We start from the raw sequence: 72,089 nt of genomic DNA, 5'->3' as shown, positions 1-72,089 counted from the left end.
CAACCTCCTCCTCGAGGACCTCGTCCTCAGCAGCCGTCACCGCAGCGGTGAAAGCCTCCTCCAACGCCTCCTCAAGCATCTGAGAAGGGTCAACAGCAGTGTCCACGTCCATGGGATCCCTCCCGGATGTAGAAGCCTCGTCACCTACAAAATTAAAGTAAATTTAGGCCGCGTCAAGTGACGACAAGCATTGATTAGGGGATTTTCGAGTTTTCGGAGCTCCGAAATCGCTCTTTTCTCGCCATCTTTGACAATTTTCCCACAAACCCGTCCGCTCATGTGGTAATTTGGGTCAAGTCAAGACTAAGTTAAAGCCTAGTCATGGGTTCGAGTCGGAATTTCGACAGCATTTCGTTATAACGGCAATTATGCCCTAGAAAGTGTCATGAAAAAGTCGTCAAAAATCAAAATTTCGAGATGGTAGGAAGTTTACCCATCATGCAAGGATTCCAAATACCAAGTTTTGTCACAAATGGGCAATCCTAAGGCTATTTTCGAAGCGATTTACGGTTTAGCTGTGAAACCGTCTCAATTTCACTCAAATGCTCAAAACTCAATGAAAACTCGAAACGAATATATGGTTATGATCCTTATATTGCCAATTAGCCATTTACAAAGTAAATTTTTCAAGGCAAAATCATTTGGGGGAAAAGCCCCAAATTTTCGACTAATTAGGGTCGAAAACCCTAATTTTGTCGATCCCATTTGATCAAATACGGAAGATAAATGCAAGATTAATACACATACCTCAATTAGTCATGACAAATGCAAGCTTTTGGATCAAATTTTGACGAAAGTGGTTGGAATTTGAGAGAGAAATTGAGAATTTGTGTTTCGAATAAATGAAATAAACCCTCTGTTTCATCGGGTTTTTACGCAGGAAAAACACGCCCACGAATAGACGCAGTAAGTGCTGCGCCTCTTCCAAGGGACGCAGCTCTTGCTGCGCCTCTTCCTCAGCTTCCCTTCATACGAATTTTCAAAAATTCGTTATGAGTTCGTTATTTGTGGGCCCATCTTTGGTGCGCCTCTTCCTTGATGCCATATCACATATTTTTGGTCCGTTTGACATTCATTCTTCGCCCGGATCCGTATTTTCAGGCCAGCAGCAAACTGTTGCCTTATTTTTATCCAAGACCTAGCTTGTCACAACGAGCGGTTCTTCTTTGACAGGTGTTTCGACACGCCTTTATTATATTCCCCCAGCGAGAGTACATGGATAGACATTCCTTCTCGAGACATGGAGATCAGTTCCCGATTATGTTTCCCCAGCGAGAGTTCACGACCGACAGTCATTCCCTAGATCAACATCGACCCCAAGCTCTTCCGAAGTTTGTTTGAAGTCGACCACAAGCTGATTTCTCCCAACAGTTCCAGACTATGTCCTGCTGTCTTCACCCAATATCGCGTTTCGTTTCCCCTGGAGTTTCAAGGAATTTCAGGTATGGTCTCTTCTTATGGCTGGCGAGCCTCCTTACGTAGTCTAATGGACTTTAAACGACCCTCCCCGATAGTCGACAGACTCTAAAATGTTCCCGACGATAGGTCCTTGGCTCAAACCCCTGAAGCCGCCTCGCGTCGCCATAGTCGCCAGGTTGTAATCTTCGATTGACCTGATGGCTATACTTTGACTTTAGCCTTGTCCAAGTCTCTTTCAAAGTGGGGGCTCTGTAGATACCTCATTTATGCACCTCCCGCAAACCACCCGGTGATGATTGGGCCGCATGTTTGGTACGCGGAATGATTTGTGACAGTTCGTAAGTTTATCGTCAAGTGATCGCTCAAACACTTGTGTCTACCTCTTAATTGTCATCTACGTGCCGATACGGTCGTTTTGGCAGTAATTAGAGTACATTTGGAGTTCGGGTCAAAAAACCGTCTTCATTTTCTAAAACCGAGTCAGAATGTTCTGGAATGTTCTGGATATTTCTATTCTATATTTTCGCAATCTTTTAATCTCTGACAAAGAATTTCCCGTAATATTCACACAAAATATTAAGGAAAACAAGATTAATCCGTTATTCCATAACCAAAACACGGAAATCTTTCTTCCGCAGAAGGAAACCACTTGGGAAAGGAAGCAGCAAGTGTTGCGCCTCTTCCAAGAGACGCAGTGTCTGCTGCGCCTCTTCCCAAGTCCATTTCTGCGTATTTTTCGTATCTTTTCATATCTATTTCGAGATTCACTTCCAAAGTTTCTCCGAAAAACCCTACTTCCTCCGTGTGATTAGTATAAATAGAGACCTTCGGTCTCACATATTTCTCACGCGAGTGTCCGCCCTTCTCTTCTCCCTTTGCATTCTAGACCAAGTTCTTACTTTTTGGCGTCTACGTGCTTGAACTTTCGACCACGTAAGCTCGGATCTTTCTGAGTACCAGCCTCGTTTTGCATGACTGACCAATTTGACCAACTCCACCATAATCAACATTAATCAATCTTGTTCATTTTCCTCTTACGAGGGCACTTTCGTCGTACATTCGAGTCGAGCATCACTAAACATATACTTAGTTCATCTCGTTTCGTCAAACATGTAAGTCTGAGTGTGTATAATCCCTATTTCGTTATTGTTCTTTATTATTGTAATCATATTGTAAGGTTTATGTCGAAAGTATTCTTAAAACCGATTTCTAATACCTTGTTTAAAACCCTTTTTACGGATTATCAGAGGACAACCGTCGAGAAAGGACGCGCAAGAATCTGCGCCTCTTGAAGGGACGCAGACTCGCCGCGTCTCTTTCGTGAGGGCCGCCGCAGATTCTCGCTTCCTTTCTTCTTCCTTCGTCTTTTATTCGTCCTTTTGTTTTTCGCTTTGTTATCAATTGTTCATTGTTTCATTAACATAACAATTTGAATATGATGATCTTGACCTGTAATTCATTAATTCATCATTAATGAATTCATCTTTTAATTCCCGACTTAAATCCCAAGTAATTCATATTTGCGGGTTTTCGTCATTAAAATCAAATTCGGGTTTTAAAGGTTCGATTCATCCATATTGAGTCTCTGGAATTCATCATTGACATATTTGCATCTGTTATTTATCGTATCCATCATTAATTCATCATTAATAACTTGTTTAACCTAATTAATTTGTTTAATTTATTAATTTGTAATTAATTAGTCTTATTAATCTTGTATATATTCGTCCTAATTAGTTTTTCATCAATGTGTTATTGTTTTTATGACCTTTTAATAACATGTAAATAACCTATTAATCAGTTTCATCCGAGTCAATTATTCATAATCGAGCATTAAAATCACCAACGAACATTAACAACTTGCAATTCCGGCTTCACAGCCAGAACTGAGCCAAGGAACGGACGCAGCAACTGTTGCGCCTCTTCCAAGGGACGCAGCTCTGCTGCGCCTGTTCCTGGCTGATTTCTGTCTCTGAACTCCCGTTTTGCTTTGACCTAGTTTATTAATTGCGTATTTAATTAACTATTATTTGTAATATCGCTAATAATCTATTCGTTTATTTATTCTTTCTCAAATTATCCGTTTTAGATGTATTTTCGACATAAATCATTAAATCCATGTAATTATTGTAATTTTCATTATTGTATTTATTGTATTCCTTTCATTGTATTGCTTGTATGTTTTCACATGTAATCAATCTTAAATCCAACTTCGACCCAATTGTATGATTAAATTACGTATTTACCGACTTAGTATTAATTCTCACATGCTAGGATTAAAACGTTGGATGTTGCATTGCATGCATATAAACCGTCAATATATCGAGTATAGACAATTTCCCTAATCATTAGTAGAGGCCGCTATCGAGGCGGGCGGGATTAGGTGTTCGATCAAAAGAGCTTCCTAATACGTACCCTCACCCCTTACTCCAGATCTCTGTGAACATCCGTGTTCATTGGCATCCACGAGAGTCATTCTAGACATAAAATGCTAAGGGTAACGAGTTCTTGGTGTTCATGTCACTACTTTGTGTCTTGACATGGCACGAGGTATTCGAACGGTTTTCAATTTTCCACAATAAATTGGTGGCGACTCCACAAATGCAAACGCTTGTTCCCAAGTGCCCCCGTGGGCCCGCGTCCACAGATACTAATCATGCCAAATCAATGACAATCATCTTAAATCAATTAACAGAGAACTGAGTAGGGAAACCCTACCTTAGCACAAATACGATCACGAGTGTACAAGCGAAAGCTAGAAACGCTCTTCTACAAATCCTTCACCTAATCAACAAACACCACATTCTAATCACAGTCATGCAATCATCCCTTTTTCCCCAAATTCCCATACTAGGGTAAAACCCTAAAAGATAAATCTAACAAAGGTATAAGATTAGTGACTTACCAACGCAACTGATGAGAGAGAGAGAGAGAGAGAGAGAGGACTCACGAACGATCAAAGGTCTTGGGAGAGATTAGAGATGATTAGAGAATGTAGAAATGATTTAGGTTTTGGTACAAAGTGAAAATAAAACTGTTAAACGTAATTTATAACTCTAATCATCCTTAACCAAACCGCGGAAATAATTCTCGTCAGACCGGATACTCGGTCAAGTACTGAGAGTACTCGGCCGAGTACCCCTTACTCGGACGAGTGTTACTATACTTGGCCGAGTGTTCTAGGACAGTAGCCTGCCCAGAAAACGAACGACACATTACTCGGCCGAGTTAGCCCTATTCGGCCGAGTAATTAAACTTCATAAAACCGTGGTATTACAAAGAGTTTTTGAGTCCTAGTGATAGGATGTCGCAACCTAATCATAGATAAATTCCCTAGACACAAATTAATGTAGTAATAGGGGTCGAACACAAGGAGACAGGAGTTGCTAAACAAGTTGTCATGGAGTGAACTATATCAAAGTCGGTTACCGATTAATTATTTGGTTTGGTAATGAAACAAATCAATAATAAAGAAAGAGCTTAGGGAAGTCGGGTCACACATGCAAATTATGTAAATGCTCGAGTTAAACATAGGAGTTGATAAAATCGTTAATCGTTTAGGTCTTATGACAACCACCTGTCGGCGTTATTGTCAACCATAGAACGGGTACTAACGAGCTCTCGTTATGGCTAGGTCGGTCTACTAAAACAAGCTTAGTCTAATTCATTTTCGTGCCTCTCGACTTATAAAAGTGAATTAACAAATTTAATCTAAGATAGTGGCCAACAATCACAGACTAACACTATGATGCAAGCATGTTAAAGAGACAATGAGTTTGTATTAAAACATCCTATTTCAACAATTGCAATTATTACTAATGCATGGCTCCCTTATTCCCTAGACTAGTGAATTACTCATGCATAATGAAAACTAATCTAATGACAAATGATATAATAAAGATGAACATACTAACTAGTAATGTAAATAACAAATGAATAACAAAACAATACTAGAAATAATATTACCTTAACAATTGGAAATGAGCTTGGAAATTAAGAACAAGATAGAACAAATGGAAAGCTTGAAATGTAAATTATATATAACTTGAATGAAATTGTTTATAACATAAAGAAAATGAGAAAGGGAAAGCTAATCTAAACTATACTAAGAACTTGAAATAGTGTATGAAAGTGGTGTAGGAGGTGTGTAAGAAGTGTCGGATCAACACCCTTTATATAGGAGTGAGAGATGAAACGTAAACAATTAAGAAGGAGGTCACCCCGATCGGGGCCACCACACCCCGATCGGGGCCGTGTGTTTTTTGGTTATTTCTCTTAATTCCGTCTTTAGTTTGCCAAGGAATCCAATACTACGTCTTAATGCTCCTTAATTCACCCGGTTAATTGATTAGTAACACATCTTAAGAGCACCCAAAGAGCATCTCTAAACTTGTTACTTGGACTTGCTTCACTTGGACTTTTCTTTGGGCCAATTCCATTTCTTCACTTGTTCATTAACCCAAGCTCCATACTTCTAACTCGGGCTTGGAAGTTACCAAAATACCCTTCTGAGGTCATGCTTAGTCTTTTTAGCCTCGTGAACTCATGTGCTTGCTACTTTGACGGGACAAACCTACTAAAACCTTAATTTCCTACAAAACACAATGGAAACAAGCAAACACAACTAGAACACGGAATTAGCTCATTAAATCACTAACACTAGTGCAAATGATCAAATAAACCAAGCTAAAATAGGGGGTAAAGTATATATATAAAATGAACTTATCACCTAGCAACATCAAAGGACTCACACCTCGGCAACATTAAGGTGACTATCTTTTTTGCTCTCACCATAAAGAATCCAAAATGACAAGTTACTTATCATGCATTGCATTGCATGCCTTATGAATAAACTTCCCAATTTTTGCACTAGAAATAATGTTTAGTTTGGTTTGGGGAAGTTCATTCATAAGCAACCCGAGTTAATTCAAATTAGTTCTCCAACCTAATCGAAAGCATGCATCATATTACATAGTTTAGTTTGCACCATATGTATATATATATCATGTAGTATGCATTTAGTATTGAATTCATGCATTTCATATAGCTTCATGCATTTGCATTTGCATAATCTTCTATCGTTTTGTCCATTGAGGACAATGTCCATACTAGTGTGGGGATGGCAAATTCTAACATCTAACCTTCTAACATCTAACCCATATTTCAAAATGATAAAAATTGAAAAATTTGAAATATCCAAAAACATGTTCTTTCTTTGTAGCATCGAATTGTATATATTTGTTTGTTTGTCACTCTTATCACATGGGGACGACTACGCCACATTCGAAGCATAAGGGATATAGAAGACCGCATGGTATGATCTTTCCAAATCTCTTTCTCCCTTTCTTACATTTTAATGACAATGTGGCTACTTTTTTTTGATGCGGTATGAACTTATGTATTGTTAAGAGTTTGCATGTAGTTTATATGGCATATTAGTTGACAGAAGCATATGCATTAGAGTTGTATATATGTTAGTTGCATTATGGCATGTAGTTGTATGGTAGAAATGTTTTGTGAAAATGCCTATTTAGGAAGCTTGACAAGTGTATATAAGGCCCTTATAGATAATTTTTCTCCTTGAGACTTTGTTTGCTAGAATACCCTCAAGACACCCTAGGATATGTCATACTAGTATATTTTGACCCATGGACTAAGGCCTAGTCAAGAGTGCCTTGTGGTGTGATAACTCCTTGGCTACCGTTTATTCCAAGGTGACCTTTGATGCCATGCAACCGTTCTTTTACTTCTATCATCATTTTGTCAACAAAAAGGAAATGGGCACAAAAACATCAAATTGAGTTCAAGTTCCAAAATCAATGTCAAAAATGTTTGCAATTGCATCAATGAAATGAGGAGCAAAAATAGACTCCTATGTTTTTATAGAAGTACCCTTGCTATAAATGGGGTTACTTTCAAAATGTTCAAAAAAATGCAAAGTTGAAAATGCCAAATATCAAAAAATGGCACGAAATGTTCTTAATCGTCAAATGCTACAAAAATGGGAGGAAAAATAAACACAAAAGCAAACTAATATCATGAAACTCGTATACTTTGAATCCTTTTAACCATTGATGATCCTATCTTTGTTGCATGGTGGAGAGGTGATGACCCTTCTTCTTGTCTAGGCAAGAGAGGGAATTCCACGATCCTACAGTGTTTTCTAACACTATAGGGAATTGGCTCTTGACAAAAACATTTAGCAATTGTGGATGAAAGTAGCCTAGCTTAACACAACCTGGAGATGACTTGTTTGTATCCTCTTAGACTTAGCAACTTGGAGAACCAATACCTATTGTGGAATGCATACCCTTGAATATAATTGCTTCCTCTTAGATGATTTCCGCCACTTAGATGAGGAAAGTGGCTATTCTTTTGTAGATGCATCCTTTGAAGTGTTTTATGTGCTTAATGTTTGGATGCATCGCCATTTTGGCAAGCCCCACCTTGCCTTGCAAGAATGCATCTTACCTCATAGATGTCTTGTTGTGAGTTGAAGGGGCGGAGTGAGACCCGCTAATTGTCTCACATCGGCTATGTTATAAATAAAGGTCATATTTTTAGTCACCTCTTTACCCGGGATGAGCAAAGGTTCGGTTTGGGGATATTTGATGTGACTCGTATTTACGCACATTTAGTCCCTTAACTAGCCCCGTTCCTATGCTTTCTAGCATGCATTAAGGTCGTTTCTTATCTTTAGCTTCCTATTTTGCATATTCTATGAGGTTTTGTGTCCTTGGTAAAAGAGGAGTGCTAGCCTTGCTTATATGGAGCAAAACGGATCTAAATTGATCGCATCTAACGACAAATACTAAAGGCCTAAGTCAATAAAACAAGTAAATGGCCAATGATGAAGGGCCCCCACGACCTCCTTAAGGATCCCCACGAGTTAAGAGGCAGCCAAATGAAGAAGAAGCAAAACTGCCCTTCAGAACGGGGGTCCCAGAAGAAGAACGGGCGTCCCAAAGCTCAGCCTGAGCGTCCCCAAAGCAGGACGGGCGTCCTTCAGTGCAGGATGAGCGTCCTTCAGTGCAGGATGAGCGTCCGTCAGAGGAGGTCGTGCGTCCCATGCCAGGACTTGCAAGGCGTTGGAATTCATTTATGGGGCTTAATCATCATTTAAGCCCTTAGTTAACCTAATACTTGTACTTAGTAATAGGATATTAGAATCAAGTTATCTTATATTAAACCAAGTTACTTTATATTAAACCAAGTTATTTAGCTTAATTACAGCTTAATCTTTCCTTAATTATTGTTCAAGTATTCTTAGATCTAGTTGGGTAATTGAAGATTATTTGGGTTTATTGGAGAATTGACAACTCTTCATCATCATTCAAGTTTTCTTCTATTATTCTTTGCTTTCTATTTGATCATCCTAAGTTGGTACAATTTGTTTACTCTTTACTTAATCCTTGTTTATTGCTTTCATCATGTTTAGACTTGTTAAAATGATTGACACCATTGTTAACATGTTCACCATGATAATGAGTGAGTAGTTCCTTAACTAGGGTTAGTGGGGTTTAGGGGAGTTAATCATGCAGTAGATCTTTACTTAATAGGTTCATATGAATGCTTGCTTGTTGTAATTTCAACTTATGCACATGTTATGCTTGATGAAATGCTTGATTTACAACCTAGCATGATTCTCTTATCCTTTCATCAAGACTTGTAAGACATAACCTAACTCAAGTCTTGTTAGACCATGCATATAGTTGAATAGGGAGAATTAAGTTGTTGTAGGTGTTATAAAGTTGTGACCGACTCGGCTCCGAAACCCAAAACTCCCTAGGAATTGTAAGATATAAACTAACTCGATTCCATTACAACAATAAATTGCTTGAATCTATGTAACGTATTTATATGATCTTATCATGATTCCCGTTAAACCCATGACACCCTAGTGCCTTAATCATTTGTTTACAAACCCTATTTGCTTCCTTTGCTTTACTTTCATTTATTTACTCTTCCCTTGTTAAGTAGTTTAGATTGCAAATCCCAACCTCAGCGCAAATTGTGACACTAAAGACATAGCTATTTACAACCGATAAATCGACACAATACCCGTCCCTTGGGATCCGACCTTTACTTACCGCTTTATTAAGAGTAGTTTGTTGAGAGTATAAATTTTGTTTGATTGAGAGCATAGACGACACACAAAGTCTCCCATCAACTGTGACATAAAGAGTTTGTTCCATGATTCTTGTGTTTAATTCTTAATCGTTGATAGGCTATCGCACACCTAACGAAGATAAATACCCTAGTAACAAATGAATGTAGTAATAGGGGGGTCGAACACAAGGAGACGGAAGTTGCTAAACAAGTTGTCATAGAGTGAATTCTATCGAGGGTCGGTTATCGATTGATTGTTTGTTTCTTTAATGAAAGAAATAAATTATAAAGGAAGAGCCTAGGGAAGTCGGGTCACACATGCAAATTAGGGAAGCCAAGTCACACACGCAGCGGATTGACCGTTGGGTCAAGACGATATATCTTCCTTAAAATACACAATGTCTTATATGTATAGACTTATATTTTATTAACGAAAGATATGTATATATGCGGTATGTATGTCAGGTCATCACTTCAAACCATGTGTCACGTCATCACCTCGAAGTATACGTGTGTCATTGTCACTTTCACCGTAGTACGTTGAACCGTATTTAACGTCAGCGCTGCATGCCATGTCATCACCTCGGACCACATGCCACGTCATCATCTCAAAATTTGTGCCATGCCGTCACTTTTGCCCTAGTACATCGAACCGCATTCCACGTTAGCACTACCACTTCATCAGCTCAAACCACATACCACGTCATGACCACAAACTCACAAAGTGTGTACCATGTCATCACTTCAAAATGTGTGACATGCCGTGTAACACCTCTATACACCAAGGTGCCTTACCAAGACCACCTACTGCATGGAAATTCTACCATCTCGGTTACCCGAGGCAGTGCATATCAAATTAACCATAAAGAAACATACTTTGTTAAATAAGTTTGACTGATTACATGTTCAAAACCCAAAACTGTAAAGTGAAATACAACTGTTCCAAAATATCAAACCAACCTAAAAGAAACTAAGTTCAAGACATAGCGGAAGACTCTAGTGACACGTGATGACTCCATCCCAGCTATCTCTCCCGCAAGCCATCTCATACCTGCTCAATAAATGCTCACCATCCCCGAATGGATCACCACAGTTTTCAAAAAATTTAAACGGGGTCAGTTACTGATTACACAAAACAAGATATACAAGATACAACACACATATCACCCAACTCTGTCACATCTCCACACACCTGACTACACAATGTAGTCCTGCCAGAATACCCATCGCAACAGATATTCCATGTCGCCAGAAGGGGACCGCAACCGTACCCACCAAATTCCCGCTCATCTATTCCGAGCGAAAACCCATGTTCCTTAATGTGCACATCCCCTCCTGTGGCGGGTTCCACAGAGGGCGAATCAAGGCCGTGAAGCCACTCCCGCAAGTGACTCCACTCAACCGAGGACGCGCCTCGCAAACCACAGACAAACACAACAAACCAAATTATAATACAACAACTACTAATACGATAAAGATCAACAACAGTAAACAACCACAACAATCCACCATCAAAACCATGTAATCAATAACCGAGTAGGGAAACCCTACCTGGAAAGACAATTCACCAAGATCGTCACAAATCAGCTAATCAATACTGCTCCTCTACGAAACTACCTCCTATAATCACATAATCATAACATTACTATCTAACAATCACCAATCTCCCAAAATCCCCCAAAATACCTAATTAGGGTTTTAAACAAAATCAACGAAAAGACATAAAAACTGTACAAGGATCTTACCCACGATGCGACGGACTCAACGGCGTAAAGAACACAACGATCCGACGACTCTAGCTTTTGGGATTTGATAGCAATGCGAAGAAGAAAAGAAACGTAACTTGTTTTTCTCTTGTGAGGTTTTAGAAAAAGATAAAAAGTGACAAAGGAACTGAAGGAAGTGTTTATATACCTTTTTCGCATTGTTAACAAAACCCGGCAAAAATAACCCGTAGAACCGACTTACTCGATCGAGTGCCCCTTACTCGATCGAGTAACCTTACTCGATCGAGTACCCATCAGCAGAACACTGTTTCAAAATCAAAACTCACTTACTCGACAGAGTAAGCCTTACTCGATAGAGTACCCAACAGTACAGAAAATCGTAGTATTACAGTCTTCCCTCCTAAAAAATGAACTTCGTCCCCGAAATTCATACCCATACTCAAAAACAAACATACTAACTCAACCACAACACAACAACGTAACAAAAACTCAAAACAAAACCCCAACCACAACACAAACCGACCCCAAACAACTACTAACTGTACACACACTAACATAAATCCACACCAAAACCTTATGCGACCATCTCCTACCCCCTTAAAAGAAACATGGTTACGTCCCCGTAACCACACATACCTGATCAAAAAGAGACGGATACCGCTCCCTCATAGCCTCTTCCGCCTCCCAAGTAGCTTCCTCAACCTCATGATTAGACCATAGAACCCTAAGCAACACCGTTTCCCCGGACCTGGTTTTCCGAACCTTGCGATCAAGAATCTATTTTGGCACCTCAAGATAAGACAAGGATTCATCCAACTCTATGTTCTCTACCTCTAGCACATAGGAAGGGTCACTCACATACTTCCGTAACTGAGACACATGGAACACATTATGTATCTGATCCAAAGCTGGTGGTAAAGCTAACCGGTAAGCAACCTCTTCCACACGATCCAAAATCTCATATAGTCCTATGAACTTCTGGCTCAGCTTCCCTTTCTTACCAAGCCTCATAACCCCATGCATAGGAGATGCATTCAGAAGAACCTTATCCCCAACCCGAAACTCTATGTCACGGCGATGTAGGCCTGCATAACTCTTTTGTCGATCCTGGGCCGCTTTCATCTTTTGTCTAATCACCTTTACCTGTTCTATCATCTCCTGTACCATCTGTGGTCCTAAAACCACTGGCTCAGCTATATTATCCAAGCAAATTGAACTCCTACATCTCCTCCCATACAAAGCCTCAAACGGTGTCATCCCAATACTCGTATGGTAGCTGTTGTTATAAGAAAACTCGATCAAATCCAATCTATCTTCCCAGCTACCACCAAACTCCATCACACAAGCTCTCAACATATCCTCTTAGGTATTGATAGTTCTCTCTGTCTGTCCATCTATTGCAGGATGAAAAACAGTACTCATCTTCAAGGTAGTTCCCATCATCCCCAACTCCTCTTGCCAAAACCGAGAAATAAACCTCGCATCCCGATCTGACACAATGTCCTTAGGGACTCCATGCAACCTCACCACATGTTTCCTGTACTCATTAGCCAGCTGAACCTTACTCCATGTATCTTTCATTGGAATAAAGTGAGCTGACTTAGTCAAACGATCAACTATCACGCATATCATGTTATTACCCCGCTGGCTCCTCGTAAACCCACTATAAAGTCCATGGAAATAGATTCCCATTTCCACTCAGGTACCTCAAGAGACTGTATCTTACCTTGTGATCATCGCTGCTCTCCCTTAACCCTCTGACATGTCAAACACCGAGCCACAAACTCAGTTGTTTCCCTTTTCATCCCATGCCACCAGAAAGTCTTCTTCGGATCTATATACAACTTGTCACCACCTGGATGTACTGTATACGGTGTGCAATGAGCCTCTGTCATGATTATCTTTTTCAACTCCTCATCACTAGGAACACACCATCTCCCATTAAACCGAACACTCTCATCTGTATTAATAGAGAACCGAGACACCGTCCCGTTCTCTATCCCAGCTCTCTACTTCTGAATCTTAGGATCAAGAGCCTGCTTCTGGCGAATATCCTCATAAAGGTCTGGCTCCACTGTCAAGTCTCCTCTAGTATCCCCTTTTTGTATCACATGTATCCCCATCTTTCTCACCTCATCTCTCAACCTCGTTAAAGACATAGCTGTGCATAGAGAATGCACACTCTTCCTGCTCAACGAATCAGCAACCACGTTTGCCTTCCCTTCATGGTATATGATATCCATGTCATAGTCTTCTATCAGCTCCATCCACCTCCTCTGTCTCATGTTCAGCTCCTTTTGAGTAAAGATGTACTTGAGACTCTTGTGATCTGAAAACACCTTAAAGGTCACCCCATAAAGATAGTGTCTCCAAATCTTGAGAGCAAACGCAACTGCACCCAACTCTAGATCATGTGTCAGATAGTTCTCCTCATAAGGCTGCAATTGCCTAGAAGCATAGGCAATTACTTTACCATTCTGCATCAACACACATCCCAACCCATTCTTTAAAGTATCTGTATACACCTCAAAGTTCTCACACCCTTCAGGTAAAGCTAAGACCGGAGTTGTGGTCAAACGCTCCTTTAATGTTTAGAACGCCGTCTCGTAACTTTCATCCCAACGAAACCTGTTCTCTTTCCTCATCAACGCTGTCATAAGTCTGGCGATCTTTGAAAAGTCTTTCACGAACCAACGATAGTACCCTGCCAAACCCAAGAAACTCCTGATCTCTTCCACATTCTTCGGTTCATCAAATCTATAAACACTACCGGAGCATTAGACAACCCAAACAACATCACCACATACTCACAGTGTCCATACCTCGTTTGAAAAGCTGTCTTTGGTACGTCCTCATCCCGAATCCTCACCTGATGATAACCTGATCTCAAATCAATCTTGGAGAATACTCCTGCACCACTCAACTGGTCAAACAGATCATCTATCCTTGGCAAATGATACTTGTTCTTCACTGTAACCTTGTTCAGCTCCCTGTAGTCGATGCATAACCTTAAGCTCCCATCTTTCTTCTTCACAAACAGGACTGGTGCTCCCCACGGCGATGCATTATGTCTAATGTATCCCTTATCTATCAAATCATCCAACTTCTTCTTCAGCTCCTCCAACTCCTTAGGTCCCATGTGGTACGAGGCCTTAGCGATTAGTCACGTCCCTGGTTTCAGCTCCACACTGAAATCTATATCCCTCTTCGGTGGCAAACCCGGTATCTCCTCCGGAAATACATCTGGAAACTCTCCCACTACTGGTATCTGATCAGCTGTCGAACTCACCTTACTATGGTCTTTCACATGGCATAGAATCAAAAGACGCCCCTTCCTCAGATAAGCCTTCAATGTTACCGCTGCAATCACTTTAACTTTGGGTTTGACAACAAACCCACGATAAGACACATTAACTCCCTTAGGACCTCTCAAAGAGACTCTCTTTTGGTCACAATCTATTCTAGCCTTGTACTTACCCAGCCAATCCATACCAACTATCATCTCAAAACCATCCATAGGAAATTGTAACAAATTCACTGGAAGGTCAACCTGCCCAACTATCATAGATACACCCTTATACAACCTCCCACAAGATACTAACTCACCCGACAGTATAAAAACCTCATCTTTTACAGACTCAAACTCTCTCAAACCCAAAAGCTTAGCATGACTCGACGATACAAAAGAGTGTGACGCCCTCGAATCAAACAAGACAAAGGTAAAAAAACCATTAACAAGAAAGGTACCCGTGATCACGTGAGCATCATCCTCTGCAGCTTTCTTGTCCAAAATCGTCGCTCTGATACATCTTTGTAACACCCCCATACACCAAGGTGCCTTACCAAGACCACCTACTTCATGGAAATGCTACCATCTCGGTTACCCAAGGCAATGCATATCAAGTTGACCATAAAGAAACATACTTAGTTAAATAAGTTTGACTGATTACATGTTCAAAACCCAAAACTGTAAAGTGAAATACAACTGTTCCAAAATATCAAACCAACTGAAAAGAAACTAAGTTCAAGACACAGGGGAAGACTCTAGTGACTCGTGATGACTCCATCCCATCTATCCCTTGCGCAAACCATCTCATACCTGCCAATAACTGCTCACCATCCCCGAATGGATCACCACAATTTTCAAAACATTTAAACGGGATCAGTTACTGATTACACAAAACAAGATATACAAGATACAACACACATATCACCCAACTCCGTCGCATCTCCACACACCTGACTACAAAATGTAGTCCTGCCAGAATACCCATCGCAACAGATATTCCATGCCGCCAGTGGGGGACCGCTGTCGTACCCACCGAATTCCCGCTCATCTATTCCGAGCGAAAACCCGTGTTACTTAATGTGCACATCCCCTCCCGTGGCGGGTTCCACAGAGGGCGAATCAATGGCGTGAAGCCACTCCCGCAAGTGATTCCACTCAGCCGAGGACGCGCCTCGCAAACCACAGACAAACACAACCAACCAAATTATACAATAACAACTACCAATACGATAAAGATCAACAATAGTAAACAACCACAATAATCCACCGTCAAAACCATGTAATCAATAACCGAGTAGGGAAACCCTACCTGGAAAGGCAATTCACCAAGATCGTCACAAATCAGCTAATCAATACTGCTCCTCTACGAAACCACCTCCAATAATCACATAATCATAACATTAGTATCTAACAATCACCAATCTCCCAAAATCCCCCCAAATACCCAATTAAGATTTTAAACAAAATCAACGAAAAGACATAAAAACTGTACAAGGATCTTACCCACTATACGACGGACTCAACGGCGTAAAGAACACAACGATCCGACGACTCTAGCTTTTGGGATTTGATAGCAATGCGAAGAAGAAAAGAAACGTAACTTGTTTTTCTCTTGTGAGGTTTTAGAAAAAGATAAAAAGTGACAAAGGAACTGAAGGAAGTGTTTATATACCTTTTTCGCATTGTTAACAAAACCCGGCAAAAATAACCCGTAGAACCGACTTACTCGATCGAGTACGTTACTTAATCGATCGAGTGCCCCTTACTCGATCGACTAATCCACTTACTCGATCGAGTACCCATCAGCAGAACACTGTTTCGAAATCAAAACTCACTTACTCGACAGAGTAAGCCTTACTCGATAGAGTACCCAACAGTACAGAAAACCGTAGTATTACATGCCGTCACTTTCGTATAGTGTTATAATATTGAATATAATAAGCAAAAAAAAATGCATCATCTTACTAATATCACATATTAAGCTAGATAATTACAAATATTAAGAGTAATTATATGTGTATAATTTAAATTAAAGAAACTAAATATTTGTAAAAAGGCGTTAATCAAACCTATTTTAACCCGAAACCTGACCTGAAACCCGTATAAACCCGTATTTTACAAACCCTAAATGGACCCGGCCCGTATTTTACCCAAACCCGTAACCGCCCGATCGAGCCGTTTGGCAAGTTTAGTTCAAGGGTATTAAAAAATTTGAAAAACATAAACCATTGATTTATCTATTTTTTCGCATTTTGAGATGTGCGTTCACGCTTGGACAGTTTTAAAGGATGATTCATGTCCGCCGACCCGAAATCATTATGGTATTAAGGCTTTGAGGTTGTTGTATTAACCATTGATTTATGCGCTTTACACGTGTCACTCATCAAGATGGTATAGTATTTTTCTTATACGGGAGAGGCTCCGCACACCATTTAAACCGGATTAAGGCCATTTCCTCTCTTAAACCTTTTAAATAATATTTTTTTGGGTTTTTTTTGTCAGAAACTACATTTTATTTAGGGTCATTTGTGAACAACTATCTTTCATTTTATTTTTGGCTTTCAACTATCTTTCATTTCTTCATTTTGCGAAAGACTACCAAAAATCCACTTCCGGCGAAAAAAAAGTCAACTTTCCGGCGTTGACTTGCTCTTTTCTCCCTTTTTCACACATATAACCCATATTTCTCCCTTTGTTCACCCAACAAAATCCGAAAAAGCTCCTCTCTTTGCCCAACACCTTATCAAAAGTTTGTTCAAAGCAATATCAACGCATAACCATTATTCAACCAGCTCAATCACCATCTCCATCTCCGTCGTCACCTTTACTACCACTTTCACCTTCACCCTTATATTTTAACAACCTTGACTACTCATTATTCATCAACCTATTGTCCATCTAAGTCATATTAAAGTACCTTCTTTGTCTCTTCATGGTAAGATGATGGGTATATGAAAACTAATGAGATAGTAGCACACAAGTGATCCTAAGAGCGAATCCATAATTATTTTCGAATAGTTAACACTAGGAGTTTATTTTGTGAACAAGGCCATAATAAATCATTATTTATTGTTGAAGAATTACCTACCATGTTAAGATTAATATCAATCATGCTTTTGTTTCGGCGATTAGGACTTTGATTGGGGTAAGAGATAGACAAATTGGGGTGATTAATGTTGGGTACTTGGGTTTAATCAAATCTTTATCATCGATTATTAGGGTTATGAAGTAAAGAGTAAGATTCAACATGAAATAGTAAGTTAACGCCGGAAAGTTGACTTTTTTTCGCCGGAAGTGGATTTTTGGTAGTCTTTCGCAAAATGAAGAAATGAAAGGTAGTTGAAAGCCAAAAATACAATGAAAGGTAGTTGTTCACAAATGACCCTAAATAAAAGGTAGTTTCTGAGAAAAAACCCTATTTTTTTTTACTAAAATCCATTATTCCTTTATTTTTACCCATAAATTTAGAACTGTTCGATAATCCCAAGATACCATGAGAGCCATCGAAAGGAAGTGAAATGGAAAGGATCTCCACACATTTAAAGTTTAAACCCCATATTGTTGTATATCTCCCAGAGCTAGGGTTGAACTACATCCACGCCGCCGTTTCAAAGTCTCACACTTTCTGCATCAATCGAAAGTAACAAAAATGGGTAAATCATCTCGACTCACTCGTACTACTATGGTAATGGGTGTCACATTGTATGCCATTTTTATGTTTAATATTTTATTTATGAATATTTGCAGCAAGAATCAAGGTGCATGAGTTAAGGGAGAAATCCAAGGGTGACTTACAGACCCAACTCCAGGAACTCAAGGCTGAACTTGCCCTTCTTCGTGTTGCTAAGGTTACTGGTGGTGCCCCTAACAAACTCTCCAAGATGTAATCTTTTTCTTTTTTATCTTCTTAGTTTGCTAATAGATTACTTATTAAAGGCAAAACCTTAAGTGAAATAACTCACAGTAACCTAGTTTACATGTAGGAGATAAAATGATTAGAAAGCTGAGGGATAACGAGAATTAAGCGTTGGGTATATGCTTGGATTGATTATGTATGTGTTAATGAATGAGTAAATTTGATGTACTTGGGCTGTGTTAATTTGCTGAGTTGGTTGGATAATGCGATTTTAACTTTGATAATTGAGTTGATTTTTGTTTGGATATGTATTATATGCTGTGCATGATTATGTATGTGTTGATCATTGGGTAAATCTGAAATGTGTAACGTGTTTAGTTAGCTACTTAATGATGTTTTTTGTTGATGCTCAACAATTATTGCAGTAAGATAGTGAGGTTGGGAATTGCACAAGTGTTGACAGTCATATCACAGAAACAGAAGGCCGCATTGAGGGAAGCATACAAGAACAAGAAGTATCTACCACTTGATCTTCGTCCCAAGAAGACTCGTGCCATCCGTAGGCGTCTCACCAAGCACCAGGTCCGTGTTTCTCATCTCTCTGTGAACACTTTGAGTGTTTCATTCAATCAAAGGTCTTATGTTTGTAGTTTAGTAAAAACTACTGTACTTCTGTACTTTAATTGCTGTTTTTGCTTTCATGATATTAACAAAAGTGATGAAATCTTACATTTTTTTGGCGTGCTACTATGCTTATGAATCAAATAACTTTACAAGATAGGATTTCTGAATTTTTTTCCGTTTTTTTGGGAATATTCTTTAGCATCTAAAAATTGTAGTCATAGAACAATTGAGGTTAGTGATTCAATTACTCTCTACATTACGCAATCTAGTGCTTTTTAGGTTTCATGGAGTGATGATTTTGTTTAATTCATACCTCCTGGGCTGGATGAGTCACTGTGATGTAGGTTCATCTTTACTTTTGTAAACTATTCATTGGGACGGAGGGAATAATAAAGATTTTGTACTATACAGTGACTTCATTTGGAGGCGCTAGTTCCAATTGTGGCATAATGGCCGAGATAAGGATAATACGCCATAATTATAAGATTAAGTCTCAGACCGAGATTTACTATCGTGAGCAGAGGTTATGCTATGAATATCCATAATTGATTATTCTCTTTTTCTTCTAGTTGGGTATTTTATTTGATCAGTGATTGACGCTTTCGGTTAATTTATGTTATGTTAGCAGTACCCAAATCATTTGGGATTATGGCTCGCTTACTGTTCTTTTGTTATTTAATTTATGTTATGTTAGCAGGACCCAAATCATTTGGGATTATGGCTCGCTTACTGTTCTTTTGTTATTTGATTGGTCTAGACAATGTTATGCAAATTGGTTTCAGATGATGTTTATTTCTTGTGTTTCTTTCAACGCGTCTTGTATTTGTTGTCTGGCTGCCCTAAGAAGAGCATCGAGTCGAAATGTCAGTTGTTCAAAAGCTTTGGATGGAATGAATTTGATGTTTCTGAATTATGAGGAGAAATCCCGTAGCTCTTCTATTATCTGAAAAAATATCAGGAAAAAATTGGTGTTGTTGATGACTGAGCTTGGTTACAAGCCTGAGATCTTAGCTACAGATAACGCTGTCTTTACTTGTAGCATTGAGAACTCAGGACATATGTTTCTCTCTTGTGTTTTCGTTCAACTAAGATCATGTATGAGATGCTGTAGTACAGCTACAGCTATTTTTTGTCAAGATGACTCTCTGCTTGCTGCTCTACTGTTTCTGTAAAAATTGCGTGACAAGTTTGAGTTAACTGAGGTATCTAATTTGGTCCTTGGACCATAAGCTAGAAGTCTTTGTTGGGCAATGTCCCGAGTTCTCAGCTCTCTTATTTGAGAGTCGTGGGTTTGTTGGGGATAAGGTTGTTTCTGTATTAATTTACGATCTATTCAAAACTGAATGCTGGATAGGAACGGCATGAAACTGGAGTAGACTAGGTGCAGTGAATGTACCTTGGGGTAGAATGATAAAGGGACATTTTGGTCTTGTAAATTATGTTATCCTATAGTTAAACTATGTTATGGTTGGTGAAGTTGCCAATCTTCTGAATCCTTTTTGGTGTCCAAATTTGAAATACTCGTGGTTTATCAATGATAAGCCGAATGCTTGAAGACTTGAATAGTTGAATCCCTTTCCCTCTGTATTGTATTGGCAGTGTGCTTTTCATGGCATAGAAACCATCAATCGGGTGATGTGTTTTGTTCCTATATGACAGGCATCGTTGAAGACGGAGAGGGAAAAGAAGAAGGAAATGTACTACCCGTTGAGGAAGTACGCCATCAAGGTGTAGGATGGTCGTCATTTTTAGGACTTTCTGCATGGTTTTTATTTCTATTTTCAACGTTAAGTTTGTTCGAAGATTGATATGATGTTTCTTGGATAAGGACATTTGCCAGTTCATTTCTGTTATCCGTGATTGTTCAAATCATGTTTTGGTACATCTTCCTGATCTGCTCATTTGAAAGACTTGTGTTAAAAGTTTTAGAGGCTCCTCTCCTTGAAATGCTAGGACTGCGGAGTTGTCTTCTCTGTGAGCTCATAAGGTGGGACTTCGCCCCATTCCGTGTTTGAAAGCAATCGTAGAGCAGCAATATGGAGAGGGATAAATGTTCCAAGGAACAACAATGTTGTATCAATATGTCGAGGGTTTTTGTTTAGAGAGAATCAGTGAAAATCTTAATTTATCCAAATTTGGATCCAAAAACTGTAAAAAAAAATGGGAATAACAATCTAGAATACGGTGCAACTTTGTCACAAGAAAGTGAGTCATGAAGTCACAAGTGTTTCTTCTGAAAAATCAACAAAATTGCCCATCCTAATTCATTAATTCTCTACACTTGACTTTGTAGGCGACAAGTTTTATTTTCAGGTACTTAAAACTTAGAAGTAGGCGATAGATTTTATGTTGACAACGAGGCAAAACCGTAGTTACTGTGTTGCATTATAATTACTGATCTTGCTCCTCAAGGTAACTAAACTAGTCATGTTGGGCGATAATTTACATATTCCAATCTGTAAATGTGTCCCCATTAATTTTGAGGTAGCTCGAGTGTGTTAGCTAACTACGCTCGGTCGTAACTCGTTTTCACATGAATGATCTCTTCATGGTCCTAGATGATTTATTGATTTTGTATTTGTTTAGTTGTTTGTGGTGGATGAAGCTAAAAGGGGAAGGAAGGGGGGTATGGCCTATGGAATTAGTTGGCTTTTAATCTTGTCATTAATGTGGGTGACAACTTCACTAAACTAAGGTTTAGTACACCCCCCCTCCCCACTCACAAACTTTGCCCCAAATTACATGACGAATAAAATTTACCAATAAACGAGAATTGGTCGTTTTCAACAAGAAGCATACCTAAGTTGGGTCTTTAATTTGACGCTCTTTATAAGTGATGCACGTACGTCGGCTTCTTTTGCATCCTTTAATAATTGAATGAATTTTCACACCATAATTTATACACCAGACAATCATTTTTCTTCTTTACAACACCTATTTAAAACAAATCTGGATATTTACCTTCCAAACTTTACTTGCAACACAAAATTATTACATGCGACTATGTGAGCCTCGCCGGCTTGCCACGTAATAGACTAGCTTTTCTTTGGTGATGTTTTATGCCAACAATGTTTATACTCCGTAGTCCGTATATATGTGACTATGTCACTCACTTTACCTACATACGTTATACGTCTACTGTAACTTTACAAGTTATCTAGATTTGCTTTTCAAATTTTGTTCAATATCATAATGTTTTACGTAAATATACATATACGTGTACAAGGCTGTATTAAAAAAAAATGTTTTTTGATACCAAGTGTCTAAATTGTGAAGCAAATAACAACGTATTCCACATATGAAAGACGGTAATAAACACAAGAACTTCAACCATTGAACCTCGTGCGAAAGCAATAATTCGTCATCGTCATTTAATGCAAATATCAAGCGTTTAGTTTGGCTTACAAGTTTGTGAAAAATCTCATGTAAAGTTATAAATTCCTATCCAATGCTTTCAACTTTCCCTGGAAAAAATATGTGAGAAATGCAGTTAATTTCTGAATATTTGTAGTATTATGTACCTTTAAATTGTTACAATTAGAGATGACAACGGATCCTGGACCCTATTCAGATCTGCGGATCCGGACCCTGATGGATAGGATATGGATTCTAATTTTTCGAACCCCGTGGATATGGGTTGGATATGGATTGGATATGGATCCACTTATTTGAAAATGGATATGGATCTGGAAAATTTGGATCCACCGGATATGGGTCGGATATAGATCTAACGTTGGTGTGGTGGATATGGATCTGGATTCTATCGGACCCTACCCAGATCCGGTTCATTACCATCCCTAATTACAAGAGTTAAAGAGAAACTTGAAGAAAGTTTTTAGAGGTATAGTTAGAAAAAGTAGAGTAATTAATAAAGGAAATGGTCCTAAAGCTTTTTACTTCCCCTAAAGATACTCTCACATGTTCACGTGTTGTCACTCATACTTACCCCCTTAACAACATCTAGCTACGTCTCTTTTTTTACTGTAGATTTTAGTCTTGTAAACCGTAATCGTAAGGGTTTGAAGCTAGCTATCGGTCCCATAAATGATTAATGAGATTTGTAACAAGTCATTACTCACTCTACTCTAAGGGGCTACTCTACGTAATGATTTTGTCCTGATCCAAGATTATCATTTCTCAAAGGCTATCCTAATTTAATATTCTCTTCATTTTACTAGATATATCTTTAACTATTATTGTTAAAATCGCGATTTGAATTGTATGATCCTACAATTTAAAAAGTGGAAAACATCTAAATCGTCGTAGCATCGTTTTGCTGGTAAGGTCGGTGTCGGATCGGATAGGATCGTAGAGAATCGATGATAGGATCGTAAAAGGCTTATTTGTGTTTAAATTTTATAAGGTGGTTATTCTTCTATACTCCAAACTCAAAATTAAAGGTATATGTATAATAGATACAATTGTTAACACTTTCGTGTCAATCTGTCATTAAATAAATTTTTAACATCATATTTCACAAATTATACCGATTTTTTAACATAAACTTCTTTATCTAAGCTATTTGCAGGATTTTACGATCTTCAATTCGATCATGCGATCCGATCCTACCACCACTTCTTCGATTCAAAGTATTCTCTCTATCCTAACAACTTTGCCTTTAACTTTCAATTATATAAAATATACATCATAAAATATTAGGAAAATTATATTTAGATTCGTTATAAAATTTGCTTTCATATGTTATCTAATCAAATAGTTGGAGAGTTATTGAGAAGAGAAATGAGTAGAGCCTCGAAAAGTAAGAATGTCATATATCAGATAAGAAAAGAGATTTCCATGCATAGTGGTAAAGGTTAAGTTTAGCTCTCAATTTAGTGAGGGTACTAAATTTATTACATTAAGGGTTGTTGGTAAACCTGGCAAAACTAACCCGTCCCGAACCCGAATTGAAGACCCGAATCTGACCTGAAATCCGAATTGACCTAAACTTATCCAACTAGACCCTAATGTTTATTATCGGAAAGTGATTGTTATCCCCAAATAACTTAAAAATAACTAACCCGAAAATCACCCGAACCCGAAATGATCTGAACGGAATTCTTGCAAACCCGAATTGACCCAACCCAAACTCGACTCATTGACCCGTTTGTCAGGTCTATTAGTTGGGCCTATTATCTGGAGAATAGATATTAGGCCTAATCAAGTATTTTAAGGATATGAAATAAGCAGAGCACACAAGTCAAGCGTTGGCCCATAAGGAGTTAGAGGCGCTTAGAAAGAGGATAAGGAGTTATCAGCGGTTATTTAGCCGCTCTCCACTAAGAAAGTAGTTGCAAAAAACCGGTTGAAAATGCATATATAAGGAAGCATCTTTAAGAGACACACATACACAATTAAAACAACTACAACTTAGATTATCTTTAGATCTTAGATCATAGGTCTTAGTTTATTTTATATTAGATTATTAGCACGGTAAAGCCTCCTTTAGTAAAGGTAATTAGCCATCTATCCCTTAGTTTCTAATTTATCATCCACAAGTACTATTGCGAAGATTTTGTTAACATTGCGTAATTGGATTTTTCATGATATATAAGTATCTTTGAAGATTCCCGTTTTTAGATTGTATGAATCATATCATTCATCCTTGGAGCTAAATCACATAAGTAATTTAGCGCTTATTATTAGACCAAGCGTCTACAATCGTGGCTCTAGCCCTTTCTGTTTAGGGTGGATAGCAAAGTATAGGAGGGTAATTACGACCTCCAAGGTACCTTTAGGTGTTGTGCTTGTTTCTACACAAATAAGTTTTTGGCGACCACGGTGGGAGGATTAATATAATTAGTCCTTCTATCATTATAAATTTCATTGAGAAGTGAGAAATGTACTCAACTAGATCAAATGAGAGAAGCGGGCGATCAAGGTAGAAACCGAAGCTGAAAATATATCATTACAAAATATATTAGCAGTGATTTATTGGAGACTACCAATGAAAGGAACTTGGACAACCCTCGTTCTAGGTCTACTCTTAATAATGAATTTATTAATGCACATGGAGAATTTAAACTCATGGAAAGTATTGTAGATGACATAGATGATGTAAATAAACGATATCTACGTAAACTACATCAAAAATATTTAAGATCTTTGAATAAAGTGTTAATCGAGGTTAGAGCGAGAAGCTTGGAAATATGACTTCCATGTACATTATAGGCTCTTAACCCAAAAAAATGCTAGAGTTTTCACAAATATTGTGAGATCAATTGTTGATAACTTTGAGGATGATCAATCAAGGAAATTAGTAAGGGTATTACAAGAAATGAAGAATCTCTTAACCACTACTCAAAAGACTTTGTCAAATAATATAGCCCAAGAGGTCATAAACCATCATGAACGACTACATCCAAATTGTGAGTTCTAAAGTAATATAACGATTGAAATTATCAAGGATTTTTTACTAATTGAAGATATCAAAGTTTATCAACCACGATGGATTTTATTCAACGATTGAGAAGTTATGTCACAGCATGAATTATTTCAAGATATATCAAGTTATGTACTCAGAGGGGGAGAAGCAAACGATATACTGTTTTTCCTTATCTATAATTTTGTCGCGCTAGGTTTTCCACAGAAATATTTTAACGAGGCAACTTGTTATGCGTGTTTGGAGGCATTGTATTCTTTTCTTTTCTAGTGTTTTTCCCATAGAGTTTCTTAGTAAAGTTTTTAACGTGTAGACATATTTTTCAATTAATTAGTCTCACTTTAGACGGGTATATCCGTCTAAAGTGTAGACGGGTCAAATATGTTACCACTTATATAATAAGACAAAGTGGTGACATCCACTAAATGTTTGTCTTATTATGAAAGTGGTGTGATATTTGACCCGTCTACAATTTTAGATGGATAGTGTCCGTCTAAATTGAGAATTTGTGTTGTTTAATAATGTACATCTAATAAGGAGGGTTATGAAAATGAATATTTCGAGATAATGTTTATTTTAGCCGGTCTACTAGGTACTTTGTTGAGTGTAAATTTTTAGTTGACTCCCCCATGTACATACATAGTCTGGAACACAAGTTGTAGGGAAACTCAATACTACTAGTACAAAGACAAGAGGAAAACGATCCCAATTACTCTTGGGAATGCAAACAAATGCACATAAAACATCAACTCTGCTCTCTCTTGTTTTCAAACTACCTGTCTCATTGTCTGTTGACTGTTCTCCCATTCCTTACTCTCTTTAAAATTCAAGAACCATTTAATTGCTCCTTTGAAAATTTAAGATACTGATAGAATAAAAAACACAGAAAAGCTATCTACTCCTGAAGTTGTTTTTCAACTCTAAAATGATGTTAAGCACTTATGCTGTGTAGAATCCTTTTACCGTCAATAAATCAGTGTCGGAAGCAGCCAATCAGGATTTCGAATATTTGTTGGATTGGGCGAACCCCATCGTTCTGCCGCTAGATTAAAGTCATCACCCTTTGGGAGTTTTGGAACAATAAACACAAACATAAGGATCATAACTCATAAGCATCATTATGAATCAGCATGTAATCACTCGACAATGCCAAATAACACGGGACACTCCGTTCTCACATTATAATTATAAATCAAATGCTTGTTTAGAAAAATTACATTAATTTATCAAGGAAATATAATTTCCACAAATTAGTACTCCGTAATTTACTTGGAAGTTTGAATTCTATTTCTAATGTCAACCAAACAAGCACAAGTGGAGTAAGAGAACTTAAGCTCAAACCAAAGTAAGCAGATAAACAAGTCTCGTCGTGCAATAACAAAAAAGATATAGTAGTTCCTTAATCCCGAACCCTACAAACAAGGAAATAAAAAAAGCACAAAAAAACGCCTTTTATGGTACTTCAACCCCTGCAAAGTCCAATTTCACTTGCTTGATCATCAAATGCAATCAACCTTGAAGGAAATGAATGACAACCCACTTCACTCAAAGTCTTTCGTGATCGAATCGTTTGCTGTGATTGTTTACAATGAGCAATGGCTCCTTGGATTAATGATGTCTCAATTTCCGAATTCGCACTGCTGCTTCTCTTCAGGAGCAATTCATTCAAGGAACTAGAATTGCTTGAAGCTACTGACAAAGAAGAAGAAGAAGAAGAAGACGAGGATGACGCTGATGAAGATGAAGACGATGCTTTAGTCTTCAACGAACGACGTTTAAATGCGCCCGAAAATGATCTCCTATGACAAATATTTTCTTCCTTTACTTCATTTTCTTTACCAAATACTTCCTTAGTAACAACTGATGGAATTAACCCAAATTGGTTTTTCTTGGTTACCTTGTTTAAATCACCCCGTTCGATCTTGGTACCCGAAACATCAGCTGATTCATCCGAACAAGCTGATTTTCCGAACAAGGCCTTAATCTTAGTAATCTTAATCTTGAGCTTTTTACTCCAAGACAACTTTTGATAATTACCCAACAAAATGAAACCCTTTTGTTCACCAAAGTACTCCTCTGGCTTAAGTTCTCTACTAACTTGACAAGATTCTACAGGGGAAATATTGCAGGACTCAAAAGGCGTGCTTGTTGCCGGAGTAGTCACGGTATTAGTACCTAAAGGAGTGCCATAGACCTCACTAAACTTGTTAAAATGCGAAGAAGAGGGCGAGTCTTTAAGAAGCTTTTCGACCATTTGAAGACGAGGCGGGAGGTGAAGAGGTAAAAGCTTACCCTTGTAAAAAAGCTCATCGGCCGGAGATGGAGTCGAATCTTTGTCAACATTGGTGAATGACATATGAAACTCGAATTCTCGAGCGTGCTGTGGAGAAGGGAAGGTTATTTTCTCAGGGAAGAAGTGAGTAAATGAGCTCACTTCCATATCTATGTAGTCTTCCTCTTCTTCATCTTCATTTTCAATGTCAATGTGGTTATAGTAATTTTGAGACATTTACAGTGGTTAAAATGATGGGAGTATAAAATGTATTTGAAAAAGAAGAGGGATGATGCCAAAATGATGAAAAGAAAGAGGACTGTGTGTTTTATAAGTGTCAGAAAACACACAAGTAATTGTGAAATCTGTGATTTATAAATGCATTCAAATATAAAATTGAAAGCATTATGGTTTGCATGTTTTTCTATTGTGTAACAATGGCCCAGTTCCTGACCCAACTGTCTATCTTTTGTGTGACTTGAATAACAAAAACAATCATTTTCCTTCTTTCTGAATAAATCTTTTTACACCATGTACTTGAACACTAGATGTTCTACTTCACTTGGAAGGTATCATTACTGGTTTTCCAAGCTCGGTTTTCACTTTTCACTTAACTCCTCCTAACTTCATGGCTTCATCCCAAATTTACCGTCCCAATTAGGTCTAGTTCTTTTCGGCTTAATTTCAACTCTCATTCAATTCACTTCAGTTCAGCTAAAGCTTATTTCAGCTCCATTTATCTCGGCAGTTCAATTCAGTTTAACTTCATTCAGCCTCAGTTCAGTTCAACTCCATTTAGCAAAAAAAAAAAAAACATTACAGGGGCCTTACACTTTAGTGATCAATAATCATCAATTTTAACGCTAATTTCTCCTCTCCAACTTTATATAAAGATACAATACAAAATTTATCATCTTTGATTCGAACATTCGTTTTCATATTATAGTTTTAAAAAAGTCAAATAAGTGCAATATAATTGTAATGAGTCCGACTAGCTTGACTTAAGCCTAATTTCTATATGACTATCTTTTCAAAAAAAAAGGTAAGTGACTTGAACTATGTTATTTAGTGCTTACTTTTTCTTAGAATGGCTTCAAGTTTTAGGGGCTTTGATTAAGTTAATGTAAATAATACTGAATAATTAAATCAAGAATGATAAAGGGTTGAGCATCAAGTGGCAATTTCCTGATCTGTGTTCAACTGATTAGAAAACCTCATTGGTTTTTGCAATTCCATTTGTTCTTATGGTGGCTGACAAACCATTGTCAGCATTGGCTTAAAACATTAGAATGTTTTTCAAGTTAATCTGATGTCATTACTCGTCTAACTCCCCTGAAAATTTCCGCCCTTCTAATAACAAATCCTAGCTCCGTTACTATTTTTAGTATTTGTTTAAAAAATTGCAAAATGGCCTAGACAAAGTATAAAAAAAATTAGAGATTCTCCTAGAGATATGAAACCGAGATTTGTGATAAATTAATAATTCTAGGAGTAGCTTTTATGCTATACTCCACAAGTCCACATATAGCCCATTGACTAAAACTTTGAGCAGTGGGCATAACACAATTTCATCCTGATAATACCAAACTTAAATTATTATAAAATGCGATGAAACAAGAGTACGCCCATCAACTTACATCTTTAAACTTGTTTTACTGAATTCCTGGAGTGTTTTTTGTCTTCTTTAATGCTACTATACCAGTGTGTTATACAGCAACAGTTTATCAAACAATTTTTTATTTTGTTTTTTACTCCCTTTGTCCCGGTCATTTGTTGTCATTTTCCATATTGGGGTGTCTCAGTCATTTGTTGTCCTTTCTATTTTAAGAATGAACTTGATGAGCAATTTGATCATTCTCATTCAATTTGTTCCACTTGTCATTTAGTTATTGGTCCTCTCCTCTTTCCTTGGTCTTTGTGCCAAAACGAAAGGACAACAATTGACCGGGACGGAGGGAGTACATGCTAAGTGTCATATTAACAATATCTCAATTCGTACTTAGGCCTGTTTTTTCGGTTGATAGGAGCTAAACATAACTGAATGAAGTTGAGCCAAATGAAGAGTTAATTTGTGAAAAAATAGCTGAACTGAAATGAGTTGAAATTAAGTCAGAAAGAACAAGGCTTGGCTTGGTTTTCACTAGCCATCAAATTTTCAAAAAAGAGGCTAGCATTTTGGCAGTGTTGCTTTGTAACTCATCAATCTAAATTGTTTATTGGAATCCTTCTGGGATTAATTCCCTCCATTATGGAGTGATATGTTTCATGAGAAACATATGAGAATGAATTCTCTAACTCAAAGAAACTTACTTCATTAATCACTTGAACTAAATGTAAGATGTTATACATAGTTATTATGGCTTGAAGTTATAGCTTGTGATTAGCTATAAAAGAAGAGGATAGCTATGCAATTTGTATCCTCATATTCTCATTGTTATATTTATTTGAGTGATCAATAAAATTCCTAGTGCGACTATAGTGAGGACGTAGCCAAGTTGGTGAACCTCGTAAATATTGTGTCCTTGTTATTTTTCCGATTCTTATTATCTTTATTATTGTGTGAGTAGCTCATACCAAAATCCCTACAAATGGTATCGAGTCGGTTGGGCGGGTGAGGGAAGAGTGATCCACTAATTAAAATTCACAATAATGGAAGGAGGTAAAATTTTGTTCGATAAATTCGATGGGAAAGATTTTGCTTTCTGGAAAATGCAAATAACGGATGATTTGTATTCAAAGAATCTACATCTTCCTTTGGAAGGCACTAAGCCAGATTCCATGGAAAAGGAAGAGTGGGAAAAATTGGACAGGCAAGCGCTAGGTGTGGTGAGATTAACGCTGGCACGTAATGTTGCATTCAATGTGATGAGTGCAAAGACGACATTGGACCTAATGAATGTCCTTGAAAATATGTATGAGACACCTTCAGCGACAAATAAGGTTTTCCTTATGCGTAGGCTGTTTGGTTTACAAATGCAAGAAGGCACCACAATGGCGGATCATATTAATGATTTTAATGTGATCACAAGACAACTTAGCTCCGTAAAAATTGATTTTGATGATGAGATAAAAGCATTAATTTTATTATCCTCGTTACCTAGTAGTTGGGATACTACAAAGGATCGCAATTAGTAGTTCGCAAGGACAAGAGAAGCTCAAGTTTGAAATTGTACGTGATCTAATTCTAAGCGAGAGCATTCGCAAAATTGAATTAGGTGAGACGTCGGGAATTAATGGGAGCGGATTAATTGCTGATAGTAGAGGAAATAAAAATTATAGAGGTGGTTATCGCGGGAAATCAAAGTCAACAACTAGAGGAGGTGCTACATGTTGGAATTGTGGCGAGAGTGGACATGTAAAATGGAATTGTCCAAATCCTAAGAAAAATGGACAGCGTAATCATGAGGATGGTAATGCAGCTATCGCTGTGGAGGATGAAGGTGATGTTTTGGCAGTGAGTGTCGAAGATCTGATAGAGTCTTGGGTATTGGACTCTGGTGTATCATTTCACGCTTCTCCAGATAAAAATTCCTTTCATAAATTTATTAATGGAAGGTGTGGTACTGCTTACTTGGCAAATGGTAAAGCGGTGCCGATTATGGGAAAAGGTGATGTTGAGATACGTACCCCAACTGGGGGTAGGTGGGAGCTAACGGATGTCATGTTCATCCCGAACTTGAAAAAGAAATTGATATCTGTGGGAAAGCTCGATGAAGCAGGCTACAAGGTTGTCTTTGAGAAAAGTTCCTGGAAAATAGTTAAGGAAGCTATGATTTTAGCTCGTGGGACTAAGAGTGGAACTTTGTACACCACGGCAGGGTGTAGTGACATGAGTAGTGTAACTGCTGGAGGGATGAAGAATAAAATTGTTTCAAGGGATTTGTTGCGGGATCCGAAAACTATGCATAGTGAGCCTTACACTAAGTACCGTGGAAGTAAAGTCGGTGGCTTGAAGGCGGAAGGTGGTCCGAGAACGCACAAGGTGAAACTGACACGCTTAAATGTGTGTGAAAATTCAAGAAGTTCTAATAAGGCGAGAAAGGGTGCTTCGTTTAGGTGGGAGTGCACGCCCCGGAAAACGATGAGTGAAGCCCGACAAGTATGGTTGCCTTTGGGAACAAAGTTGAATGGTAAATGGTCAAGGATGGGTAGTACCTTGGTTGGGCTCTTGCATTTAGCATGAGCAAAGACATGGTCGCATTAGGTGAAGAAGTAAAGTTTGTGTTGCCTCCATAATTGTCGGGAGGTGGGAGATTGTTGGGATTAATTCCCTCCATTATGGAGTGATATGTTTCATGAGAAACATATGAGAATGAATTCTCTAACTCAAAGAAACTTACTTCATTAATCACTTGAACTAAATGTAAGATGTTATACATAGTTATTATGGCTTGAAGTTATAGCTTGTGATTAGCTATAAAAGAAGAGGATAGCTATGCAATTTGTATCCTCATATTCTCATTGTTATATTTATTTGAGTGATCAATAAAATTCCTAGTGCGACTATAGTGAGGACGTAGCCAAGTTGGTGAACCTCGTAAATATTGTGTCCTTGTTATTTTTCCGATTCTTATTATCTTTATTATTGTGTGAGTGGCTCATACCAAAATCCCTACAGACATATGTTAGATTCTTAGTTATTGAATCGACATATGTTACTCAGACTCGTCTAACATTTGAGAAATTCACATAGTTTCTTCTCGCTCCCCCTCACAACAAATTTTACAATTGAACATAAAATACTGCGAGTAAATTTTATTTCAAGCTAAAAGTTTCATGTAAAATATGTTCGTTAGAGTCTCGATCACTTGATTGTGTCAAGACATTTTCAGGAAAGACGGAAGTTGATATACAGTCTTCAATCTAACAAAACAGACAATTAATAGTGGAGAGTTGTAAGAAATTAAAGATGACTACTTCAAAGCTCGAGAGCTTTTTATTTTTCAGGTTCTCTCACATTTTCTGCATCTTTTTGATAACTTTCTATTTTCCTTTTATTAAAAGACTACTGTACTCTACCTTTTTTAGCCATTGACATTGTGAAGAGGCATTTTCTGCAAAAAAAAATTAGAAAGCTTTTGTGATGCAGTCACTTTGCGTACCAACATCAGTAAAACACTCCCAGATAACTCCCTTTTTGCTCTTTATCTTTTCAATTTTACATCCGTCGTTGAAATGTGGCGTTCATGTATTCACAACATTTGTATGAGGAGTTCCTTCTTCAAAACTATGATCTTGATTTTGAACACAATGCAATGTGCGCAAATACAGAGATCGTCAAGAGGTCTAAGGAGCGTCATCATAGTCATGTTCACAGTCGCAATAACGGCGTCTCAGAATTGTACTCGGTATTCTAGATCTAGTCATCACGAATTTGATCGGCTCATTTGTATCATGTTAATGATTAACTGCAATTACTTTGGCCAGTAATTATCAATTTACCAAAAGAATTAGCTCACAAAAGTGATTTAAGAAAAACTTGCTCGATTTTATTTTTTTGTTGGAAGACCTAAAGTTTGACATTACAAGCTCATATTTCTTCTAACTATATTATGAACCACTTTATTTAAAGAAGAGGAATAAAACTAAAAGAAATGCACTGGAACAAAGAGCAAAGAGAGCATATATCCGCGATGATTCTTGTAATAAGGTGATGCCCTTGTTCAGGACCAAAAATTTGATATAGCAGTTGAAGGCAGTCGGAAAAACCATGTTGGATTTAGTGCTTCAAAAAAGCAAATGGTAATTCTCAATTTAGTCATGAGATAGTTTTCCAAATTGATTGTGCATTCTCCCATACATGATTTATGAGATTTTCAACATTGATTGTGTAGTATCGTAAAATGGTACTTTGTGATTTACTATACCCATTTCACTACTATATAAACCCTAACTCTACCACACAAAAGACACACAACAAAATATCCATTCTCTCTAAATATTTTATGATATTCTAAGCTGATATTTGGCAACGTTCTACAAGTAGTCCTCATTCTGAGTCTTTGTCGTACACCTTAGACTCGGACGTCGTGTAACCCTGGGAGTTGGTTGCCAAGAGGCCGTGTGTATCGAGCGGGGGAAATTCAACTTTAAGGCAGTGATTCTATCACGCCACGACATCTTTCTCTTCAAGTTCTGTAAGTTTATCTGTTTATTGTTCGTCTAATAGTCATACCGCCTACAGTCTAAAGTTGAATTTTAAAATATTTTTTTTCTCTTGCTCGTTAAATTTTTATTTAAGGCGATATGACTGTCTATTTCTGCTAATTTTCATCCAAAGTCAAATTTTATCGTATAGTTCGCAATAGCAATAAGCATGTTGTGTTATACAAAGTATTTCGATAATGAAAGTTCCGTTTTCTTGGTTTTTCCACTTTGCGCAGCACAACAATTACCCATAACTACAAACGGTAATGTATGATTACAATATCTAGTAGGCACATATTAACTTGTACTGTTCATCTTATCTTATTGTTATTAATTGTTAATACCGAAAAAAGACATGCCTTTGACCCATTATGAGATGTTTTGTATGACCATGATTATATAAGATCTTACGCATACATGTCGTTTTGAGTATGATGAATCATATACCGTGAATTTTTTTTTATTTTATCATTTTTTTTTTATTGACAATGTTCAACGACATGATTACTTGGTTTATTTGTGGTATAAAAGATGAGTTTAATTTTTGATTTGTAAAATTTGTTCAAAAAGCTATATTTTTAACGTGATGGGTGTTCCGTATTTTTATAGTATATTGGTTCAAAAATGAAGTTATTTTAATGTTGTCTTAAGTTGAGAGAGTAATGGTTGGTGTACATAATAATAATTGGGTGTTTCGTGAAGAAATTGTTTTGTACTAGTTAGTAATGAGTTATTTTTTTTTTATCACAACCTTTAATAGGCTGTTAGTGTTTGGGTTAAGAACATGCTTATTATACGAGGAGTACTTAATAGCTTCTTTATTGTCTAATACTCCCTCCTATTCACTATATTCTTCCCTATTTCCCTTTTCGGATTATTCGGGTTTTCTTCCCTATTTCCTTTTTTGGGTTGATTTGTGTGGTCCAAATTTAATTGCATGTGGGGTAGTGTATTTTGTGTGGTCCAAATTAACTTTCTTATTTCTTGTGCAAAAAGGAAAGGGGAAGAATATAGTGAATATGAGGGAGTATATAGGATTGATTAGATCAATGTATTATTATTGTGTTGTATTGAGTTGTGTTGTCTTTCTTGTATTATGTGACAACATGTGGGGGAAGTAGTATGTTTTGAATAGATTTTGTAAAAGTTTGATATATTGTATCTAAATTGTGAAGAATGTATCCCTTATGTGATATACTTGGAAATATATGGAGCGTGCTAACGGAAAAATTATTGTATGATTAAATGCAATGCAAAATTGGATCTATTATAATTGGTTATGACAAAGTATAATTTGGCATCTTGGTTTATGATGTTCAATAATTTGTTATATGACAATGTTGATCTCTGGTGACATGTTTCAGAAAGGATAATTTTCTGTTCATCGTCTTATTTCATCTTGAATGTTAGCTTTGAAGCCTAGAATATTGTCAATGGTGCCCACTTAGTCAATACTTTGAGTAAGTTGTGGATTGTGGGGGCGTCTAATGAAGGTAAGACTACCCTTAACTTTGTTGTAAAACAATTGAGTTTCAGTGATGGAAGTGGTTATAATGACAATTACATGGGATTAGTTGATATTTTGATATTGAGATTGTATAAGATTCTTTTTCCGTTTAGAAATTTTTTCGAATGGCTGGCTGGTAATATATGTGTTCAAGTAATTATTTGTATTTGTTTTAAATGCTTATATTAAACCAAGAAAAAGGTAAAAGACACACTAACCAAATATATTGGTTAGGTTTTTGTGATGTTTCTTTACCGGAAGTTGGTGATAAATGGAACACTAATATATGAGACATTAATTAAGATGCATAATTGGGTTTATACATGACAAAATGAATTTGGTGAAAGGTTGTTACATTCATATATATGATGTTTGTATGCTTTATGAGAGATATGATATAGCTTTTATCGTTGTTATAGTTGATGGACACCATGGTTTTTTGTAAGCTAATCCATGAAAACGATGGTATCATTAGGAATGAGTTTGCAATTTAATTGAATGTCGAATAATTATGATATTTATTTGACTTTGGAAAACGGTGTCTTTCATAATGCTATATCATGCAAGTTATAGATGCATTATTGCATTGTTGAATATGTAATGGAGTATGAATATATTGTGAAGAATTTGCAGGATAAAAGGCTTAATGGCTAAGTGGTTGTATTCCTTTGTGGGAATATTTTGACTCCATTAATTGTCATGAATCATAATCTGACGCATGAGGTTTTTTGGCAGATTATCAAGAGTGATGGATAATCTGATCGGATAATGGGTTCACAAAGGTTGTGAATTGTAAGTGGATATTGAGATCCCTTACAAAATGTGTTATCATGATAGTACGTACGTAAATTGCGAAGAGGATATTGAGATCCTCCTATCAATGGCCATGGTAGAAGTTGGTGTTGGTGGCACCACAAGGAATGGGTTTAAAGCCTATTGGGAGTGAATCATGACGGGGCTCCCCCACGTGGGTTTACCAAGTTCAATGGGTCAAACGAAGTCACGAGGATCTCATGTTGTAATACTACTACCATTCCTGTATTAATAAAAGTGATGTAGTATTCCTTATATATATGAGGCTATTTCTGTCATGTGAGAAAGGTTGAGCTAAGCTCTTAATAAGTCCATAGTCCTTGTTTAAGGATGGTTTGTGACAGTCAAACCTGATGGACTTACCTCTGTGAATGTGGGGAAAATGCCCTACCCCTATGAGGTCTTTAGGCTTTAAGACCTCTAGAGCGTTCACGAGATCCCAGGCATGTGAGGGGCATATTTTATGACATTTCGCGCGGACGAACACAGATTGGAATGCAGGTTTGTGCGCAGTTATCCGTTACAAACCACCGTGGAGAGTCCAATGCCGAGAGCAACTCGATACGGCTGTAGCAGGTAATTGTATGCACTGGGTGACAATTCAATTCCTCGGGAACATTGTCATCTTAAGACTTACGTTCCGTTGCCTTATATCAGCTATTCTTTTTCTCTTCTTTTGAATCATGTGGGGGATTGTTGGATTTAGTGCTTCAAAAGAAGAAAATGGCAATTCCCAATTTAGTCACGGGATAGTTTTCCAAATTGATTGTGCATTCTCCCATACATGGTTTATGAGATTTTCAACATTGATTGTGTAGTATCCTAAAATTACCATTTTACGATACTAACTTTGTGATTTACCATACCTATTTCACTACTATATAAACCCTAACTCTACCACACAAAAGACACACGACAAAATATCCATTCTCTCTTATATTCTCTATAAATATTTTATGATATTCTAAGCTGATATTTGGCAACGTTCTGCAAGTAGTCCTCATTCTGAGTCTTTGTCGTACACCTTAGACTCGGACGTCGTGTAACCCTGGGGGTTGGTTTCCAAGAGGCCGTGTGTATCGAGCGGGGCAAATTCAACTTTAGGGCAGTGATTCTATCACGCCACGACATCTTTCTCTTCAAGTTCTGTAAGTTTATCTGTTTATTGTTTGTCTAATAGTCATACCGCCTACAAACCATCCAGATGATAAAGACCTATAGACAACGCCCACTTGAGAACCTTTTTAATGGCCAATGTCGCTGCCTGGATAGCAGAATATAGTCCCCCCATTAGCAATCCAACCAAAGGAAGCTTGAAGATTGTGTTTCCAACTTGCATCCAATTTGACTCTCACCCTACAACATTCATTATCATTATTTCCGATGAGAAAGAACGGGAAGGATTATTTGATCTTGGTCTTTGAATCATCCTCGCACCCACCCATCACACGGTCCAACCCTTCAGACGAAGCACCATTTTCTAAAAGAGCAATCATGGCCTCTCTTACTACATTGTTCTGTTGGTTTAGACAGGAACACGAACGGAACTAGAGCCTCTGAAGATAACATTATTTCTCGAACACCAACAACTCCGTAAAGTAGTGAGAAAGTGAATAACCACCAGTTTCGACTCATCCCTCCTGGAAAGATAGCAAATCCAGTCTCCAATAGGAACAAACGAATCATTCTCAGTTCTAATACCCAACATAGTTCTTTTCCAATTACGTGATACCAATGGGCAGTCCTTGAAAGATGTTCCAAAGATCCATCCATGTTAGTGATTAGTGGAATACTAGGTCGCTAAATACTAGAATTAAACTACCAAATTAACAATTTATAAGCCAAACTATACTCTAGATTACTCTAATGAATAAAGCAATATAGTGCAAGTAAGGGTCGATCCCAAGAGAAGGACTATTAAACTAAAGACTTGAATTGTAAACTATTGAATACTAATTAACACCCTAATGACAATTTAAACTTAACAAAAGGAACTAATCACAAACAATGGATATCAACAATGTTCAAATAGTAGGGAACATAGATGGAAAAGGTATTTGATTGGAAACAACATGAAAATGAGTAAAAATGGAGACTTTACTATTGTGGCAATACAACAAACACTTAATAGGCATAAGGTAATAAAGAGAAAAAACTTGGTGTAATCTCTTCTTAGTCACCAACAAATGACAAAGCTTGACTCTTTTTGCTCTCCTAAGGTTATCCACCCAATACTACAATATCAAGATATTAGCATACACAAATTAACCCATCCATGTATCCTCTTCAAGTTTAGCCAACCATTCATTAAATCATGAAAGACAACTAAGCATGAGCATTAAGAACCTTTACCAAGATATTCAAACTAGGATCAATTCTCACAAAAGATTAAATCATAGAAATGAGAAAAAGACACAAACTTTCCTACTTGTTATATGAATCCTTTAAATCAAATCAACACACAACAAGGTTGCTTCAAACAATCCTAGATAAATTAAATCACTTCTCTAGAATTTGCAGTAGTCAAGTAAATAAGATGCAAGGATGATCAAACCACACATTCATTCACTCAACATAAGAATTAAACACAAGGAAAGAGTATTAGATAACTTTAAAGGAGATTAAAGAGTCTTACAATACCAAAGTTGATGACTTTGAAAGAAATTACACCAAGGAATGGAAGATTAACCTTCCATAATTGTCTTACAACCCAAGTTTTGTGGAAAGATTACAATGAAAATGGAAATGATTAAGGTCTAATTATTACCTAGATTCAAAGCAAAGCATCACAACCCCTTTTGTTCTCAAATATTGGGGTATATATAGTGCTGCACGAAATCCTAGGGTAAGCACGGAATGGGCCTTGATTTACACCAAAAAGCAGACCAACAAATCCGAGTCCAGCACACCGGCAGACTGCCGGCTGAATGGCAGACTGCTGTGGAAAATGGCAGTCTGCAAATATGCCTGGCCGCTTCTTTCCAAAATCCACCTTAATGCTTGTCTTGTTGCTTCAAAGGTCCTTCTTGCCTTCCCTTGACTTGTGACATAACTCGGACATGATCTTGTTCACTTTGTCAATCCCGAGCAAGTCCAAATACACCACGATCATAGCCCCGATGATAGAGAATCACTTATTATCATAAACATACTTAAAGACCCTTATTAAATACATGAGTGGTGCTAAGAACACTCACTTGACTCGACTCTTTATGACACTATCAAATACCCCCACACTTAAACTTTTGCTTGTCCCGAGCAAAACCCAAAACAAGCAATTGCACAAGTTCATAGGTTAGTGTAGGTGTAAATGACCATTCTTCCCTCACTACGACCTTCTTATGTCTCCCTCTTTGACAATCCACCGATTAAAAGAAAATATAGACTTAATTTTGACACACACACTTCTCTCACACCTCCTCCTTATATCACCCTCTTACAAGACACGACGCACCACCAACTCCGACTCATCATATACACCCACCCTTCTTATATCACCAAAGAAGTAGTAATGGCCACTCTTGCCTTATCCCAAGGCAATAGCAAAGTGACCCATCAAAATCCTCCTATAAATCACACTCATCATCACCACTTATGACACCCCCTTATCACTCCATACAATGGAAATTGTGCTACTTGGTTGGCCAAACTTCTTCAAACATCAACAACTCAAGTAGCCAAATCAAAAATCCACCAATTTGAAACCAATTTTTGTGATAAAAAACAAATTAAGTCCTAAAGCTAGCCTCCTTCCAAGACCCTCCTTATCACTCCCTTCTTATCCCTCCATCTTTTTAGTGTTACATTTTCCAATTTTTCAATTTTTTTTTTGTTGAAAATCCCTCATTTTACTTAAGGTGCCCTTTCGGGTTTTCACCTTAACTTTACCTTACCTATCATGGTGGCTCGCAACTCGTTTCTTTATTTTGCCCGGAATACCCTTTCAGGTTTTCATTATGTCCTCGGCCACCTCCGCACTTTTTCCTAGGTGTCATCAGTTGGGGTAGCAATTGCTTCTACCCACTTTGATACATAATCGACGGCTACAAGAATGTACTTGTTTCCTTGAGATGATACAAATGGTCCTTGGTAGTCAATTCCCCATACATCAAAAATTTCTACCTCCAATATTCCTCGTTATGGCATCTCATTTCTCCAAGAAATGTTCCCGATTCTTTGGCAAGGATCACAATGGAAAATAAATTCTCTAGCATCTTCAAACATGGTAGGCCAAAAGAAACCCGATTGAAGTACTTTAGCAATTGTTCTTCGTGCTCTATGGTGTCCTCCATAAGGTGATGAATGACATCCTTCTAAAACACCTTGAACTTCCCATTGGGGTATGCATCTTCGGTAAAGTCCATCACTACATTCCTTGTAAAGATTGGGGTCGTCCCAAAAATATCTCTTCACTTCAAACAAGAATCTCTTTCTTTGATTGTAGTCCAAGTTTGGAGGAAAAACTCCTCCAACAATGTAATTAGCATAGTCGGCAAACCAGGGTGTGGTGTGCCTCTCAAGTTGTGAATAGATGGCCATCAAGATATCATCGGGGAAAGAGTCATTGATCGGTGTCTCTCCCTCATCATTGTAGAATCGAATTCTTGACAAGTGATCCGCTACCACATTCTCGACTCCTTTCTTATCTCTTATCTCTAAATCAAATTCTTGGAGTAGCAAAATCCATCTCAACAATCTTGGTTTCGCTTCTTTCTTTATCAAGAGATGTCTAAGAGCACGATGATCCGAGAAAACAATCACTTTTGATCCAAGCAAATAGGAACGGAACATATCTAGTGCATAGACAATGGTAAGGAGTTCCTTCTCGGTAGTATCATAGTTCACTTGGGTGGCATCAAGAGTCTTGCTTATGTAATAGATAGCATGCAAGGCTTTTCCTACCCGTTGGCTAAGAACCGCTCCAACGGCGTAGTTACTCGCATCGCACATGATCTCAAATGGTAGCTCCCAATTTGGTGGTTGGATGATCGGTGCCGAGATCAATGCTTCCTTGATTCTATCAAAGGCTTCAACACACTCATTAGTGAATTGGAATTGGGCATCTTTAAGCAAAAGTTGAGTGAGGGGTTTCGCGATTTTTGAGAAATCTTTTATGAAATGGCGATAGAAACCTGCGTGACTGAAAAAGCTCCTCACTCCTCTAACATTCATGGGAGGTGGGAGTTTCTCTATCACCTCAAATTTGGCTTTATCGACTTCGATGCCCTTTTCCAAGATTAAATGACCCAAAACAATACCTTCATTGACCATAAAGTGACACTTTTCCCAATTCAAGACAAGGCTAACATCTTCACATTTTTGCAATACAAGAGAAAGGTTATGCAAACAAGAGTCAAAATATTTTCCATAAACGCTAAAATCATCCATAAAAACTTCCATTATGGTTTCTAGATAATCGGAGAAGACACTCATCATGCAACTTTGGAAAGTAGCGGGGGCATTACATAGTCCGAAAGGCATTCTCCTATATGCAAAGGTACCGTAGGGACATGTGAAAGTAGTCTTATGTTGGTCATCCGGGTTTATCGGGATTTGGAAGAATCCCGAGTACCCGTCAAGGTAGCAAAAGAATTTGTTAGAGGCTAACCTCTCAAACATTTGGTCAATTAATGGTAGGGGAAATGATCCTTTCTTGTTGCGGAATTCAATTTACGGTAGTCAATACACATACGCCAACCGGTGATCTTCCTTGTGGGTATTAGCTCGTTCTTATCATTTGTAACCACCGTGGTACCTCCTTTCTTGGGTACCACTTGAACGGGGCTAACCCACAAAGAATCCGATATAGGATATATGATTCCCGCATCAAGTAGTTTCATAACCTCCGCTTTTACAACTTCTTGCATATGGGGGTTTAGTCTCCTTTGGGCTTGGGTGGTAGGCATATGGTTCTCTTCTAGATGAATTCTATGCATGCAAAAATTGGGGCTTATCACCTTAAGGTCATCTAGACTATAACCTATAGCCTTTTCATGTTCTTTTAACACATCAAGCAAACTTTCCAATTGATTCTCATCAAGTTTTTCATTAACAATCACGGGTTTGGTTTTAGATTCATCAAGGTAAGCATACTTCAAATTTGGGGGAAAGGGGTTTTAGAGTTGGAGTTTGTACCTCACTTTCTACCATTGAAGGTTCACTAAGGACGTGATCTATTTCCATTATACATTCCATTCTCATGGCATATTCGACTTGTTCCTCAAGCTCATCATACCCATTGTATTCAAATTCTATGACATATTCATCTAGCTCTTCGGCTTGTATGGTATGATCTTTGGTTGCTTGTTCTTCTTTAGTGGATTGTGATGCTTCCTGGAGAATGTTATTTATCAACACGGATTGCCCATAGGTGAGTTCTTTGTTGGCTAGAGCGGCTTCAAGAAGATCTACTTCCAATTCGCAATGCTTATTTTTGGCCTCACTTGCTTCTAAGGCTTCCAATGCTTGCAAAGGATATTTGATGAAAGTAGTACTCGTATGGTCCTCTACACAACAATCTATAATATCCATCTTGCAAAGTATACCTAAGAGAAAAAGGTTAGAAGTACCTTGAGGAAGTGCTCTTCCGCAAGGTAAAGAAAGACACTGTTGGAGTTAGTGTCCTCCACAATAGTGCGTTAACATAATAAATCTCATTAATGGAATATCATCAGATATTTAATTATTTGATCCTCGTCAGTTGATTAACGTAAATCGATAACGGTTGGCTGACTAGAGTTTGACGTTATTGTCGTGAGACGGCGGTGATCAATTGACCCCTTTCGGTCACACCTAAAGGAACGAACCCCAATAGACAACTAATTAATTGTATGAGATACAATTTATTTAGTCCCTTGATTTGTAGACTAAAAATTTAGTCGATTATTTTTAGAGAGATTTCGAGTTGCGAACTCGAGGAGCGGCAGTTATTATTTAATTATGCGATAATTGAATAATAAGTTTTGGGAGACGGGTTTTAGTTAATTAACTGTTAATTTACTAAAATTGTACTAATTGATTAATGTGATTAATATTAGTACGTAAATAATATGTGTAGTGGTACACGTATATTTACGGAGTGAATTGGACGAATTAATTATGGAAGTATTTAAACATGATACGATGTTTAAAATAAAAATTACACGGATTTGTGCGACAAATATAAGAACCAACATGGACCCGTAAATGGTCAAGTGGACCGTGTAAAATAAGAGTAGTGGATGATTACTCACATAATCATTTCACCTTACTTTATATTCTTCCATACGTTATCTTATAATAATTTTGCATGTGATGTAAGATTGATAAAAAAATAAGAAATTCACTCCTACACTCCTCCTCACCAACCCGCCACTTTTCCTCCTCTTTATGAACCAATATTTGCTCATTTGTACACACTACCTCATTTTGTGCATTTGCATGTGAATGTTTTGTTGGTCTTTTCTCTCTAAAAACCAATAAATCATTTTACTAAGATATGTTAGTAAAATAAATAATTACTAAGATGTTAGTAATATCTACATATTATCAAGGGTAGTCTTACTTATATCTAGTTAATATTAGTAAGGTTGTTGAGTAAGTTCTTGGGTGGATTAAGGAAGGAGACCTTCTACTTTGGAGGTTGATTTTTGGAGGATCTTCCATATTCATATAGCTCAAGAACAAACTAGTAAGGTGAACTAGTTTGTGCCCTTTTTACCACTAAATCAATGTAAGGAAATTGTTTTTCCTTATACTTTCTTTTTATGCTTTCATATTAGCATGCATGTTACATTGATCACCTAAATGACAATTTATGAGATACATTAATTTTATTAGAGAGTCTAATATGAATCTATGATCTTTCAAGTGGTATAAGAGCTTAGGCTTGTAATTTGCATGTTGATTTTAAGCATTTTAATGAATTATGTGATAATTTATAAAAACTCAAAAATTGTGTTAGAAGAGGTTTTAGCACGAAATTTTTGGGACATGTATACCTACTGATCTCAAAAGGTTTGTGGAATTTTTGGGTGATTTTTGAAGTTATTTTGCTATTTTTAATGTTTTTTTGGTAGAAAACCGAGTCAAAATACCGTATTTTAGTTAAAAATTGGCTAAAATTAGTTAAAAGTTTATTCGGTATATGGATTTTTTATGGTAGTTCATGCATGTTTTCTACTGATTGTATGCAAAAAGTTGAAGGTTGGTTCGAATTTTTTGCATGTTTATTGATTTTTGAGTTAAAAGTCGATAAAAGTCAAATTAATTAATCATAATTTCGAAACTTTTGATTCTACCCATGATAAATTTATGTACATTTAAGAATATTATTTAAATATCAAAAGTGATTTTGCATGTGTGTTTTCACTTTGTTTTGATGTTTACTGGTTTTTGTGGTTAAAAATCGATAAATATCCATCTTTTTCTTCACAAAATTTATCCGGAATTTTTGGGCAATTTTTCTGACATTTTGGTGTTCTTGGGAGTTTTCCAGAATACTAAAAATGTTTGTTTCAATTTTTTGGGTAATGTTTCAATTATTTTGGATTTTTACTTAAATATTATGATTTTATCGATTAAATTAGCAAAATATCACCAAATCAAACTAATAATTTATCATAAAATTAGTGAGGACTAATTTTGAGGTTCAAAACAGTTTGGACAATTAGTTTGGACTTAAATGAGATTTAAGAGTTAATTATTGATTTTTACATGTTAAAAATCGATTAAATCCACAAAAACCGAGATGGATACCAACGAATGATAGATAGGGCGATTTTGGCATCATATTTACAGCATTTTAAGCATATTTATTTAATTTGAATGAATGATTGTCATTTATTTAAAGTATTTATCTTGTTGTACCTAGTATGGCCTAGTTAATTTTAATCGTTATTACCCGAAATGAATGGGAATATCGATTTGTTTGTAATTAAAAACGATCTCGTATCGTCGGTTTGTAATTAATTAATAGTTTTATTTATTTTATTAATTAATGTATAATAGGAATAGCTATGTAATTTAATTGTAATAGTTATTTTTACCGGCGTTTCCAAAAGACGGATTACAACGAGACAGAGTCTATTTTTGGAAGGTGTTCCAAATCCCACAAGGAAGAGCCACTTTTGGAATGAAGAGGCAAGGGACCAAGGAGTTGGTTTCTGAAATGTAATAAACTAGTTTTTATTAACTAGGTGGCCATACTAGGATTTATTCATATGCTTACATGTTTGCTTGTTTTATTTTCGCGCATGCCAAAATCGCCATTCACATGCATTTTATTTTCGCGGTTGTCAATTCACGTCATTTACATTCACCGAATTAATTCACTTATAAGGAATTTATGACTAAATTGACAAGATCTCTCACATAACTAAAAATGAGATTAGCCTTACCAATTAGTAACACCTATGAATCTCTTGTTCATTAGAGCCACGCTCGCCCAAGCGGGGTGTTCTCTTTTTACCTTGGGTAAGTAGGGTGGTAAACGGTTATCACACGCTAAAATTGGTTGGACTCAACGGGATATAAGACGGTCTTGTGTTCCGGGGCTAGTAGATGAATTTGAGGAAATTCGTCGACCAAGAGTTCTAGAGGTAGAATTAGTCAACGTGCCTTACCGAATTTACGCAATTATGGGATGTTTCGCCCAAGCGATGCTCATTTTTGTTTAATATTTGGGTCTTGGAATCATTTATATAATTTAGTGGGAGGTCATTATATAAATGCTAAAACTTGTTGAACATGTTTTTCACAAGTATTTTTAAAACATTGAATGTTAATTTTTCCTATTTTTCGTTCATTCTCATAAATGTGTGACATCGCGCACTTCATCCTCCTTTCTCTATTTATTGTTATACTCATTTCGTTCTTTCATAGGAAGCGGTTTCTTTGAAGGAATTCGGTAGCAATGATTGGTAACATGATTTACTAATTCACCTATATAAGCTTACAACAATTATTGCGATTATTATACAACTTAACATCCATACATATTTAAAAGGGGTTTTCATCTTGCAAACTCTTATTACGAGTTTAAAAGGGAGTCACATTTTATCAAGAGAGTCTTGATTTCGGAAGCGACACCTCCGTCATGAAGATGACATATTAGTTTTTAATTACTCAAGAGTAATTCAAAAGTTTGCGAAAAGAGTTTTCAAAAACACAAATAATACTCCAATATAATACCGTCAAATGGCTCAATTCGAGAAAAGCCAAATCAATTGTTTATGCGCTAAAGAGTTTAGGCATGTGATAACAATTGAACGGTTAGGTAGTCCAATTTCGCAAGAAGTTGAGATTTTGCCACATGTTTTCACTCACTTTATAGTAATTCACTCTTACTAAGTGTATAAAATATCACAAATAACATGAATAGAGGTCTTCATGAGATTCATTTTTGCTTGATTGAAGCAAAGAGGAATGTGAAAGTGAGTGGGAGTTAAGAAGAATCAACCCTAGATGTATGTGATAGAGCAAAAGTTGAAAGAGACATCTACTCAATGGATAGGCTAGTTCCACTATCTTGGTATGAGATATCAAGTATGTGTCATTTCTTTGTAAAGAAGTTTACATGAATTGATAAAACGTAAGACGTCTAGCATAGGACATTTTTGTATCAAAATGGTGCTAGAGTAGCAATGATTTCGATAGGGACAAATGTACCTAAATTTGGTTTTAAAAGAATGTAATCATCTATGTTTATACATAGAAGGCATCACTCATGTGATTTAAAACAAAATGTTGTACCTACTCCTATGATGACTTGGTGGTTGGTTTAGACCACTCAAGTTAGAGGAATTTTACATTCTTCACGAAAACTAAATATTATACTATCTTGTAGATTTTAATGTCTGTAATTCGGTGAACCCAAATTGATCAAACCTCAAGTAAATTCGTTTACACGAATAAACGATAAGCACATCGAACAACCATTTGATTGTGAGTCTTATGGTATGTGTGCATGTATTATGTTTTCTTTTGTAGAAAAGAAACACAAATAGTGAGGTGATTGACCATATACATACGGATGTGTAAGGCCGATAGTTGGTAATATACATACTTGGTTACTTTTACCGTAATGTTAAGTAGATATGAAAACCTAATATCTATTTAATAAGACATAAAAGTAATTTTTGAAACGTGGAATATTTTCAAAATTAAGTAGTAAACCAAAAGCACGTCAAGATCAAGATGTTGATCGGAAGTTTCAAAGTAATGACTTTGAAGATCAAATGGGTTATATCAAGTAATGATCCTGATAATCACTAAGAAGATTGTGAACCAGATCATATAATACCTTCTCCTTGGGACACCATAGAGTATGGTGTAGTCAAGTATATAAACCGAACTTTATGAGATATAGTTTGAGGTTTTTTTGCAATTTTTGTAAGCTATTTTTCTCACTAAAAGTTTAAAACCCAACTATAATAGCCTAAATGACTCCATACGAGATATGGATAGGGAGAGTCCTTAACTTGTCTTTTATACATTTGGGATCATAAATGTTTATGTTCAGAACCAATTTGTGTATTTGTGAGGGTTATCCAAAATTGAACCACTTGGTTTTTACTCCTCCAAAAGGAGAACAAAGAGTTTGTGGCTCATAATGCTGTCTTTCCAGAAAGATTTTCATTTTCTGGAAGACAGAGTGGGAGAAATTTTGAACTTGTGGAAGTCCAAGACCCACAAAGTGAGTACAATGCAAGAAGACATTATTTATTGAGGCTCAGTGGTGAGTACAATGCAAGAAGACGTTCTTTATTGTGGCTCAGTGGTTATAAGGAGAAAAGTAATGAATCTTAAACCCTCATCAAAGGCTTTTCTATAGTATGAACTCTATGTGATGGCGTGTCACCATGCAATTCGAATTGATCTCCTTGCACATGATGCGATAAGGAAGGAAACACGAGATGTTTTTCGAGACTTGATTTAAGGTGAATACTTTGGTTGGTTAACTTGATCTTGTCGTAAAGGTTACATAAGATGTTTAAAATTTGGGTTGGTTATAGAGAGTTTTGTGACAACCTAAATGCTTTTATCAATTCGTATGTTCTTAGAAATATAGCTTCTCATGAGGATGAGATTCGGCAAATGAATAATGAAACTTTCTCCTTGGGAGAAGTTTTGTTGATGTTGTCAATGCTAAGAAGCCTAGCATGCTTGAAAGATCCCTTTTGTGATCTATATACGTCAAAGAGTTGGAACTTTGGGTTCAATCATGTAGTCTATCAAAATGGTATTATTCGAGTGTCGAGGTACCATGATGATACATGGAGTTTAGTGGGAGCTAAAGTAAGTTTATTAGTCTAAATATGTGCTTGACATATTAGTGATGACTAGAAATGTAGCTAAGGTGATGTTTCTTAGTCTAAATATGTGTTTGACATATTAGTGACTAGAAATATTCTCGGGTGAATACTTGAGAGTAGCATGGCGCATATTAAATATTCGGATCTAATGAGATAGATCTCTATGGATATTAGCATTATAGTCAAGAGACTTATGTGATAAGATTCTTGACTCGTTCAAGTTGTTGAACAATTAATATGATCTCTTGTGCTTCCGCTGCAGGATCTATTAAATATGCTAAAAGCTTCTCTCGTCGGGACTTATCATGTTGAGAATATGAGAAGTCATTACCAATCATTTTCTAGTGAGTGTCACTAGATGATTATCAAGAGAGTTCTTGAGTACTTGAGAAGCACTGAGGATTTACTCTTATAGTTTGGAGGAATTTATGAATTTTGTGTAAAAGGATTACACGGAAACATTCCTATGCTTATAAGATGTTATGGGCCTCGTTAAGGAATGGTTAGCATGTAAGAGTGTTATGTGCATAAAGAATAATATGTATAAGAAGTTATAAATATATGTATAAGAAGTTATACATGTATAAAGAAGATATGTATGAGGAGTCATACATAAAAGATGTCATATGAAGAATGTGTATGTATAAGTGTTATGCGTACAAATCATGAACGAAAAGCTAAGTACATTACAGCATCCGATGTTGTAAAAGAGATAGTTGATAACCGGAATTTAATGGGACTAGAGTAGTTCTGTTAGCCGAATATCGTGTCCCAAGAGACTGTGAAAACAGCGGGAGTGTTTGACTGGCTATAGAACCAGAGTCTAAAACTTGTTTAGACATGTACTTAGAAAGGTTCTGTGTGATGAAAAGATTGCATAGAACAAAGGAAAATAGCAATGGAAATTAGAGTGATGCAACTGTTGCTAATCCTCTAACCAAAGCCGTTGGCATAAGGTAGACATGATGGTTATGTCATCTCAATGTGATTGAGCAGTATACCTTAATTGCTGAAGATCGTCATGTAAATATTGGATAGAGTATTGATATTTACATAAGTGATGATCGCATTCATTGTTAGAGTTTCTTTAAGAACTCAATTATTCAGTTTGACTGAAAACATTGAATACCTTGTTTATGTAGGATTTATTTGTATACATCCCTTTAAATTCAAGGATTATAACGAATAATGAAGTGATGATTACGAGTCATAAAACTAAATTGCAAAACAAAAGCATAAAGGATTAAGAAATAACCTTCGGTCCTAGCAAATACGGCCTAAGAACAATATCAAAGTAGATATTCGCCTATCAGTTGCACCCAAGACGATATGAGATATGCCCTTTGATTTTGCTAGAATCGATCCAAAAATCACTGATTAATTTTTAGGTTTTGTGTTTTGTTGAGATGAGAGGCAAGAATGGGAATAGAATTAGGTTAGAAAAATTCACCCCCTCTCCTCTCTTTAACCGTGTAAAGGAGAGTAATTAGGGTAGAATGTTTCTTCTCCTTATTCGGCCCATTATACCGAAATATCAAGGAGTAATTTCCTTATTTTCGGTTATTCCAAAATGTAAAAAGATGTTAAATATAAATTGTCATCTAGTGAGGATCGAACCCATGACCTCTTGGTTTGTGTATCCTCACTATTACCACTATGACACATTCATCGTGTTGATATTAAATATAACCGATTACATTTAATTACGAATTAACATATTAATTCGTCCAAGCTAACATTACATACATTTAATTAAATATAACTTATTATATTCAATTTACGAATTGTGATTAATTCGTCTCAACTAATATTATTTAATCTTCATTAAATAATTGTCTCATCAACACATTGACTAACTGTTTAGTCATATAAGGCATCAATGTGATTATATTTCTATAACCACATCTCTCAAACACATCCTATAGGTGTGACCTTTAGGGACCAGTTGATCACCGCCATCTGTATGATAATAACGTCAAACTCTCTAGCAAGCCAACCGTTATTAGGTAAACGTTAATCAACTGATTAAAATACGAAGTATACCCTTGTGAACCTGTAAGAGATTTACAAATGTTATCACACTAATTTGTGGAGGACACAAGCTCCAACAAACTCCCACTTGTCCTCACAAGTGTATGTGCGATAACCGATTCTCATATCCTAAAATTTCTCCCACTCAATGTAAAACAATTTGCAAATCCGTATTCACAAAGGTCGTATTTTACAAGCGATCATCATCAAGAGTGGTTTTCCCGACTAGAGAGTAACTTAACTGATAAACGAATGTGGGTTAATATCCGTATACTACCCTTTAATTGTAGGATTATAACGCAAAATTCATATGTAATTTTAGTCATAAAACAAAATAACAAGGAATCGATAAAGATTAGAAATAACCTTCGGTCCTAGTGCAATAAGGCAATGAGAGATCAAATTAGACCTCCTCCTAAACGATGCACCCAAGATAGTCCGAGATATGCCCTTGTGCTAGATCAAATCCTCTAATTGCCTTTGCAATATCGAGAGGATAGTTTTTGTGAGTTGTGTTGGATGTGAGATCCGAGTTCTGAGAGGCACAATTCCCAAAACCCTAATTTTGATTAGCAAATGATCAATTCGGTTAGACAAGAGGAGAAGCTCTCCTTTTGTCTTTGGATGGCTCGGCCAAACCGAGTGAGAGGGAGCCTCTTGGGCTTTTCATTTCCTCTTCACTTAAATTCGTGGTCCGGTCCATAATTCGCTAATTGTATATGACGCGGTTTCATTATAAACTGTTATCGGTTATCGGAAATTAAGGCATCAACTAATAATACGAGTTAGTTGAATTATTAATACATGTCCGACAAAACAGTATTGTATAATTATATTCAATATACATTTAATTAAATATAAAACGCTTATATTCAATTTTACGAATTAACTGGTTAATTCGCCTTAGCCCATGATATTTAATCCGTATTAAATATAATATCTCAACATCACGTTTTGACTAAATATTAGTCAAATAACTCGAACTAACCGGTTAGTCAATATTGGCATCTACATGATTGTATTTTCATCATGTCACGTCTCTCAAACGTATCCTATAGGTGTGACTTTTAGGGACCAGTTGATCACCGCCATCCGTATGACAATAACGTCAAACTTATCTAGCAAGCCAACCGTTATTGATAAACGTGGATCAACTGATAATAATACCAAAAGTATGCCCTTTGATCCTTTTAGAGGTTTATAAGTCCTTGCACTAACTGTTAAGGACACTAACCCCAACAAGCTCCCACTTGTCCGTACAAGTGTATGTGCAATGACGTTATCCGCACTAACTGGAGGACACAAGCTCCAACAAACTCCCACTTGTCCGTACAAGTGTATGTGCGATAACCGATTCTCATATTCATTTAAAAATTTCTCCCACTCAATGTAAAACAATTTGCAGATCCGGATCCACAAAGGTCGTATTTTACAATCGATCCGTATCAAGAGTGGTTTCCCCGACTAGAGAGTAACTTAACCGATAAAACGAATCCGTATCCGAGCATGGCCATGCATTTCGATTCTGACTCCTCGAGTGGCCCCGAGAAATATCGAGTACGATAAAGGCTGAATATTTCCTTCAACTCGAACTCCTTCCGATCTAAGCACAAAGCATGAAATGACCAGAAAAAATCTACTTGGCCCCCTGTTACGGATGACCGTGAGAAAGAAACCAAAGTCACCCAAAATGCCTTAGTCTCAAGAGACAGTCGATAGTTAAAAGAATCGACTCTTAGGATCACCATGGAAGTCCTATCCACGACCGGGCAACGAATGTTATAAAACATTTAGGACTCCACGTCGATGTCACAATTGTGTCCTACGAAATATCCGTATAAATCGCCTCTCGTGATTGGTCGGTCAACCGGTTGACTTATGGCTCGTTGAACCCACCATCAACCAACGTCACAAAATAATTGCAAGAGTTATCAGCTCATGTGGGCAATTAAGGATTTGAAAAAAAAATATAATGTTCGTTCAGTTCACTTTGTGGTGTTCAAAAATTGTCGCACAATTCCACATGAAAAACAAAATATATAAATATCAAAACGATGATGTTGTATAGAGTACAAAAGGGAATGAATCTGATCCATAAAAGAGTACTACAACTTAGGAACACGTTTAATTCCCATGGAATTAACGTGCCCTTCATGCTTATCTTGTCGTAATGGTTTAGTGAGAGGATCTGCTATGTTATCATCTGTAGCAATCTTTTCTATCACTACTTCCTTTTGCTCCACGTAATCTCTGATTAGATGAGCTTTCCGTTGTACATGTCTAGACTTGTTGCTAGACTTTGGCTCCTTAGCTTGGAAGATGGCACCACTATTGTCGCAATAGATGGTGATCGGGTCATTCGAACTAGGCACTACGGATAGTCCATGTAAGAATTGACGCATCCATATCGCTTCCTTTGTAGCTTCAGACGCGGCATAGTACTCGGACTCGGTCGTAGAATCTCAGAATCGTTTGCTTGGAACTCTTCCGGTGATCAGCGCCATTAAGAGTAAAAACGAATCCGGACCGAGATTTCGAGTCATCTCGATCCGTTTGGAAGCTAGCATCTGCAGAACCGGTTGCGCATAGCTTTTGTTCGCCTCCATAAGTCAATGCCCAATCTTTAGTCCTCCGTAGGTACTTAAGAATGTTCTTTGACCAGACCAATGTGATTCACTTGGATCTTTGTTGGAATCGACTTGTCATACTCAATGCATATGCCACGTCGGGACGTGTGCATATCATGGCATACATGATTGATCCTATAGCCGAAGCATAAGGAATCCGTGCCATGCGCTCTTTCTCTTCCGGTGTCTCTGGTGCCTGAGACTTGCTCAAATGCACCCCTGGAGCCATAGGAAGAAACCCCTTCTTGGAGTTAGTCATCTTTGAATCTCTCTAGGACTTTGTCTATGTAAGACTCCGATCGAGAGATAACATCCGTCGTGATCTATCTCGATAGATACGGATGCCTGGAATTCTTTGTGCCTCACCCGGATCTTTCATCCGGAAATGGTTTTTCAACCATACTTTCACCGAAGTTAAGAGAGGTATGTCATTCCCAATCGGGAGTATGTCGTCAACATACAATATTAGGAAGACAATCTTGCTCCCACTCGACTTGATATATAGACATGGTTCCTCGACGGATCGAGTAAATCCATTTTCTTTTATCACTTGGTCGAAGCGATGATTCCAACTCCTTGATGCTTGCTTAAGTCCATAAATGGAACGCTTAAGTTTGCATACTTTCTTAGGATGTACTGGATCGATGAAACCTTCGGGTTGTACCATGTACAACTCTTCCTCCAAAAAGCCGTTTAAGAAGGCGGTTTTCACGTCCATTTGCCAAATTTCATAGTCATGAAAAGCGGCAATCGCTAAGATAATCCGAATGGAACGCAGCATGACTACGGGTGCAAAAATCTCATCGTAGTGCAAACCTGGCACTTGGGTGAAACCTTTAGCAACTAGTCGTGCTTTGTAGATATCTTGTTGACCTTCCACAGAATGCTTTATCTTGTAAAGCCATTTGCATTGAAGGGGACGAACCTTAGCAGGTAAGTCAACAAGATCCCACACGTTGTTCTCATACATGGAGTCCATCTCGGATTGCATGGCCTCAAGCCATAGCTTTGAGTCAGAACTGGTCATGGCACCTTTATATGTTGCGGGTTCACTACTCGTTAAGAGTAGAACGTCATCTATGTCATGTTCCTCGACCATACCGATGTATCTGTCCGGAGGAATAGAGACTCTTCCCGACCTCCTAGGTTCCTCAGGAATGTTAACCGCAGCCGGGATTGAAGGAATAGGTTCCTCCAATAGTTGCTCGATATTTGGTTGGAACCTCCGAAGGTCGAAGGTTCTATCACTCTTTGCATTCTCGAGAAATTCCTTCTCTAAGAATGTCGCACTAGCCGCAACAAAAACACGTTGTTCGGTTGGCGAATAGAAGTAATGACCAAGGGTTCCTTTAGGATAACCTATAAAGAATGTCTTGACCGATCGCGGGCCGAGCTTATCCTCGTGTCTCCACTTGACATAAGCCTCGCAGCCCCAAACCCGTATAAAGGACAAGTTAGGGACCGTTCCCTTCCATAGTTCATATGGAGTCTTGTCAACAGCTTTAGACGGACTTCGGTTAAGTATTAGAGCGGCTGACATAAGAGCATAACCCCATAATGAATCAGGTAAAACCGTGTGAGTCATCATGGATCGAACCATATCAAGTAAGGTTCGATTTCTCCGTTCGGACACTCCATTCAATTGAGGTGTTCCAGGTGGAGTTAACTGTAAGGAAATCCCACAGTCTTTAAGGTGATGATCAAACTCGTGAGAAAGATACTCGCCACCACGATCTGAACGTAGTGTTTTAATCTTTCTACCCAATAGGTTCTGTACCCTATTCTGGTATTCCTTGAATTTCTCAAAGGATTCACTTTTGTGCTTCATTAAGTAGACATAGCCATATCTACTTAAATCGTCCGTGAAAGTGATGAAATACCTATAGCCTTCTCGTGCGGTGATTGACATAGGTCCACATACATCCGTGTGTATGAGTCCTAATAGGTCGACAGCGCGCATTCCAACACCTTTGAAGGAAATACGAGTCATCTTACCGATGAGACATGATTCACACGTGCCAAATGATTGAAAATCAAAGGCCGAGATAGCTCCATTTTTGATGAGCTGTTTTACGCGTTTTTCATTAATGTGTCCCATACGGCAGTGCCATAGATATGTTTGATCTTTGTCACCAACCTTTAACTTTTTATTCATTACGTGTAATATTTCCGTGGTCTGATCTAAAACATAAATTCCGTTCATGGAGACCGCCTTGCCATAAATCATATCGTGTAAAGAGAAAATGCAAGCATTATTTTCTATTACAAATGAAAAACCAAGTTTGTCAAGTGCGTAAACCGAAATAATGTTTTTCGAAAGACTAGGAACATAATAGCAGTCATATAATGACAACTCAAATCCGGGAAGTGGATCACATATGTCCCCTTTGAGATGGCAGCTACTCTTGCTCCATTCCCAACACGCAGTTCCACCTCACCCTTTACGAGGGGTTCGATGTTTCGGAGCCCCTGCACATGATTACACAGATGAGAACCACAACAAGTATCAAGTACCCAAGTTCCGTAACTTGCGTGGTTAATCTCAATCATATGAATAAAAGTAGAAGAGGAAGAAGACATACCAACGGGTTTAACACGACCCGCCTTTAAGTCCTCATGGTATAAGGGACATGTACGCCTCCAATGCCCGGTCTTGTGGCAATGGTGACACTCCATGTTACCATCCTTGCTCTTTGTCGCGCCGATGAGTTGCTCGACTCACCGGACCACTCTTACCTGAACCCGACTTTTTGAACTTCGGTTTACCTACTGCTAGGTTTGCCCGAGCTTTGCCCTTACCTTTCCCTTTGTTGGACACAACGAGAACATCTTGTTTCAAGCTCCCACTGAACTTCATGTCCTTCTCGGTATGTACGAGAAGGGAGTGCGATTCATGGGGAGTCTTCTTCAAATCATTCATATAGTAATTCGCTCTAAATTGCGAAAAACCATCGTGGAGTGAATGAAGCATGCGGTCGATAACAATGTTCTCGCTGATGTTACAATCAAAGGTCTCCAGTTTCTCGACATTCTCAATCATGCTGAGAATGTGTGGGCTAACCGGTTGGCCCTTCTGGAGTCTCGCATCAAAGAAGCGAGTGGTATGCTCATAGGTCACGATTCTCGGTGCTTTCTAGAATTCCTTGGTGAGCGTGGTGAAAATCTTGTTCGCACCATGGGATATGAAGCGTTTCTGCAAATTTGATTCCATTGCAAAAATGAGTACGTTTTTAATCGCACCCGCTTCCATACAGAAATCATTAAACTTGGTGATTTTCAAAGCACTCTCTAGCCGTGGGACCTGGGTTTGCCGGGAGGGGCTCTAATAGATATTTGAGCTTCCCATCAGCAGCGGCAGCATTCCGTAATGCCGCCTCCCAGTCTCCGAAGTTGGATCCATCATTCTTCAGTCGAGTAGACTGATTCATCTGATTCATGAAGATCCGAAGCCAGGACTCACGGTCCAATGTGGCACTTGGCATTGGGTTATCAGTAGAACCAACCATTTGTTATTAGCAGTTTTAAAATTTCGTGATCTACACTGAAAAAGAAAGAAAACAAAAACGAAATAAGCAACTCATCGAGGTGATTTAAGTCTATTAAAATACATTTTAATCGTGTAGACTCATTGCACTTGTATAATTGATCTCCCTCAAGAATGATACAAGTGATCCCAAGACTCAATTTCTGTAAATTGATAAGCCAACTGTTTAGCTAATTCTTCCGGAAGAACTCTTGGTCGATAGATTTCCGTAAATCCTATCTATAGTCCACCATAGTCACAGGATCGTACGAGTGACCATAGTGTTGAGATAAAATAAGTCAATCGGTTCCAACTTACCCGACGTAGAAGGGGTCATAGTATGCCTACCGACGAAGAAGGGACTCATTGGAGTTTGACCTATAAAGACCGTTCTCAATTTTGGTTTATACGAGGAAGATCCCATCAACTTAATTATAATTCATTTTAAGTGAACGAATAACTAGCGTCTGCGTGAATGAATCAATTTAGATGATGGCTTAAAGTCGTGTGACATGAGAATGTCAATGAAAACTAACTCGTGACCTCTATATGTGTCAGTTTTCATGCAATAATTAGGTGGTTTGGATTTTTAGGCGGAATATGATGCATATTATCGTTACGAAAAAAATAAATGAATGCAATACGTAAATAAAAAAAATCCTAGTGTGGCCTATCCTAGTAAAATAAAACATAAAACAACTTTGGAATCCACCGTTGGACCCGAGAAGCTTGTCTTGATATTCCATCTTGATCCAAGTAGCGGGAGTGAGCATCCGGTCTCCGTCTTTAGTCTTCTCAAAAATTACAATTTTAAAATTTACAAATATAAACCTATTTACATTCTAAATAAAAAACTGTAATTAAAAGAAATAAAATGGAGATACGAGATCTCAAAATACAACCAAGACCGTGTTCCATCATTACGGTAACACGTTCTACTAAGGCCACACTAAGTTACAACCGTTTGCAAAATAAATAAATACGTAATTAAAAGCATTCAAAACAATTAATAAAAACGATAAATAAAATGCATCAACTAAAAATTAAATTTATTCGTGACATAATTCCGTAATTATGTTAAATTTTTATCCAAACCACCAAAGACAATTAAAATTACATGACAAAACCGCTTTAGTCAAGTTAATTTTAATCCGAGATAATCCGTTACAATAAATCATGTTAAAGTAACTTAATTTTACGTGGGTGAACCGTTTCACTAATCAAGCGAGAGCATAAGAACACTTTATGCATAAAAGGCCGAGAAAAAAAAAACAGAAATTTTTTTTTTTTTTTTTCTTCTGTACTGCTGTACGTGAACAGTACCAGTGGCAAAATTTTTTTTTTTTTTTTTTAAATTGGCTGAAAAGCCGAGAGCCTCTAAAGGCCAAAAAAAAATTTTTACACGGCTCAAAACGTGAGCAATGAAAGATCAAAACAAAACGGTTTGATAAAGCACAATTGTAATTTTAATCTAATCCGTATAGAAATCAAAACACAATTGTGGCATCTTCAACATATTGCAATCATTATCGTTAAAATTACAACATGCGAAGAACGAAACGAAAACAAAACAAGAGATCGTCTGATCTAGCAATGACCATGAGGCACGAAATCCAAGGCAAAAAAAAATTGAAAACAGGCCATAAAACTTGAAAAGCCCCACGGTTTTCAACAGAAAAAAAAATGCCGTGACCAAAAAAAATTTATGCCACACGGTTTCAACAATTTTATGCAAACAATTGATAGATCTTTAGCGAATTGTAATGAATATCGATTACAAAAACAATATGCAAAGATCAAATCGAAAACTAGATTAGCAACAACTCACACCGTGTAAACTTGACACGGATCCCAAGGCACAAAACACAAGAAGAACGCAGCAAAAAAAATAATTGCCGAGAACAAAAAAATTTGTGCCGTGAAAAAAAATGCAGCCGAGACATTTTTTTTTTTTTGAACAAAATCATCGATTCAAAATCGTTTGATGAAAATTACATAGAAAACTTTACGTGGCCTCGCTCTGATACCACTTGTGGGTTAATATCCGTGTACTACCCTTTAATTGTAGGATTATAACGCAAAATTCATATGTAATTTTAGTCATAAAACAAAATAACAAGGAATCGATAAAGATTAGAAATAACCTTCGGTCCTAGTGCAATAAGGCAATGAGAGATCAAATTAGACCTCCTCCTAAACGATGCACCCAAGATAGTCCGAGATATGCCCTTGTGCTAGATCAAATCCTCTAATTGCCTTTGCAATATCGAGAGGATAGTTTTTGTGAGTTGTGTTGGATGTGAGATCCGAGTTCTGAGAGGCACAATTCCCAAAACCCTAATTTTGATTAGCAAATGATCAATTCGGTTAGACAAGAGGAGAAGCTCTCCTTTTGTCTTTGGATGGCTCGGCCAAACCGAGTGAGAGGGAGCCTCTTGGGCTTTTCATTTCCTCTTCACTTAAATTCGTGGTCCGGTCCATAATTCGCTAATTGTATATGACGCGGTTTCATTATAAACTGTTATCGGTTATCGGAAATTAAGGCATCAACTAATAATACGAGTTAGTTGAATTATTAATACATGTCCGACAAAACAGTATTGTATAATTATATTCAATATACATTTAATTAAATATAAAACGCTTATATTCAATTTTACGAATTAACTGGTTAATTCGCCTTAGCCCATGATATTTAATCCGTATTAAATATAATATCTCAACATCACGTTTTGACTAAATATTAGTCAAATAACTCAGACTAACTGGTTAGTCAATATTGGCATCTACATGACTGTATTTTCATACTGTCACGTCTCTCAAACGTATCCTATAGGTGTGACTTTTAGGGACCAGTTGATCACCGCCATCTGTATGACAATAACGTCAAACTTATCTAGCAAGCCAACCGTTATTGATAAACGTGGATCAACTGATAATAATACCAAAAGTATGCCCTTTGATCCTTTTAGAGGTTTATAAGTCCTTGCACTAACTGTTAAGGACACTAACCCCAACAACGAATCAACATTCGAGCATGGCCATGCATTTCAGTTACAACTCCTCGAGTGGCCCTGAGAAATAACTTTACCTGATAAGGGTTGGATATTTTCCTCAACTCGAATCCTGCAGATGTAAGCACAGTATGAAATGACCCAGAAAAAATCTACTTAGCCTCCAGTTACGGCAGACCGTGAGAAAGAAACCAAAGTCACCCAAAAACTGCCTTAATCTCAAGAGACAGTCGATAGTCAAAAGGATCGACTCTAGGAACACAATGGATGTCCTATCCACGACCTGGCACCGAATGTTGTTAAACATTTAGGACTCCATTACGTTGTCACAAAAATTTGTCCTACGAGGTATCGTTACAATCTCGCATTTGTGATCGATCAGTCAACAGTTTGACTTATGGCTCGTTGAACCCACCATCAATCGACTGCACAATATAATAGCCAGAGTTATCAACTCTTGTAGGCGATTACGGACCAAAACAAAATATAATGTAATTCAGTTCACTTTGTGGCGTTCAAAGTTGTCAGTACAATCCACATGAAAAACAAAATATTATATTAATACGATGAAGTTATAAATAGTATATGAAAAAGATAATGTATCAAATTCATAATCAACTATTACAACTGAGGAACACGTTTAATTCTCATGGAAATAACGTGCCCTCCATGCTTATCATACTTCAATGGCTCAGTAGTAGAGTCTGCTACAACTTCCTGTTTGGAACTATTCCGGTGACCGCAAACACCATTAAGAGTAAGAACGAATCTAGACTGAGATTTCTAATCATGTTGATCCGTTTGGAAGCTAGCATCTGTGTAACCGGTTGCGCATAGCTTAGTATCTCCTCCACAAGTCAATACCCAATCCTTAGTCCTCCGTAGGTACATGGATTCTTTTGGTACCGACTCGTCATACTCAATGCATATGCCACGTCTGGACGTGTGCATATCATGGCATACATGATTGATCCTATAGCTGATGCATAAGGAACACGACTCATGCGCTCAACCCCTTCAGGCGTCGCGGGTGACTGAGACTTGCTCAACTGCATCCCAGACGTCATTGGAAGGTTGGGTTCCCCTTCTTGGAGTTGGTCATGCTGAACTTTATCAAGAATCTTATCCAAATAAGACTCCTGACTAAGTGATAACGTCCGTCGTGATCTATCTCGGTAGATACGGATTCCCAATATGCATTGTGCCTCACCCAGATCTTTCATCTGGAAATGGTTCTTCAACCATTCTTTAACCGAAGATAGGAGAGGAATGTCATTCCCAATCAGGAGTATGTCATAGACATACAATATCAAGAATACAATCTTGCTCCCACTCGACTTGATATATAAGCATGGTTCTTCGACCGATCGAGTGAAACCATACTCTTTTATCACCTGGTCGAAACGATGATTCAAACTCCGAGAAGCTTGCTTAAGTCCATAAATGGAACGCTTAAGCTTGCATACTTTCTTAGGATGTTCAGGATCTATGAAACCTTCGGGTTGCATCATGTACAACTCTTCCTCCAAATAACCGTTTAAGAAGGCGGTTTTCACATCCATTTGCCAAATTTCATAGTCATGAAAAGCGGCAATCGCTAAGATTATCCGAATGGAACGTAGCATGACTACAGGTGCAAAAATCTCATCATAATGCAATCCGTGTACTTGAGTGAAACCTTTTGCCACTAGTCGTGCCTTATAGGTATCTGGTTGCACGTCTACAGAACGCTTTATTTCGTAAAGCCATTTGCACTGTAGAGGTTTTACCTTATTAGGTAAATTAACTAGATTCCACACGTCATTCTCATACATGGAGTCCATCTCGGATTGCATGGCTTCAAGGCATAGCTTTGAGTCGGAATAGGCCATAGCACCTTTATAGGTAGCGGGTTCATTACTCTCTAGGAGCAAAACGTCATTCTCCTCGACCATACCAATATATCTGTCCGGAGGATAATAGACTCTACCCGACCTCCTAGGTTCCTCAGGAATGTTAACCGTATCATCAGTTGGAGGAACAACTTCCTCCATCTGTTCCTCGGTTGTTGGTTCTGGAATCTCCGACAGCTCGAAGGTTCTATTACTTGTCTTGTTCTCGAGAAATTCTTTCTCTAAGAACGTCGCACTAGCCGCAACAAAAACTCGATGTTCGGTAGGCGAATAGAAGTAATGACCAAATGTTCCTTTTGGATAACCTATAAAGTATGTCTTGAGCGATCGCGGGCCGAGCTTATCCTCGTGTCTCCACTTGACATAAGCCTTGCAGCCCCAAACCCGAATAAAGGACAAGTTAGGGACCGTTCCCTTCCACATTTCATATGAAGTCTTGTCGACGGCTTTAGTCGGACTTCGGTTAAGTATAAGAGCAGCTGACAAAAGAGCAAAACCCCATAATGAATCAGGCACTACCGTGTGACTCATCATGGATCGAACCATATCAAATAAGGTTCGATTTCTCTGTTCGGACACACCATTTAATTGAGGTGTTCTAGGTGGAGTTAACTGTAGAACGATTCCACAGTCTTTAAGATGTTGATCAAACTCATTTGAAAGATATTCGCCACCCCGACCTGAACGGAGTGCTTTAACCTTTCTACCCAGTTGGTTCTGTACCCTGTTCTGGTATTCCTTGAATTTCTCAAAGGACTCACTTTTATGCTTCATTAAGTAGACATATCCGTATCTACTTAAATCGTCCGTGAAAGTGATAAAATATCTATAGCCATCTCTAGCGGTAATTGACATAGGTCCACAAATATCAGTATGTATGAGTCCTAATAGGTCACTAGCGCGCATTCCAACACCTTTGAGGGAAATTCGAGTCATCTTGCCAATGAGACATGATTCACACGTGCCATATGTAGAAAATTCGAATGCGGGAATAATCCCATTATCGACGAGTTTCTTCACGCGTTTCTCATTTATGTGTCCCATTCGACAATGCCATAGATAGGTTTGATCTTTGTAAACAACCTTTAACTTCTTATTATTCATGTGTAATACTTCCGTGGTTTGATCTAAGATGTAAATTCCATTCATGGAAACTGCTTTACCATAAATCATTTCATTGAAAGAGAAAATACAGCTATTATCCTTTATTGAAAATGCAAAACCGTCTTTAGCAAGTACGGAAACAGAAATAATGTTCTTAGACAAACTGGGTACATAGTAAGAGTTATTTAAAAATAACTCAAAACCACTAGGGAGTTGGATTACATATGTTCCCTTCGAGACATGACAACTCGTGCTCCATTCCCGACTCGCAGGTCCACATCACCTTTTTCGAGAGGTATGATGTTCTTTAGGCCCTGCAAATGATTACACAGATGAGAACCACAACCAGTATCAAGTACCCAAGTTCCGAAACTTGCATGGTTAATCTCAATCATATGAATATAAGATGACATACCAACAGGAACGACGCGGCCTGCTTTGATGTCCTCATGGTAGACGGGACAGTTCCTCCTCCAATGTTCAGTCTTGTGACAATGGTGGCACTCTATGTCACCGCCCTTGCTCTTTGCCTTGCCCTGTGAGCCACTAGTCTCACCGGGCGCACTCTTACCGTTTCCTGGCTATTTAAACTTTGGCTTACCTACAGCTAGGTCGCCATGAGCCTTGCCCTTACCTTTACCCTTGTTGGAAATCGTGAGAACATCCTGCTTCATGCTCCCACTCAATTTCATATCCTTCTCGGTCTGTACGAGAAGGGAGTGTAGCTCATGAGGACTCTTTTTCAAGTCATTCATGTAGTAGTTCGCCCTTAAAAGGGCAAAACCATCATGAAAAGAATGAAGCATTCGGTCAATGACAATGCTCTCACTGATTTTGCAATCAAGAGCCTCCAGCTTCTCGACATTCTCAATCATGTGAAGAATGTGTGGGCTAACCGGTTGGCCCTTCTGGAGTTTCGCATCAAAGAAGCGACAGGTATGCTCATATGTAACGATTCTCGGTGCTTTTGAGAACTCGTTAGTGAGCGTGGTGAAAATCTTGTTCGCACCTTGGGCAATGAAGCGTCTCTGCAAATTGGTTTCCATTACAAAGATGAGTACGTTCTTTATCGCACCCGCTTCCATAACAAAGTCACTATAAGCGAGTGACTCGTTGATCTTGCGCATTGGGGCCTGGGTTTACGGTATTGGCTCGATTAAGTACACGAGCTTACCGTCGCAATGGCAAGCATTCCGTAGTCTTTGCCTCCCGATCCCGCAAAGTTGGACCCGTCGTTTTTCAGACGTGTGAACTGATTCATTTGGTCCATGAATATTTTCAGCCAGGACTCGCGTCCAAGTGTGGCACTAGGCATTTGGATTGCGTTATTTCCAGACATTTTGTTGTAACAGTATTATCAAAATAAACGTGTTCTACACTGCGAGAAGAAGAATAAAAATAATAAGAATGTGCATCGTTTATATTTTTAAGTCTAATGAACTACTGTCATAACGCGAAGACTCAAAACATTTATACAATTGGCCTCCCTCAAGAATTATATAAATGATCCCAAGACTCAATTCTCTGTAAATTGATAAGCTAACCTTTTAGCTAATTCTACCGTTAGAATTCTTGGTCGATAAATTTCTGTAAATTCTATCTTTAGTCCATCATAATCACGAGAAACTCTTCGGACTATGATGTTGAGGTAAACTAAGTCAACACAACTACTTACCCAACGTAGAAGGGGTCATATTATGCCTACCGACGAAGAAGAGATTCATAGTTGTTTGCCCTTATAAAGACTAATCTCAATTTCCGTTTTAGAGGAAGATCCCATCAACTTCGTTTTAATTCATTTTAAGTGAACTAATATCTAGCATGCGTGAATGAATAAACTAAGGTGATGGCTTAAAAGCATGTGACATCTGTATGTCTATGAAAACTAACATACAACCTATATGTGTCAATTTTCATGCATTTTAGTAGTAGGTGGTTTGGTTTTAGGAGGAATATGATGCATAAACTATCATGTGAATGAAAAGCAATATGAATGAAAACGTAAAACAATAAAAGTCCTAGTGTGGCCTATTCTATCAAAATGAACATTAAATACAAGTTTGGAATCCATCCTTGGACCCGCGAAGCTTGTCTTGATGTTCCATCTTGATCCATGTAGCGGGAGTGAGCTCCAACCTCCATCTTTAGTCTTCTTTGAAAAATACAATAAATAAAATTTACATAATAAACCTATTTATTACATTCTAATTTCAAAACCCAAAACTAAAGAAAAATAAAGGAGATTCGAGATCTCATAATTACATAAAAATTATGTTTCCTCCATTACGAAAACATAATTAACTAAGGCCACACTAAGTATTACATATTACAACCGATTGCAAAAAAAAAATACGTAAATAAATTCATTCAACGATTCATTCGACAAAATTAAAATGCGTCAACTAAAAATAAATTAAACATACATGACACAATTCTTTAATTATGTAGATTAATTTTATCCAAATCACCTATATAATTATCAAATTAAGTGACAATTCCTCAATTAATCACATTAATTTCAATCTTAATTCATATTAAACTTGTAATATGAATTTAATCCATCAAAATTTTATACTGCTTTAAAACAATATGGTATCTTTAAATTGTGAACCGTTTCACAATAACTAATTGGCCAAAACAAACAAAAAAAAAACAAAATCCTTTATTTCTTTTAATGTCTCGGCAAAAAAATTAGAGAATTTTTTTTTTTTTTTTTTTTTTTTATTTCAGCTCGGCCGAAAAAAAAACAGGAAACAAATTTTTTTTCTTTTCTTACGGTAATTCCTCAAAAAACGAATCAACCCATAATCTTTTCTCGGTTTTTCAGCAAAAACCGAATAAAAAAAACAGATTTTTTTTTTTTTTTTTTTTTTTTTTTTTTTTTTTTTTTTATGTTCTGCCCTACACGTGAACAGTACCAGAAACTAGAGGAAAAATTTTTCCACGGCAAAAAAATAAAACAGCTGTCAAAATTATTTAAATTGGCATTAAGCCCTAAAAATAAAAAACATGATTATCGATGAACAAAAATCGTTTATGGTTGCTATTAACAAGATTAGCATATGAATTAATGGAACAAGATTAACCGTATATGCCAAAAACTATATAGCAAAAACAAATTTTTATATCATCAACATGACAATTCCCATTTACATTCTAACTTAATCTGCATTAAATCAAAACATCTACCAATTTTTCATATAATCATTCTAACTGATTAAAACAACAATATGAAAAATAAAATGGAAATATCATCAAGAAAAGGAACAAAAAAACCGGCTGCTAAAAAAAAAAATTTCCAATCGGCATAAATTTTTTTCAGCCGTGCCCCTTTTTTTTCTTTTTCGAAACCCTAAAAATTGTTTGCATCCAATTTTTATGAAAATCATCAAAATTAAAATTCGTGGCCTTGGCTCTGATACCACTTACTTGTGGGATTTATCTGTATGCATCCCTTTAAATTCAAGGATTATAACGAATAATGAAGTGATGATTACGAGTCATAAAACTAAATTGCAAAACAAAAGCATAAAGGATTAAGAAATAACCTTCGGTCCTAGCAAATACGGCCTAAGAACAATATCAAAGTAGATATTTGCCTATCAGTTGCACCCAAGACGATATGAGATATGCCCTTTGATTTTGCTAGAATCGATCCAAAAATCACTGATTAATTTTTAGGTTTTGTGTTTTGTTGAGATGAGAGGCAAGAATGGGAATAGAATTAGGTTAGAAAAATTCACCCCCTCTCCTCTCTTTAACCGTGTAAAGGAGAGTAATTAGGGTAGAATGTTTCTTCTCCTTATTCGGCCCATTATACCGAAATATCAAGGAGTAATTTCCTTATTTTCGGTTATTCCAAAATGTAAAAAGATGTTAAATATAAATTGTCATCTAGTGAGGATCGAACCCATGACCTCTTGGTTTGTGTATCCTCACTATTACCACTATGACACATTCATCTTGTTGATATTAAATATAACCGATTACATTTAATTACGAATTAACATATTAATTCGTCCAAGCTAACATTACATACATTTAATTAAATATAACTTATTATATTCAATTTACGAATTGTGATTAATTGTCTCAACTAATATTATTTAATCTTCATTAAATAATTGTCTCATCAACACATTGACTAACTGTTTAGTCATATAAGGCATCAATGTGATTATATTTCTATAACCACATCTCTCAAACACATCCTATAGGTGTGACCTTTAGGGACCAGTTGATCACCGCCATCTGTATGATAATAACGTCAAACTCTCTAGCAAGCCAACCGTTATTAGGTAATCGTTAATCAACTGATTAAAATACGAAGTATACCCTTGTGAACCTGTAAGAGATTTACAAATGTTATCACACTAATTTGTGGAGGACACAAGCTCCAACAGTTTATCTGAATAAGTTGTGGAGACAATGTTGAACAATATTCAAGTGAATAAGATGAACATTGTATTTTGTCCCTAGTCTCTTAATGAGGTGACGTCTCGGAGTGACTAGATTGTAAGTCGATTGATGGTTGTTCAACACCATAAGGTCATATGTGATGACTGGTCGATTACATAGATAGAGTGTGTGACACTTTGCCGGACAGTGACCATTTAGAGAGTCCCTAAGTTCTATATATTATAGACGCCTGGTCGTGGCGGGGATCTCTAAGATGTTTTAATGAGTCGATTCTTTTGAGTGGAAACTATTATCTGAGCAAGTGCAGTTTCCGAGTGACTTTGGTTTTTGTCCTAGGTCGTGCCGTGAAAGGAGGCCAAAAGGGCATTTACTAGGTCATGGTGAGCTGTATTGTGCAATATGATAGATAGGGCATACATGAATTGTCCACCCACGTTGGGTAACTACATCTCAAGGCCACTCGAGGAGTTAATGACTACAAATAAGTGGCCACGCTCGGAAGTAATCTGTGAGAGATTTTTCCGGTCAGGTAGTCACACTCCCGATCGAGAAAACCACTCGCGATATGTTCGTGTGCAAGTGCGACCTGAAAGACACCTTGCATTGAGTGGGAGATTAAAACGGACAAGCGAATTGGTAGCGCACACCTTGTGTCGGACAAGTGGGAGATTGTTGGAGTTAGTGTCCTCCACAATAGTGCGTTAACATAATAAATCTCATTAATCGAATATCATCAGATATTTAATTATTTGATCCTCGTCAGTTGATTAACGTAAATCGATAATGGTTGGCTGACTAGAGTTTGACGTTATTGTCGTGAGACGGCGGTGATCAACTGACCCCTTTCGGTCACACCTAAAGGAACGAACCCCAATAGACAACTAATTAATTGTATGAGATACAATTTATTTAGTTCTTTGATTTGTAGACTAAAAAGTTAGTCGATTATTTTTAGAGAGATTTCGAGTTGCGAACTCGAGGAGCGGCAGTTATTATTTAATTATGCGATAATTGAATAATAAGTTTTGGGAGACGGGTTTTAGTTAATTAACTGTTAATTTACTAAAATTGTACTAATTGATTAATGTGATTAATATTAGTACGTAAATAATATGTGTAGTGGTACACGTATATTTACGGAGTGAATTGGACAAATTAATTATGAAAGTATTTAAACATGATACGATGTTTAAAATAAAAATTACACGGATTTGTGCGACAAATATAAGAACCAACATGGACTCGTAAATGGTCAAGTGGACCGTGTAAAATAACAGTAGTGGATGATTACTCACATAATCATTTCACCTTACTTTATATTCTTCCATAAGTTATCTTATAATAATTTTGCATGTGATGTAAGATTGATAAAAAAATAAGAAATTCACTCCTACACTCCTCCTCACCAACCCGCCACTTTTCCTCCTCTTTATGAACCAATATTTGCTCATTTGTACACACTACCTCATTTTGTGCATTTGCATGTGAATGTTTTTTTGGTCTTTTCTCTCTAAAAACCAATAAAATCATTTTACTAAGATATGTTAGTAAAATAAGTAATTACTAAGATGATAGTAATATCTACATATTATCAAGGGTAGTCTTACTTATATCTAGTTAATATTAGTAAGGTTGTTGGGTAAATTCTTGGGTGGATTAAGGAAGGAGACCTTCTACTTTGGAGGTTGGTTTTTGGAGGATCTTCCATATTCATATAGCTCAAGAACAAACTAGTAAGGTGAACTAGTTTGTGCCCTTTTTACCACTAAATCAATGTAAGGAAATTGTTTTTCCTTATACTTTCTTTTTATGCTTTCATATTAGCATGCATGTTACATAGATCACCTAAATGACAATTTATGAGATAAATTAATTTTATTAGAGAGTCTAATATGGATCTATGATCTTTCAGACACAACTAAAAACAAATAACGAAAATCAAATCTATTTAACACCGTCCCCGGCAACGGCGCCATTTTTGGTCCGGTTAAAACTCGTCGTCAAAAGCTACCAACCAAAATAATATTTATAACTTCACAAACTACTCTTAGTAAAGAAATAATTAAAGGTCGGATCCCAAGGGACGGGTATTGATGTAGGATTCTCAATTGCAAGTAGCTATATCTAAGGGTGTCACAATTTGGGTTGAGGTAGGAGATAAACTAAATTAATCAACAAGATGAATAAAAACAAAGTAAAGCAAATAGAGGGGTTGTAAACAATTGATTAACGGCACTAGGGTGTGATGGGTTCATAGGGGATTCATGGGAGTTGATCATACAAACATGTTCTCAATTAGATAGCAAGCACTTATTGTTGTGATGAGATCGAGTTAGTGTATATCTTACAATCCCTAAAAAGGTTTGGGTCCCAGAGCCGAATCGATTAGATTGTACAACACCTACAAGTCGACTTAATCCTTCCTATTCAACTATATGCATGGTCTAATGAGGCTCGAGTTGGTTTATAAGCTTACAAGCCTCATTGAAAAGATAGGTTATGGGTAAAAAATACAAGGATTCATAGGCTCGCATTTCATCAAACATAACATGTGCATAAGTTGAAATCACAACAAGCAAGCAATTTAATTATGAGAACATATAAGATAAAGCATGAATCATTCACCATTTTTGTTTCCCCTAATTTTCCATTAACCCTAGCTAAGGAAACAACTCACTCATGATCAAGTTTAGCATGCTAATAATGTTGTCAATCATACTAACAAAGCAAAACTTGATGAATAAATGAAAGTGATTAACAAGATTAAGAGAGAATTATACCTATGAAGATGATTCCAGATAATAAAGCAAAGAATAATAGAAGTACTTGATGATTGATGGAAGGTTGTCAATCCTCCAAATAAACCCAAATAATCTTCTAATTACCCAAAATAAAGGAAGAACAATAGAGAAATTAAGGAAAGATTAAGATGTGATTAATGTTGAGAAATTGTATTACAACTAAATTAAAATGATTAAGAATAGATTAAGAGAGCATAAGAGTTGATTAAGGAATGATTCTAATCTAGGTAGTACAAAGAGGTATTTATACTAAAGATTAGGTACAAAGATTAGGGTTACTAAGGGCTTAAATAACTATTAAGACCCTAATAAAAGTTGAGAAAATGCTACTCCCGAGGGAAATGAGCGGATCCTCTTGCTAGTCCTGCCTCGGTCCGCTCGTCCCGTGGTATGGCACGAGCTCTTCTGACTTGTGATCCGCTCGGATCCTGGGGAAAACGCTCGGGTTCTGGCACTGCAATCCACTCGTCCTGGGAACAAGACGCCCGAATCCTGGTGTTCTGGGACGCTCGGATCGTGCTCGATCCGCTCGTTTTCCTGGACAGAGAGCTTCTCTTCTTTTGCTCCTCAACAATCCGCAAGGATCATGTCGGGGATGCAAGGATCCTTTCATCATTGCCCATTCCACTTTATTATCTACTTTAGGCCTCTAGTGTTGGTCTTCTCTTTGATGCTTGGTCATTGGATGCAATCCATTTAGCTCCATTTCGCCTCATAAATGCAAGGTTAGCAATCCTTTCTTACCAAGGAGACAAAACCTCAAAGAATATGGAAAATGGGAAACTAAAGATAGTAAATGACCCAAATAAGTGCTATAAAGCATAGGAACGAGGTAAATTCGGGGACTAAATATGCTCAAATATGAGTCACATCCAGGCCGTCATTGCCACAGGCGGAGATAAGTGTCTTATTAACGGACTTCCTAACACTTACCCATACACAGACCTTTTTCTCTAGAACGATTTCCGAGATTTCCATAAAACTTGGTGGCAACTCCTTTTTCAAAAACCTCGTGGATTATCAAATTCCCATATCCACACACCCTATGTTGCCCTTGCCTTAGCCACTGATAACCAGATGATCATTTTTTCATTGTTCATATATCATGCTTATTGTTTAATTTAATTAATTAGTTATGATGTAGATACTTATTTAATTAATTGTCTTCTATTTATGCATGAAATTTAAATTAGGGTAAGAAATTTAATTTGGTTTGACTAGAATTTGAGTTAAATTATATAGATTGATCGTTTTAATTAGTTATTTAAAATAATTAGTTAATTTATTTTAATTGTGCATGTAATGAATTTAGGATTAAATTTAAATCAATAAATTAGTTAATCTGACTTAAAATAGTTAAATTATTTACGTTTGCTTCAGTTCTTGTATTTATTGTAATTATTATTGTATACTAACCTTAACCATTTGCTAATCTATCTTATGCTAAGAGTAAGAACATCTCTTATCCCTCTCTTTGTTTGTTTTGCTAGAATTGCTACTGAACTCACATGATAAATTTACTCGACGAGTTAGTTGCATTAAATTGACATAGAACAGAATACACATGTTAGGGTTAAAACGTTGTTTGCACTTCAACAAATACAATTCATTCGACTAGACATCATTTTTCTAAGTAGAGGCCGTCATTGCGACAGGTGAAGTTAGGTGTCTTATTAACGGACTTCCTAACACGTACCCACACACAGACATTTTTCTCTAAAAGGTTTCTGAGTTTTCCTTAAAACTTGGTGGCAACTCCTTTTTCAAAAACCTCGTGGATTATCAAATTCCCACATCCACACACCCTATGGTGCACTTGCCTTAGCCACTGATAACCATATGATCGTTTTTTTATTGTTCATATATCATGCTTATTGTTTAATTTAATTAATTAGTTATGATGTAGATACTTATTTAATTAATTGTCTTCTATTTATGCATGAAATTTAAATTAGGGTAACAAATTTAATTTGGTTTGACTAGAATGTGACACCCCCATACTCCAAGTGCCTTACCAGGACCACTTAAGGTATGAGAACGTCACCATCTCGATTACCCGAGGCAATGATAATCAAAAGACAATGAAGAAACATAATTTAAATAACAATACGATTTAAAGTGATTACATCTTCAAACCCAAAACTGATAAAAGTACGATACAAGTCCTCAAAATCCAAAAGTGTCAAACAACTAAAGTATAACAGCGGAAGACTCTAAACTGTCCCGTGATGACTCATCCC

The 72,089-nt window shown here is 37.2% G+C and overlaps 2 protein-coding genes across 2 annotated transcripts; one reads left to right on the top strand and one right to left on the bottom strand.

The window, feature by feature from the left end:
* The first annotated feature begins 18,034 nt into the window (after positions 1–18,034).
* LOC141611951 (large ribosomal subunit protein uL29z) lies at positions 18,035–20,908 on the top strand. The gene is made up of 4 exons (XM_074430614.1): positions 18,035–18,197; positions 18,292–18,427; positions 18,826–18,982; positions 20,684–20,908. The coding sequence occupies exons 1-4, from the start codon at positions 18,194–18,196 to the stop codon at positions 20,756–20,758; spliced, it is 372 nt and encodes a 123-aa protein (XP_074286715.1). The 5' UTR covers positions 18,035–18,193; the 3' UTR covers positions 20,759–20,908.
* Positions 20,909–26,601: 5,693 nt separating this feature from the next.
* Positions 26,602–28,180, bottom strand: LOC141611950 (putative membrane-associated kinase regulator 4). Its single transcript, XM_074430613.1, has one exon. It carries the CDS (start codon positions 27,913–27,915, stop codon positions 26,869–26,871), a length of 1,047 nt encoding a protein of 348 aa, XP_074286714.1. The 5' UTR covers positions 27,916–28,180; the 3' UTR covers positions 26,602–26,868.
* Between the last annotated feature and the right edge of the window lie 43,909 nt (positions 28,181–72,089).

The sequence above is a fragment of the Silene latifolia genome, chromosome 11, assembly GCF_048544455.1.
Source record: "Silene latifolia isolate original U9 population chromosome 11, ASM4854445v1, whole genome shotgun sequence".
Classification (NCBI taxonomy): Eukaryota; Viridiplantae; Streptophyta; class Magnoliopsida; order Caryophyllales; family Caryophyllaceae; genus Silene; species Silene latifolia.
The sequence above is the reverse complement of the archived record's forward strand: the minus strand, read 5'-3'. Positions and strand labels throughout refer to the sequence as shown.

Bases quoted from the DNA above. Each gene is read 5' to 3' on its own strand.
- LOC141611951 (XM_074430614.1), top strand. The intron at 18,428-18,825 runs GTAATCTTTTTC...CAATTATTGCAG, and splicing joins CCTAACAAACTCTCCAAGAT to TAAGATAGTGAGGTTGGGAA. The intron at 18,983-20,683 runs GTCCGTGTTTCT...CCTATATGACAG, and splicing joins GGCGTCTCACCAAGCACCAG to GCATCGTTGAAGACGGAGAG.
- LOC141611950 (XM_074430613.1), bottom strand. From the start codon at position 27,915: ATGTCTCAAAATTACTATAACCACATTGACATTGAAAATGAAGATGAA.